General features: G+C 44.6%; 2 protein-coding genes across 2 annotated transcripts; both read right to left on the bottom strand.

Moving 5' to 3' along the window:
- Window positions 1-15377: 15377 nt before the first annotated feature.
- Window positions 15378-18186, bottom strand: SNAI1 (snail family transcriptional repressor 1). Its single transcript, XM_088472210.1, has 3 exons — window positions 18000-18186; window positions 17278-17796; window positions 15378-16505 (listed from the first exon to the last, which is right to left on the bottom strand). The coding sequence occupies exons 1-3, from the start codon at window positions 18076-18078 to the stop codon at window positions 16324-16326; spliced, it is 780 nt and encodes a 259-aa protein (XP_088328336.1). The 5' UTR covers window positions 18079-18186; the 3' UTR covers window positions 15378-16323.
- Window positions 18187-40646: 22460 nt separating this feature from the next.
- Window positions 40647-69890, bottom strand: RNF114 (ring finger protein 114). The gene is made up of 6 exons (XM_088472135.1): window positions 69477-69890; window positions 66690-66840; window positions 58684-58787; window positions 49713-49827; window positions 49520-49627; window positions 40647-47211 (listed from the first exon to the last, which is right to left on the bottom strand). The coding sequence occupies exons 1-6, from the start codon at window positions 69713-69715 to the stop codon at window positions 47146-47148; spliced, it is 783 nt and encodes a 260-aa protein (XP_088328261.1). The 5' UTR covers window positions 69716-69890; the 3' UTR covers window positions 40647-47145.
- Between the last annotated feature and the right edge of the window lie 2199 nt (window positions 69891-72089).

Here is a 72089-nt window from a genome sequence, read left to right as displayed (position 1 = left end):
GAGATCCAATACCCTACCACAAGCTGAACGAGCAGTAATAATGGAAACTGGATCACACAGTGACGTATCAAAAATACCGTCCAAATTGGACGTTCGTTCAAGATAATACATGTACGCCCAAAAAACGGCTTGACACGCCTGCGTTTTCACATCTCCACCTCCGTTACCATCCATAAACGGAACATTCTGTCAATCAAATTACATAGGTCACTTCCTGTGCACTGTGTATACGAGCGAAAGAAAAATGACCGCAAAGATACGGCCGCACATGCGCAATGATAACCGGACGCATGCGTGGTTTAAAAAAATCGAATGCGTACGAGTGAACGGCTGCTTGCGTACGGCTCTGAATCAGGCCCTCTGTCCTTACACATCTTTGCTGCAGTCATGCTAAATAATAGGAGATATGGTAAGAACTTACCTTTGTTATCTCTATTTCTACGAAGTCCATAGGGTTCCACAGGATACCTTGGGGTATAGGTGATGACGTCAGGCATCGGGCACCATAGAGTTAAGTTTTCAGCCTCCCAGGATGCACTAGGGTCCCCCTCCTATACCCCGCCCCCGAGCCAAGGCATCTCAGTTACGTACCAAGCCATAGGCCGGAGGAGGAGAAGGAAGAGAGAAAAAAAAGATCTGGACACACACAAGAATCACATTCTCACCAGAGGGAGACGGAAAAACCGGTGACCAGAGTAAAGCCCATCTGCAGCACAGGTGCGACAGGGCGGGAGTCCTGTGGAACCCTATGGACTTCGTAGAAATAGAGATAACAAAGGTAAGTTCTTACCATATCTCCTATTTTCTACATCAGGGTCCATAGGGGATCCACAGGATACCTTGGGGATGACCCAAAGCAGTATCGTTTAAGGGTGGGGACGCTCCTGTGCTGAAAGGAGAATCCGCCGCCCAAAGGAAACATCCTGAGAGGCAAAGTTGTCAAACGTGTAATACCTCCCAAAGGTATGGACCGAGGACCATGTGGCAGCCTTGCAGATCTGGACTGCAGAGGCACCACGTCGAGCAGCCCACTAAGGACCCACAGACCTAGTGGAATGAGCCCTCACAGAGGAAGGAACCGGAAGGCCTTCATGAAGATAAGCTTCTGAAATGGCTATACGAATCCAGCCTGCCAAAGTCTGCTTTGAAGCAGGCCAACCCTTTTTACGGAAGCCATAGAGGACAAACAAGGCATCCGACTTCCTAAACGAAGAAGTGCGGTCAACATAAATCCTTAAGGCCCGCACAACATCCAAAGTGGCCTCACCCACTGAAAGATCAGGTGAGTTAAAAGCCGGCACAATGATTTCCTCGTTGATGTGAAAACTGGAAACAACTTTAGGAAGGAAACCAGGACGAGTGCGCAGCACCGCCCTGTTCCTATGAAAAATCAGAAAAGGGGGTCTACATGAGAGAGCCCCTAAGTCAGAAACACGTCTGGCCGAAGCAATGGCCAGAAGGAAAATAGTTTTAGCTGTCAGCCATTTGAGGTCCACTGGGCCCAGTGGTTCAAACGGCGGTCCCTGGAGAGCCCTCAGGACCACAGCTAAATCCCAAGGCGCCACCGGTGGAACAAAAGGTGGCTGAATTCTGAGAACACCTTGCATAGAGGTGCGCACAACAGGGATTGCAGCAATCCTACGATGGAACCAGATGGACAGGGCAGACACCTGCACCTTCAGAGACGCAAGGCGAAGCCCATGGTCCAGTCCCGTCTGTAGGAAAGCTAAGACTCTAGACAGACGGAACTCCCGAGGAGCATAACCTCTCGGCCGACACCACTGGAAGAACGTATGCCACACACAATGGTATATGCTTGCTGAGGATGGTTTCCGAGCCCTTAGCATTGTTTGCACTACAAAGCTGGAAAACCCCCTGGACCTTAACATGTCCGTCTCAACAGCCACGCTGTCAAAGACAGCTGAGTCAGGTCCGGGTGAAGACAAGGACCCTGTGACAGGAGGTCCGGACGTAACGGCAACCGCAGAGGAATGTCCACGGACAGTCCCTGGAGGTCTGAGAACCAGTGCCTCCGGGGCCACGCGGGAGCTATCAATAGGAGCGTCCCTCCTTCCTGTTTGAATTTCTGGATCACCTGTGGAAGAAGGGAAAACGGAGGAAACAGATAAGCAAACCGGAACGTCCACCGGACGGACAAAGCATCCACCAGAGACGCCTTCTCGTCTATTGTGCGAGACCCGTACACCGGCAACTTGTTGTTGTGCCGTGACGCCATGAGGTCGATCTCTGGAAGACCCCACCTGTCCACCAGAAGTTGAAAGACGTCCTGGTGCAGAGACCATTCCCCCGGATGAACGTCCTGGCGACTGAAAAAGTGTGGACCCGTGACTGCTCCCCAGCCTCGCAGACTGGCGTCCATTGTCAACAGGACCCAATTCGCCACCCAGAACGGACGACCCCTGTTGAGATGGGTCGTCTGCAACCACCAGGCTAGGGACAGGCAAACCTCCGGAGTGAGCACCATTGTCTGGGATTTTAGACTCTGAGGCAGTCCATTCCATTTGGACAGGATCAATTGCTGCAGAGGTCTGGAGTGAAACTGGGCATATTCCACCATTTCAAATACCGACACCATGGAGCCCAGTAACCTCATCGCCGAGTGCAGAGACAAACGGCAAATCTGCAGACAACTGCGCACCCTCAACTGCAAGGCAGAGATCTTTTCCCCCGTCACAAAGATCCTTTGCTGTCCGGAGTCCAATAAAGCTCCGAGGTGCAGAATCCTCTGAGACGGGATCAGTACCGCAGGTCAGGTCCAAGTGGTGTAGAAGGAGCTCTGGAGATCCTGCCACCAACGGAAGGTCGTCCAAGTACGGTAACATGCGGACTCCCTGCAGCCGCAGGGAAGCCGCCATGACCGCCATCACCTTGGTGAATACACGTGGTGCTGTCGCCAGCCCAAAAGGTAACGCCCGGAACTGAAAGTGGTCGTTGCGGATTGCAAACCTGAGGAACTGTTGATGGCGTAAAAGAATAGGGACATGCAGGTAAGCGTCCTGTATGTCCAACGACACCATGTAATCCCCAGGTTCCAGCGCCAGAATGATGGACCGTAGGGTCTCCATCAGAAACCTCGGCACCCGCAAAGACTTGTTGAGTGCTTTGAGGTTGAGGATCGGATGATACGACCCATTGGGTTTCTGCACCAAAAACAGATTGGAACAGAAACCCTGGCCCCTCTGGGAGAATGGAACAGGCACTATAACTCCAGCCTGGAGCATAGTGTGCAAAACCTTCCGCAGTTCCACGGCTTTGTTACGGTCTGATGGAAGACCCATGGTGAAGAATCGAGACGGGGGCCTGTGCCGAAAGGCGAGGCTGTACCCATGAGAAACCACATTGAGAACCCAAGTGTCTGTCGTGGTAACCGACCAACACCGGGCAAACTGCAGCAGACAGCCTCCCACTTTGGGATCCCCCAAAGGGAGGCCTGGACCGTCAGGCCGCAGGCTTGTTATCGGGCTTAGGAGCCGGACGTCTAGTTCTCCATGCCTGCTTCCGGGGCTTGGCCGATTTTTTGGGGCCAGCCTGTCTGGGAAAAGACTGCGTCTTAGGCCTACCCTGGGCCCTGTAAGGCCGAAAGGACGACGTACCTGAACCGGAAGGAATCGCAGCAGACGGAAGACATGCCGATATTGCTGCCGCCAGCGTGGCTATGATTTTGTCCAGATCCGGACCAAAGAGGACTTCTCCATTGAAAGGCAAAGCTTCCAAGCCCTTCTTGGAATCAGCGTCCGCCTTCCAAGATTGCAACCATAAGGTGCGACGAGCAGCGACAGCCGCTGAAGAAATCCGAGATGCCAGGGTACTGATATCGAAGGCCGCCTCATTGATATAAGTAGCCGTGTCCCGGAGATTGCCTATCAACTCGGTCTATTCAGTCGAACAGTCGGAATCGAAAGACGCCTCCAAATTATCAGCCCAGCGCTCCATAGCTCTGGCTACCCAACAAATGGCCATAGCCGGCCTAGCTGCCCCCCCCCCGCAAGGGAATAAACGGACTTTAGACAAATCTCTACCTTAAGGTCCGTAGCATCCTTCAAGGAAGGGCATGGGCAATGTGGCACTGCGGACTAGGCGTGTCACATGGGAATCCACCTGTGGAGGGGATTCCCACTTAGAAAAATAATTATCCGCAAACGTATAAGCCACCGCCAAGCGCCTCTGAGGCTGATACCATTTGCCCGGATGTTTCCACGCCTCCTCTAAATGGTCCACTAACTGACCCGAAAGAGGAAACACTGTGGCGTCACCCTTAATATCCTTAAAGAAAGCATATTTAGATTTTGACACCGGAGGATTTTCATCCTCAATCACTAAAGCTGTGCAGACTGCCCGAATAAGTCCAGGAATATAAACCTTGGACCTAGCGTCCGACTCTTTAGTACGGAGAGGTTCCTGGTCCGAAAGATCCAGAATCTCCCCATCATCAGACGTCACGTCGTCATCCTCATAAGGAGCGGACAGAGACGCCACCGACCGCTTATGCAGCCTCAACACAGACTCCCCTTGTAACACGTCCGACAAGTGCTGTACAGAACTTGTCAGAGAACTAACCCACGCAATCACCGCACCGCCAGGGATTTAGCAGAAAAAGATCAGGGACAGTGAAAAGGCTGACAGTAGAAAATGAAAGTACAGGCAGCAGCGCTAGCAGAAGTCACATACAATGCAAAGAAAATCAATTCCTGCACTAACAGCGCTGATAATCAACTACGCAGACACAGAGCCTGGTAGGACACAGCGCTGCGTACACAGACCTGAACCAAACGGAGGAGAGGTATGCCGGGGGACCCAGACCGTGATGCCACCGCTTCAAAGCTTCCAGCAGCGTTCACCATGCGCTTGTAAAGATGGCCACCGAGGAGCATAGAGGAGGCCGGCCTGGGGGAGGAGCGCTGCCACAGGGCCAGTCAGCACAGTGCAGAGAGGGCTGTGTGCAGCGGGGGAGGCGCCGGCTGTGCTACAGGGAAGGCGCGCTCCCCTGGCATGCAATTAACCCCTGGGACGCCGCAGCGCTACCGCTCAACCGCGGTCCGCTGTCCCAGGGGGGTAGTGGAAGCGCAGGTTAGGTACCTGGCTCCACACTGCAGCCAGTCCTCAGGGAGCCCCCTGCCAGGGGACTCTGGACCATGTTTCAGCAGGGTCCCACCGCGGGACCCCGCTGCTTACCTGTTGCCCCCTTGGATCCGGCCATGGTCCCAAACATCTAGGGTCACCGCTAGCTGTGACCCCAGATGCTTACCAGCATCCCCGGATCGGTACCGACGTTCTGGTACCGGCGGGGGTGTAGGGAAGACAGAATGGCCGTCAGCACTGACTGTCCATGCTGTACTTCCAGATGTGCAGCCACAGCTGCATTGAAGAAACTTCAGGGGCTATTCTTAGCCCCCCTCTAACAGGTGCATCTGATTCCGGCCGGGCACCAAACGAAACTGAGATGCCTTGGCTTGGGGGCAGGGTACAGGAGGGGGACCCTAGTGCATCCTGGGAGGCTGAAAACTTAACTCTATGGTGCCCGATGCCTGACGTCATCACCTATACCCCAAGGTATCCTGTGGATACCCTATGGACCCTGATGTAGAAAGTCCCACTCAGAGCCCCAGGTCCTGTGCTACTCTGCTAGCGCCGGGTGTCTTTTTTGCCAAAAATGTGCCTAAAGGTGCGATTAAAATGAACGACTGAACGATAACGATATCGTTCGATCGTTTGATAATCGTTCTATAATCGTTTGAAAATCGTTTGCAGATTGTTTCAAAAATTGGTCTTTTAGATATCTATCATCGTGCAAACATGCTAGTCAACCTGTCGATAACGTCAGGTTCAGCATGTTTGCAGATGATTGATTGTGCCTACTCTGAGCGACTGCTCGTTCAGTGTAGGCACATCACAGACTGACAAATGACTGCACGATTACAATGTTGTAATCGTGCAGTCTTTTACCTGTCTTCTAGTGCAGTGGTTCTCAAACTCGGTCCTCAGGACCCCAAACAGTGCATGTTTTCCAGATCTCCTCACAGAATCGCAAGTGAAATAATTAGCTCCACCTGTGGAACTTTTAAAATGTGTCAGTGAGTAATGAATACACCTGTACACCTACTGCGTGACCTGCAAAACGTGACCTGTGTGGGGTCCTGAGGACCGAGTTTGAGAACCTATGTCTAGTGGATAGGCACCTTAAGTCGCAATGCAATGCAACTAGGGCGCACCAGCAGACTGTGCTGATTAATCTCATATGCAACTCTTGTATATCTGTGTGCGACTGAGTCTCTGAATCTGTATACGAAGTGCTACAATGTAGCGACTACAGTTTTTTTCATTCCAAGTTCCGTTGTGGTTTATATACAGTAGTGATTCCCAACCTCGGTCCTCAAGGCACACTAACAGTCCTGGTTTTAGTGATATCCATGATTGTGCACAGATGGTTAAATCAAAATAACTGAGGCACTAATTAAGTCACATGTGCAAAAAGTATGGCTATCCCTAAAACCTGGACTGTTAGTGTGCCTTGAGGACCGTGGTTGGGAACCCCTGATATACAGACTCAGGTGCACACAGATATACAAATGTCACATATTAAATTAATCAGCACAGTCTGCTGGTGCGTCCTAGTTGCATCGCATTGCGACTTAGATACATTTTTGGAAAAAAAGACGCCCGATGCTAGCAGGGTAGCATGGGATCTGGCGGCTCACTCACGCCAGGCAAGCTGTGCTGTGTTGCGAATTGACACTAGATAGATGAGGCATCCTATTAACCACAAGCTCTCAATTGCAACCATAACCAGTATTGGCATTTACCTACTAACTGTTCAGCCCCTTTAAGAGAGTATTACCACATATTTTTTCTTAGACCTAGGAAAAAAATTAACTGCTTACAATATTCAGAAGTATCAACAGTGATAATTACATGGTTCCTTTTGTGGCTTGCTTGTTTGAATTCCTTTTCCATTAGGCCAGTAATCGCTACATCTCTCTATTAAAACAGATCTTAATAAAATACTGCCCTGTTGAAAGTTTCAGGCTGATCCATCCAATGTGCCTCATGTTTTATGCAGGGAATGTATGGAAGTTAAATTCTAAATAAATCAACATGTGAATCTGGTCCTGCCAAACAATAATGACTCTCCAATCAGAAAAACAAGGAAACATCAGTTAACTTGAATTTACTTCTAAGCACATAAACCCTGCAAATATATTCTTATTTTCTTAGAAATAGATCCAAAACACGCAAGATAGATATCTGTGATTATTCATGTTTAGCACGACTCTGTACATATGTAAAACATGGTTGTGGTCTGAAAAAAAAATAGAAAACTAATTACATGTATTTAAAGTTGATTGGCAGGAACTGGCATAATAGTTCTTAACTGGAACAGTTCAGTATAATAGTGATAGCAACATTCAGCACTGAGGGCCTTATTCAGACCTTGTCGCAAGCGCTGAACGCTCGCAACCGGGTCAATGTTTGCCCACTGGGCTTGCTCACGACGGAGCTGGCTCCGTCGTGCGCATGCGCGAGAACCGGCTAGCGACGGGTGCTCCGTCGCTCCGGGTCTCGCAACAAAGGGGGGGGAGCTGTCGATGGTGATTGACAGCTTTCCCCGTTTGGTCGGCGTGGCCGGGGGGTGGCTTCACAAACGGAGGTGTTCCCAAACGAACGCCTGCCATTTGTGGGCAGCCCCACTCACATCATCAGTGATGTCAGTGGGAGAGCTTCCGGCTGTATTAGAGCCAGAAGCTCTCTATGGCTTGCGGCCAGGAGACCTTACCACAAGGGTCTCGTCGCAAGCCCAATGGTCGCGACGGCCTTGACCATCGCGACCATCAACCTGGCCGCTCGCTATAGCTGTGGGTGATCGCTATGCGAGCGGCCAGGTGGCCGCTCCAAATAAACCCCCAAACACCCTGATTCAGAATGAGCGCTCTTTCAGAGCGTCCGTCTCTGAATCAGACCCTGAGGCCACATACGGCCCTTAGAGAGCTTTCCTGTGCCCTCATAACAAGCAAGATTAGCAAACTTTTCCAAGCAACAAAATCCAGTAACTTAATGTTGGGACACCAATATATGTAGCTATTATAGCTGAGGTTTAATTTAATTGCTTCATGGGCTGTGCTATATGGCCTTAACTTGACATTTGTAGAAAAATAGAAGTTAAGACCTGGGTTATTGACGGGTCTACCCGGGTCGCAGCTCAGTGGAAAAGGGTCCCTGGAAAATAAATCCTGAATCCAACCCGGGCAGCTACCAGGGTCAGACCCAGGATGGACCCGGGTAATGATGCGGTGTAAATGGTGCGACCCGGGTTATCTGACATGGCACCCTTGGGGGGAGGGGGGTTGTTCACTCCCGGGGGGAGGTTAGGGTTATACACCCCCCTGGAAGGGTTAGGTTTAGGGTGCAGTAAGGGAGGGTTAGGGTTAGGCACTAGGGGGGGAGGTTAGGGTTAGGCACCACTGGAGGGTTAGGAGGGTGGGAGAAGGTAGGGATAGGGTACTTACCTGCCCTGTCGGGACTTCATACCCATCCGTTAAAAGACCCACACTGTGATTTACAAATTTCTGTGCTATTTAGAAAGTTTTTTTAATTTTGGTCTCATTACAAACGTAACATTTGTGTACATGTATATGCGTCCTTGAGAAAGAGCCACATCTGAGGACCCTGAAAATACATATTATTTTATATTGCAGTAGCAGAGTTTACATTATTATACACTTGATTACAATATAGTTACATTGTAGATTGTAAGCTCATTTGGGCAGGACAATTTTTACCTTCTGTTTCTTGTTTTTGTATGTTGTTGATAACCCTTTCACACTACAAGCAATAACCCGGGTTATTTTACGTGAACGCGCAGCAACCCGGGTCACTGTGCAGTGGGAAAGGGCCAGGTTGAAATAACCCGGCTGGACCCGGCATTTCAAGTATAGTAACGGGCAGGATTGAACATGCGTTTAACTCGGCTCGTGATGCATAGGAAGAGCTGGCGCTTTAGAGATTATTTAATCTCCAAGTGACAGTTTAGCACATGATGGCAGTGACGTCATCGAGCCACCAATCTGAAGGGGGTCTCAGCTGTGTTGCAACCAGGATGGACGCGTGAACAAAATCCCGGGTGCGACCTAGCATTCCGATGTGAAAGGGGTATTAATTGCATTGTGATCTAACTAATGTAAACGGCTATATAATATTTTGTGCTATAAAAAAAGGATAATAATAATAAACTATTACAGGACTAGACAAATCCCAGTCGCCAAATCCCCTTAATTATTTAAACAAAGAAAAATGCATAATGTCCCAGTGTTTGTGCTCTCATCCCTCTTACCTGTAGGCAAGCTGGGAATGACAATCCTATCTCAGGAATCAATTACATTCGGTTGTCATCATTTAACCCCTAAATGAGTAACGTTCAGCTCTGTGCATCACTATTATTATTTAATGCTAGGCTTCCAATAGGAGAGAGATCGACTCTGGCTGCTGTAATATTAATAGTGTAGTACAGAGGTTCCCAGACTCCGCCATTACAGTTCAAGTTTGAAGAATAACCATGCTTGAGCACAAGTGACTTAATTAGGGGATACGGTCAATACCCTGGCGGCCGTGATGCCTGTGCTGATATTTCTGGGAGCCAGAATCCCGATGCCTCTCACAATCCCGTTGCCGGCAACCCATCCGCCGGGATACCGAATGCAAGTAGCAGGGTGGGGGGGGGGGGGTTAGATTAGGGACTAGGGGGAGGGTTAGAGTTAGGCACTAAGGGGGGAGGGTTAGGTTTAGGGTTGAGGGGATGTTTCATTCAGGCATTAGGGGGGAGGTTAGGGATAGGAACCAAGGAGGGAGGGTTAGAGTTAGGGTAGGGAGAGTGGGAGGGTTAAGCCTTTAAGAAACAAATGCCAGGAGCCCAGTTAAATAATTGGAATCAGTATGAAATACCGCCGTTCCTCTGGCCGGCAGTTCGAATCCCGGGCGCGGCAGGCTGACAGAAGCAGAGATCCCGGCAGCGGAAGCCCGACAGCGATGGAAATCCCGATTGTCCCCAGGTAAGTAAAAACTAACCTAACCCCCTAACCTTCCTTAGGGGTGCCTAACCCTAACCTCCCCCCTAAGTGCCTAACCCTAACCCCCCCTTCCCCGCTGCCTAAACCTAAACCCCCCAGGGGGGTGCCTAACCCTAAGTCCCCCCCAGGGTTGCCTAACCCTAACCCTCCCTCCTCCTAGCCTAACCCTAACCCTTCCGAGGGGTGCCTAACTCTAAGTCCTCCCCGGGTGCCCTAAACCTAACCCTCCACCCCCCGCGGCTGTCTGCTCACGGCGCCTGGCATCCCTTCGATTGGGAAGCCGGGCGCCTGTCTCCCGGCGTCGGGAAAACGATAGGCGACTAGATATAAACGCCTGTCATTTAACCCTCGCCGGGATAAAGCAGTCAGGAAGCCGGCTGTCGGGATGAAGACAGACGGTTTCTCGATTGCATCCCCAATAATATTGTGGAGGTATATTTAATGGGGATAGAGGCTGTTGCAAATTTAGTTTTTGGGGTCACAAGCTGAAGTGTAATATTTTCCTTTTTGTGAAGAGACAGGCAGATTTACTGCCATTTTCTGTGGGAGTTGGGCACAGACTGGTGTAATACTGGTTTCTAGGGGAACAGACTTATGTAATGCTGTTTGTGGTGGGAAAAGTCTGACATAATGCTTCTTATTGTGTGGCTACACAATGGGGGAGATGTACGAAGCCCAGAAACGGTATCAGCGCATGTTATGTGCGCTGATACCGCTTCTCCCCGATGTATGATCGGGGGTCTGGGCGGCAAATGACAGGAGCGCTGTGCAGCGCTGACAGCAGGGCCATGTACGAACGGTCATAACGCATGATCATTCGGCCGGCTGTAGCTGTCGTTATTGACAGCTACAGCCCGGCGTTAGCCTATCCCCACAGCAGGGACAGCCCTGTCCCTGCTGCGGCGGCTGCCGGCTCCAGGGCTCCACGCGGGGATCTCGCGATACTTGCGAGATCCCGCGCATGCTCAGTGGAGCCGACCAGGAGAGAGACACAGCGCATGTCTCTAGCGGGTGTTTATACATCTCATCGGTAGTGCTTCCTGCTTCGCCTCGGTAAAGAGGCGAAGCGGGAAGCGTTATAGCGGCACGTTAAGTGCCGCTATAATACATCTACCCCAATGGAGTATAATGTGTTAGGGTAAGGGTTTTTGTTTTTTTTACACAGGCTGGTGTAATAATATACTGAGGCCACAACAGTACACATTTTCAAGGCATGACAGTACATGTATGTGCATTTTAGTAGAACAGCACTTAAAAAAACAATAAAAAGTGTTACCAAGTCATCCTTGTAAATCCAGGTTCATCCTTCGTGACACTGCATTTTGCTGACATGCATGCTGCACTTCTTAATATGCTAACATGAAAGGTGCATGTAACAAGATGCATGCTCAGTTTTAGAGGTGATCTGCTAATAACATTAATTCCATACAGGTGTCGGGTGTGTATGCGGTAGTACTAGTACGCAGTAGCATGGCCGCTATGATTACACCATGGCAGTGAAACAACAAAACAATGCGGCTCCCAGTCTTACCTCTCCGCCGGTCTCTTCTGTCCGGAGAGCGGAGCTGGCACACAGACATCGGGCTACGGCCGCGGCTGCATACACTTTGGTACGTCAGAACCGCCCGGGTCGCTCTTCCACTAGTAGGAGAAAATAGCGTCTCGCAGAGTTTATAAGCCAGTGTGACTGGGCAGCCGCTGATCTAGGTGCTTGTTTATGGACAGTGCCTCACAGTGAATATGAGGACATTTTAATGTTATCAGTTTTATACAAATGTGATTATATTATAAGTGGAGGTGGGCAATGTAAGTTTAAACCACTATAAAAATAAATATTAATAGCATACTTACCTACTCTCCTGGAATGTCCAGGTGACCCCCGAATCTCTGGTAGCTCTCCTGGATACCCAAAAATGTAGGCAAGTCTCCCGGGAGCCACCTGCTGCACCACTCCCTGGAATAACAGCTTTGTATAGCAGGAGGTAGGTCCACAGAACCACCACGGCTTTAAATAGCAGGAGGTGAAGTCCCAATGATATGATCATTTTGGGTTGCGGTCAATATCCCGACTGCGAGGATTCCGGCACTCTTAACGCCGGCGCTGGAATCTCAAAGTTACGTAGCGAGGTTGGGGGGATGGTTAGAGTTAGGGGTTGGGCACTAGGGGGAGGGTTAGGCACTAAGGGGGGAGGATTAGGGTGCGGGGAGGGGAAGTTTAAGTTTAGGAAATGGGGGGAAGGGTTAGCATTAGGGTAGGGAGAGGGGGAGGGTTAGAGTACTGACAGACAAGTGTCAGTATTCTAACTCTATCGGGATGCCGGCGTCAGGTTTCTGATTCTGAGTGCCGGTATTCCATACCCATCCCGGTCATGGTGCCACGCCTCTGCACTTGCCATATGCTTGCACCACCACCCTAGGATTTCCCACCTGGCTGCCACTTGCCAAAGGGGAGGGGACAGCAAGGATAGCGACAAGTATGATTATTAGGCACTGTAGGACGCTAAGTGCTTTTATATAGATTACAGAATTGCAAAGTAATGTCAAATATCCATAAAGATCTACACTAGGGGAAGAATTATTCCTTATAATCATAATAATGATTATAAGCTATTACTTCAGAAGTCACTGTAACAGACATTTGTTAGAGGATATTGTAAATATATTGCAAGCCACCCAACTACCCCAATACAGTTGAGTACAGTTCAGATTTGAGAGCAGGGCCGCCTTCAGGGGGTACAGCTGGTACTAATGCTCAGATGGGTGGCCTGCAGCCTGGCTGCTGATGATACCACCTGTGAACTACTTCTATCCATGCATGGTAAACGAGTGTTTTTAGTGGATGCTGGTTTGGATGCTCTTCCATGGCCATGTCCTTTTACATCGGCATGTTGCAACAGCTCACTAATACTTTCTCAATTTTCAAATTGGCAATGTTGGGAGATATGATATTTACATCACTTTATTGCACCACATATACAAGTACTAGAGGCACGGTTCTTGTTACAGGGAAAACTAATCCCACAGCAGTGGTGACCCTGCCATGTTTTTCATATATATGTCCTGTGCTGAAACCTTTCTGTCCTGAATCATATTACTGACATGCTTTCCCAAATATGTTAGATTATGAGAAAAGTGTATGGGGTTCTAATTGTAAACACAGTATATACTATGAATCTTGTAATTGTTTCATGAACACTGTGACACTGTCTTTGGTATTTCAGGTGAATAGAATAGAAATTTGCAATTGTGCCTACATGCCTTACTACCAAAGCCATTGCTTCATTATTTTTACTGCATAAAATGAGTGGCTTGTAAAAGGAAATACAAATAGAACCATTTCAACTGTATGTAATGGAATAGAACTACATGTGCCTCATTATGCCCTTTGCTAAATACCGCCTTCTGTTAGTATGAAGGTATTTTGTATTACAGGTTGAGTCTCCCATATCCAAAATGCTTGGGACCAGGGGTATTTTGGATAACGGAATATTCCGCAGTTTGGAATATTTGCATACCATAATGAAATATCTTGGGAATAGGACCCAAATATACACACAGAATGCATTTATGTGTTATATATACCTTATACACAAAGCCTGCAGTTAATTTTATACAATATGTTTAATAATTTTGTGGCTCAAGCAAAGTTTGTGTACATACATGAAATTTATTTATGTGTCATATATACCTTATACACACAGCCTATAAGTAATTTTATACTTTATTTTTAATAATTTTGTGCCTTAAACAAAGTTTGTCTGCATTGAACCATCAAAAAGCAAAGGTTTCACCATCTCAGGCATGCTAAAAATGTTCCGTATTTTGGAATATTTGGATATGGGAGACTCAACCTGTACTGAGATTCATCAATGGCCGCCCAGCCACAAAACTGTCAAATTGGGACCTACATTTGGTAGGTGAAAATTCCATTACAAAACAACAGCATGGCTTTCCAGGGTCTTTAGCAAAATAGACACCATTAGTAAATTAAAAGCATTATCAGATAGCAGTCACCTCTGACTTCTCTTTTGTTTGTGGCGCTTCTTACATTATGTTGCACTATTATACCAGTGACTGCAGATTTAGTAGTGGAAAAATTAAATTAAGGCAAATAAACTGTTATTTGGAAAGAAGGAAATTATATATATATAATAAGTTTGGAAAAATGTGAATTTAAAAAAAAAACTGATTGAACTGGTAGTTGGTTGGATTGAAAGTATAGTGACACCTGCAAACTAACACTTGAAATGTCTTCAGAATGTCTTGAATGATGGCTGGAGGCGACCACCGATTTATACTTGTTCGCCAATTAACTTTTCTTCACTCTGTTGTTAACTTGCAAGAGGTGTATAAAAGACACAGCAAAGCCCTAAGGCCATAAACAGTGTGAAGTTCTCACTATCCAACCAACCATCTCAATACCAGCAGCTTGGCTTAAAATGTTACTGGAGGCTATGAATTCCAATGGCCTAGTATAATATCAGGACATCAAAACCCATCTCACTTATATTTACTAGAACGCATGCAGGAATGGAAATGCCACCGTTCACTCAGCTGAAACTGAATGCTCTTAGTAACTGCAGAACATCTTGTTCAAATAAATGTCAGTCATCAATATGCCTCTTCGTGGTTTAGGGAATGAAGTGACAGCTCTTCTTCCTGGGAGTCATGAAGCAGCCGCTGGCTACTGTATGTCTATTTACTGGAAGAAAATGTGACAATTTAAATGAAACCTGCCCAGGAGCAAAGTGCCCCGCAAGTCAGCATGACCGTGTATTTGAAATGTTTCAGTATTTTAAACAATATAAAGACACTGCAAACAGACTGAATCAATGGTGCTACAAATTTCAACTCTTGTGAGATGAAGCAAGAAAAGCTGAAATATAAAATAATAGGAAGTGTTTGGAACATCAGAGCATGTATTGTCTCTCCCTTGACAAATTTCTGAACAGTTCTTTCGATTGCTCAATCACACCACCTGCCTTCCAGAAATGAAATGGTTTTAGTACAAGCCTTTCCTACTGTCATGTGAAGCACAATATACTGTTCTGCACTATTTCCTGGTATAATGTCCAGATTGTTTAAATCAGGGTTAGCAACCTGTGTCTCTCCAGCTGTTGTGATAGCACAGAGGGCAATGATTTGTTAGTTCGGCATTTGCCTCAGAAATCAACTACATATTTTTGATGATTGTAGCTGCATATAATGATAGAAGTGCTTCCCAATCCTGACTGTTTCCCAAGCTTTAATAAAGTTAATTGTTCAACGAAAAGAATAAAGTTCACAGAAACAAAAAGGTTTATAAATTAGAGTTGTTTTATTATCAAATAAACTGTGTTTAACTATAAAAAAAGTTTCATCAGTACAAAATGTGGCAGATAAAAAAATATAAATACCAGTGTACCTTTGAAATGTAAACATTCTTTGCAAGGATTATGTAGATAAAAAAAACATAATAGAAGAAAACACCTGTCCATAGACATAAATAGGAGTTTTTGGCGTCCACCTGTCCACGGCTGGCTTCTACAACTAGCCATTGTATCTCTTGACAACTGCTCACTATTAATCTGAGCTCTCATGAAAGGCAGTTGTTTAAGAGTCATATTAACAGGTGCTCAAGAGCTCTGTAAACACAATTGTTGTTTGGTAACAGCAACCAGCTCTCGCTTTCCTGATCATTGTTAATGGTGCAGGCATTACAAATTGTCATTGTGCTGTTGCCAAACAGCTGCCTTTTAAGTGTGATATTATTATTGCATAGTAACACCTTTTGCTTAAAGTACTTATTTTGCATATATTTATATATACAATCACAAAAATAAGAACACATTTGTAACACTTTCAATCGGTCCTTCATAAAATAGAGGAATTAGGCTTTTACTGCATCCACAAAAATATAAGATTTTTCTTTCTTGCTGGTTTAAGGTCTGCAAATCACAGGGTCTCATCATTTCAAAATACAATCAATATCGCCATCTTATTGCCTGTTTTTTTGGGTACTGAATAAACAAAACAGTTAAGCGTACACACATAAAAGGTATTTTGTTCCCTGTGATACTGTAGGAAGGTTCTGAAACACAAAGAGCTCACTTAAGCCACTAAGAGCATTATATAAAAGTGTTATAGGTCCCCCAAAAACCACATGATTTTGGTGCACTTGCTACATACAGCCAAGGCATTTTTATCTGGGAAAAGAATGATCTTCTGGAGTATCAGCAATAGTCAATTGTGTGGAAAATAGTGATCAGTGATTCCCAGAACACCCTGTCTCTTCGTGCTTGTGAAGGAGAGACATGCGGGAGAAAGTCCTGGAGCAGGTTTTGCACTGATACTTCTTGACGTCTGAATGGGTCTGTAGATGGGCTCGGAGATTGGAGCGGTCAGCGAAGGCCCGATTGCAATGAGTGCAGGAAAATGGCTTTTCACCTGTAAGCAAAAAGAAAAGAAAATGGTTTTAATGTGCAATAAATTACTTGTGTGTGCACAATACAGCAGCTAGAGACCCCCACCCCACATACACACTTAATGCAACCTCAGGGTTTAGGTGTTGGGTATACAGGGGTGTGTACATTTTATTGGGAAATGCCTAATTAAATTGGCACTCAACCTATATATAGAATGCTAATGGGCACACTGAATTTATTTATTTATTATACACAGGGTAGTGTCTAGTAGCCATTTAGCTAACACAATTAATGCTTTGAGTGTATTTTGCATAGCCTTTAGCACTTGAAGGGGGTGTGAATTTAAACCCACAAAATACACAACGAGTAGACTGTTCCTGTGTTTTAGATAAAGGATTTGGTACAATGTGATTGTGATTCTTGTAGGAACACAAGCAAGGCTGGCAGCTGGGAGTGTATTACCCGTCCCTGCAACTGTACTGTAACAGGTGCAATTCACAGCGCTTCCTGTGCCCACCCTTAACATTGGTCTGCCTGAAAGGGAATTAATGAGGCTGAAATAATCCATTTGTACGTCGGCTTTTGTCATTTCCATTTATTCTTTAGGTGTTCAATTTCCACCTGCCCATTATTATTGGCAAGCCCCAACTTCAAAGTGACATAAAAGAACATTTGCCAGAACGTATATCATCCTACATATGGATAGATTACAGTATATATTAATGCCAAAACATTTTAACAAACACTACTTTGCTGCTGTATTATGCCAGCAGGAAACATGCACTGTCCCTTACCTGTGTGTGTTCTGATATGTCCCTGAAGGAGCCATGGTCTTGAGAACGCCTTGCCACAGATCTTGCAGACACAGGGCAGTGTGTGACTTCTGATATGCATCTTCAGGGCCCCCAAACTGACATATTCCTTCTCACAGTATTTACAACTGAAAGATTTTCTGGTTTGTGAGTCACAATGCAGCTGCTTATGCTTAGACAGTCCAGCAAAGGTAGAGTACGACTTAGTGCACTGGTTACAGTGGAACTTCTCTGCTTCTGTGGCTGAAGAGGCTGGGCTGGGGGGGTCTGAGGTTTTGCCCTCATCGTCCTCGCTGGAGAAAGAGGTGAGGTCTAAAGGTTTACAGTCTTCACTGGATGTGGAGATGGGAGATTTACTGTAGTCAGGCTCAGTGGTAAAGAACGTTGTAAGTAACCCAGTGTCCCAGACAAGAGGTGGAAAGTAGGCTCCTGTGCTGAGGATCTCTGGCTGAGGTATCAGAGGGATGGGGTACTTGTCATATAGGAATGGTGAGATATACACTAAGAGAGGGAAAACAAAAACACACTTACATTAGATTCAAGAGTACATTTACTGCAGGTCATGTTATAGAAGGTTATTAGCATTGCAGATCAGACAAGAAAGATCATGTGAACGATCTATAGAAACGTTCTATTTGCCCTGTGCATGGTGCAGCACCAGGAGGAGGTGCAGTGGGTAGGGGGATCACTTATTGTAAATGTACCTGTCTGACTTTCCAGTTCACTGTAGTTTGGCTTTTTGGTGACAGAGAAGTGTTTCTTGACCAGGAATGACCGGGGCATCTTGGTGAAGCGGTGGCTGCTGCCGATGACACAATCCAGGCAAAGAGGGTCTCACATGGGACTCTGCACTCCGGGATATAACAGAAAGGCACTAGTGTGCCTGTGTCAGCGCTCCACTGTCTAATATGCAGCCTGCGGGCCGGGGAGGCCCCATGCAAATTACCATTGTCAACCCCCAGCCAATCAGCATGCAGGGGAGTGGAGAACTGTTCCTCCCAAAATCTGTCCAGCAGCAGCAGGTGCCTGGAGCAGTGAATTTTGGATGGTGAGTCTACTACTTTCTCCACCCCTATAATAGGAGAGTGCAAACTTTTTTTTATTGTATCTCCAGGCAAACTCCTGCTGACAGCAATGCCTGCGCCACCTCCTCCAACACACCATACCTGCACTGAGCACAGCTCCCTTTGTCGCTGCCTAACAGGTCACTAATCATTAACAGGGCAAAAAAGAGAGTCCATCAGATTAGACTGACCACATGAGGTCTTTCAGAGTATTATCCACACTGAAGGATTGGGACACATCTTCAATACATTGTAACCAAACACAAAAATCCTTTGTGACAGCTAAGCTATGCACTTTACTCTGACAATACCACAACTTGTGTTGTTCAAATAAGTTTTTTTTTTCTCACTCCTCAATCCCTTCTTTTCCAAAGCCCCTTTATTACTATGTTGTTTTGTGGTGTATGCGTTATTTACACAGTACATTTATTTGCACATGGCTATTTGGTAAATCATGCTAGTCACACTGGCTTTTGTATACAGAACTACACAAAAACATTATTTCAAGCGCAAAACAAAAAGTTAGAGACAAAGGGCCTGATTCTGAGTTGTACCCTGCTGCGACTACTTTATCGTCATTTGCAGCAGTCTCACCTGTATGCTAATGCTAGTATTAGTGCTTCCCCTGGTGTACAAGCCTGTCTGACTGTGCAAGGACTGAAACGCCCACTTTAGGCGTCTTTAGATGCTGTAATACCATTTTGTACGCCACCATCGGTCGCATAATCAAAACGTTTACGTCATAGCATGGCCTCCATTGTAAGCAATTAAGCGTCTGTGTGCGCAACCACTTCAGCAACGCACCCATAACGCTGACTATTTTTGTGCATCTGAATAGCCACCTCTCAGTCACAACTCAGGATGCCCAGCATTATTCCATTGCATTTCTGATACTATTCATCTCAATCACAACTGCGAATTTGTGCGTACACACCATGGGATGCATGGGCCATATGAGTTTTAGGGATTTTCGTGCACACGTAGTAGCAAAATATTGCCCAATGCATGCACCTCAGAATCGGGCCCAATACCCCTGCAGCAGACCTGGTCTTCATTCACTTATAAATTGTATGCATTATTGACATGGCAAGACCAGGATGTGACAGTAACATAGAAAACGTCAGCACTTGTATAATGATTTATGTTACCAATAATGCATTTATACTGTGTACTGTCCAGACGCAATGCAACATGTACAGTATTTGTCTTGGTCTTTGGACACAGACAAATTTACTTGTCAAAATCCATAAGGTCTGTATTATATTTTGGTTCTCATAATGAACTATAGCCTAAACAGTATTTCACAACCTAGTCCATTATAACAAAACGTCACAGTTCTTTAATAGCACATACTACCAACCACATCAAAAACATACTAGAAGTCCAACAAAATATGGTGTTGACCTGCATTACATCATACTGAATTAGGGGAAAATGCATGGTTATATACAACAGTAATAGTGCAACGCACAATCTATCAACATGAGGGTCAGTAGTAACATAAAACAAGCAAAAAAAAGAATAATTATTGTAGTATGAGGCGCTGGTGTCTCACGCCTCAGTAGTCACTATTTTAATCTCACAAAATGGCTTCCTCCTTTGTGTGTATAGGGAAGAATGCACTTTATTTGGGGTTCGCTATGTCTTGGGGTTTGTCTATGGCTGCCTGCGTAAATATTGTCCATTGAAACTTTGCGCTTTACTATATAACATCACAATGTCAAATTATAAGTCTTGGTATGTAGGCTCTTTAACATATTTACATGTTTAGTATTAAATATTAAAAGAAAAATGACCTTTATTTGTAGCACCCTGTGACTATGCAGACATTTGTAGAGACACTGATGGTAGTACAGTCTCTACTTGTAAAGTCCTTTGAGTCAACTGAATATCAAGCTGTTCTTTAATCTCAGCACCCTCTGTGTTGGAATTAAGAGTTTCAGGGAAGTGTTTTCTTTTTTGAACTTTGATTCAGGCAGGCCCACACGTGTCAGCCAGATGCCACCTGTCCCCCGCTGCATTCCTCTGACACCAAAGTATGGACAGGTGACAGTAGACCCAGTGGAATCCGGTATCCTGCATGTCACTTTCAACTTACCGGCACCTCTCATCTTAGCCATGGGTGGCTGGGAAATACATAGTAGTGTCATTTATCTATGTGCGTATACGTATAGCTTTTATTTAAGCAAGACTAACCCTCTACACAAACTTTAGCAGACTGTATGGATTTGCAATGCTACATGTACTACACAAATATTTATTCTAAGTAATTCAGGAGTTGCTGTCTGCATCCTGTCATATTTCTGATAAATCTGTTACAGTTCATGAGTTCAAGTGATCAATAAATAAACTGCACAGATAGCAGCAATTCATGCAAATTCAGTTTTTGTACCTGCTGTATAAGATAGCACATATAGAAAAAACTACGAAGGGGCATATTCAATTAGGTGCGAAAAGGCCGTTTCTGCGGAAAAGTATAAACGGTGACGTCAATTCGCCAGGCGAAAACTTATTCCTGTATTCAATTCCAAAGACTTTTCGCCGGTGCAGAAAGTCAATGCATTGGAATAGGCGAAAAAGATTTGCCTATGAAAGCTGTCGAAAAAAAGTGCAGAATTAGGGTTTTGGGGTGCAAACTTGCGGGAACCCCCCTGCTCCCTTGGGATAGTCCCCCAAAGCTAAACTGTGTCAAAAAAAAGTTTGAAAAAAACTTAGGAACACCACCAAAAAATGACTTTGAAAAAGGGGGCAAAATAGTACAAAGTTGGGGGACAAACTTAAAAACTAGCAAAATGACTGTCCCCAAGTATGTCCCAGGTGTTTTTAAAATTGCAGGTCGATTTTTCATATTTTTTAAAACTTCACTTTAGCAACTTTAAAATATGCTTGCACCCATTTTCGTGTACCCCAAATTTGCAGGGACTACTTATTTTCTAGAAAAAAAACTGCTAAATGCTATTCTTCACCACTTTTGCAAAGACACATATTTGCACCAATTGAGAGCATTTAAGTACCCCAAATACCTTCAGCAGGCCTATTTGGGGGTATATATAGTGATCCCCAATGTCAGTGCATCTTTTGGGGGGTGTCAGGCTGATTTGCACAAATCTAACAAGACTTTTCGCCAGGTCCGAATTCGCTGGGTTCCGTTTTCGCCGATCTCTAATTGAATACGGGGATAAGCGGGGATGAGCGCGATAATTTTCCGCATGGAAAACCAGCGATGCCGGAAAAAAGTCCGGGACTTTTCGCACCTAATTGAATATGCCTCTTAAGAGTCCTTCTTTGACAGGGATTACAATGGCAGTTTCCAGTCAGCATAATCTAAACTGTAGAACTAGAACATGCATCACTATAAGGAAACCACAAATCACTTGCATGAAGAATTGTATGTTACATGTAACATTAAAATGTAATGTTTCTATCTACTTTAAAGCAGAACAAATCCTTTTATTTGTTTTATATATTGGACCTATAGTACTCGAATAGATCGGCTGGAGAAGAAGGGGTTAACATGGATCTGATAGCTGTCTCATTTACATGACAGGTTATCTGCAAATTACAGATAAAAGACACTTGTTGTAGTCTGGGCAGGTAATGAAAGTAAAACATTCATTGAATCCTAATTATGCAAACACACTTGAATTTTATGGACGTATACTTTGTACAAGAGCATTATTCCTCAATACTGACAAATAATCTGCCTTCCCTAGGAAACACCTGCAGAGATGGCCTGAAACCTTACGCCTTATGGACAAATTGTTCCGTGAGATTTTTTTTTTCTATTTTTTTTTGTCTTTTTTCAAAGGTAAAGGATATGTCAATGTAATTGGAAAGCTGTGCTTTACTTTTATATACCCGTCTAGAGAGAACTAGTGCACATTATTATGGCAATTTGCATTAAATAGCATACCACATATGGTAACATTGACACCCAGTGGCAAAACTATTGTAAAACACTTATAATTTCTTAGCAACAACCTTTGAACAAACCATTAGTCCCCTGTAGGTGTAATTATATTCTACCAACAACAACGCTCGAAACAAAAACCTTAATAGTTTCAATAGAGATATTATTTCCATATCTTATGCGTACCTCCAACAATAACTATATAGTCCAATACTGTCATGGGGTGAATACATTTTGCAAATTGTTATTGGTATAATGCATTGTTATTTTTTTGCAAATTACATTTTATTTTAAGTACTATTATTTAAAGAAATGGATGGCTTTTCGGGTCTTAGTGACTGCACAATGGATTATGATGGCGCTATACGAGTAGCTGTTAATAATAATAATAATTATGTACAAAGGCTGCTGGCAATAAGCTTTGATAGGTGATTATGTCAGTGTCTAGAATAGATTTGAAAAAAAGTCATTAAGGGCTTGTTCACATCTATACTTTTTTTTATTTTATTTTTATACTTTTATTAACACTTAAAAGTTGATTAAAATTGCACAAATGTAAGTCAGTGGTGCAGTTCTCAATATTGCATTATATGATTTAAATTCTGCATTGAAAAATGTTATAAAGCAGCACGTTATAGTGCTCATCATAACTTATACCCCTTTTACACTGGAGCTAAAACCCGGGTTTTTGAAGGGTTAACCCGGGCAGCTCCCTGGTGTAAAAGGGGAGAGAGTTGGATCGCCGGGTCGAGTGACCCGGCAATCCAACCCAGGTAACTAGCAGGGTTTAACACGGGCATAGCCCGTGAAACCCTGCTGTGAGAACAGCGCACTCCGGGTCACGATGACCTGGAGTGCGCTGCTAGCCGGCCGATTGGTCCGGCTTCAGTGGCGCTTGGAGATTACGTCATCTCCAAGCGACCACTTTCACTCCGCAAAAGCTGGGTCTATGCAGACCCGACTGCGGTGTGAGCAGCGCAGACTAGGGAATATCCCGAGTCGGCGCCGCCAAAATTCCGGGTCTGATCCGGATAGGAACTTTGGGCCTGATTCAGAGCCGCTCGCTAGCGGCAGTACGCTCGTTCCGAGCGATGTTCGCACATCTGCGCATGCGTACGGTTTTTAGTACGCATGCGCGAACCGGTTAGTGCGGCCGAAAATCGTTTGTACGCTATATAGCGAGTGCCTGCTATTTTGAGTGACAGAATGAGGCGTATGTGGGTGGTAACAGGGGAAGGTGCTTGAAAACCGGGGAGTGGAATTCGAACGCAGGCGTGCTTAAAGGTCAAAATGGGCGTTTTAAGGGAGTGCCTAATTAATACAGCAGCGTCATTGACCACGTCACTTGGTTTTTTTTAACTCAGAACTGCTCGCAAAATAGCGGTTGAAAAAACCAACCACAAGAATAGCGAGCAGTTCATACGCTGTACGATGTACTCGATTAATCTAATAAATAGCGGACATGACGTATGGTGCGAGCGGCCAGGGGGCGTTTTTATCAAATAAACGAGCGTATGTTTTGCGCGCTCGTTCAGACTTAGAGGTGTGAACAGACTGCAATTTGCGAACGGATCACTTGAATAGCCACCCCTTGTTTTTGAACGAACGCAAATAGCGAGCGGCTCTGAATGAGGGCCTTTGTTCCAACTCCGGGTCAGACCGGGAATTTAGGTGGAAAAGGGGTATTAGAGTCTACTACTAATACAATACATTGTATTGGTTAAAGAACTATAAATGAAAAACTTATCACGAAACCATGGCATTGGTTTCATGCAGCACGGATGGAGTAATGGTTAGCATTACTGCCTCACAGCACTGAGGTCTTCGATTCCCACCATGGACCTATCTGTGTGGAGTTTGTGTATTCTCCGTGTTCACTCCAAAAATATACTGGTAGGTTAATTAGCTCCTAGTGCGCATGTGTGTGTTTACATGTGACAGGGAACATGTATCCCCACTGGGACAGGGACTGATATCAATGGCCAAATATTCTCTGTTAAGCACTGCAGAATATGTGTGCGCTATATAAATAATTGGTAATAATAATAATAATAATAATAATAATGTACTTTCAATGGACTTTCAAGCATTTTCCAAACAGATAATTGTGGATCATACCCAGTAACTGAAACTAAAACTAAAATATAAAAGTGCAGATAATGCATTGACTATCAGGGTTAAACACATCTTAATTTTATTGATAATAATTGATCAAAATAGTTACTGAACACATGCAGAATTCAGCAGGTGGATTCTCGCTTTTAAAATCGAAGCTCAAAGTAAAATCCGGCATTTGTATTTTAAGAGGATGTTATCAAGACAACAAAAGGAGCAAGAATGCCCTCTTGTGGCAAGAAATTGAATAACATTATTTTTAAGACTGCCATCTGGGTGTGATTACTTTAATGTGCGGATCACTTTGTTTTCTGCTGTTTGCAATGCAAACTTGTCTGTAAATTATACTCTGCCACCAATAAAATATATATATATATATATATATATATACGCAGGTGTGCGTCGTCGCAGCAGTGGCCATCTTTATGCTCGGGTGATCTTTGCACACCTTAGCATATTTTTGCAGTTGCATTCCGTACGAAAACGCAGCTACGGTCGCATTAGCGTCCATCTCTGAATCAGGCCCTGTGTGACTCCAACCCTAGTGACGCCGCTGCACACTCTTTGGGCTTCAGACTACAATCTCTAAAAGAAATCCCAAATACATAAGGATGTTCAAGCTAGACTTGTAACTTGTAAGTAATCAAAACTAATGTTTTTCATATACAAGTGGTATGTAAAGGGTATGTAGTTATGTACGGCCGCCGGTCACTATCCTGATGGCAGAATGCCGGCTACTGATACCGACGCCTGTCATTATCCAAACGCTGGAATCCAGGACGACGCGGGCACGAACGAGGTGAGTACAGGGCGCTTGTCCTGTTAACCGCGGGAGGGGGGGTTAGGTTTAGGCAGGGCAAGATTAAGGGGGGGCGACTGGCGGTCGTCTCTGGGCCCCCACACACGGAGGAGCCCCCACTAGCAGCGGTGCGCTGTCTGCGCCCGCCGCTAGTTTTCCCTGCGCTAGTGTAGTGTAGACCGCGCAGTGAGCGTGGCCACACTACACATTGACATACACATAGCCGCTGGCGGCAGCTGTGTGTATGTTACAGCAGCCGATGAGAGTCAGACAGACTCTCATTGGCTGCTGCACAACGGAAGGGAGTCGGCTCCCCCCCGCAGCTGGTGATGATGGGAGAGACGTCAAGACGCTGACGCCTCTCCCAACTGTGCAACAGAAGAGCCGGGACTCGCGTCAGGAGCGGGGATTCAGGTAAGGTTTTTGTTTTTTGTGTGTGTGTGGGGCACTGTTACTGCATAGGGGGGGGAGCATTACAGGCGTCCCTGTATAGGGGGCCACTGTATGGGGGCACTGTATGGGGGGGTGTTTGCTACTGGGGGCAATGCATAGGGGGGGGACTACTACCGGGGGCAGAGCATGGGGGACTACTACTGGGGGCACTGTATAGGGGGGACTACTACTGGGGGCAGAGCATGGGGGGACTACTACTGGGGGCAATGCTTTGGGGGGCACACTACTGGGGGCACTATATAAAGGACACTGCATAGGGGAGGACTACTACTGGGGGCACTGTATAGGGGGGACTACTACTGGGGGCAGAGCATGGGGGGACTACTACTGGGGGCAATGGGGCACTATATAAAGGACACTGCATAGGGGGAATTACTACTGGGGGCACTGTATAGAGGTGGACTACTACTGCGGGCAATGCATAGGGGGGAATTACTGAGGGCAATGCATAGGGGGGGCAACTACTGGGGGCACTGTATAGGGGGGACCACTACTGTTCGCATTATATAAGGGGCACTGCATAGGGAAGACCAATATTGGGGCACTGCATAAGGGGCACTACTACAGGGGGCACTGCATAAGAAGCACTGTACAGGGGGGACCATTACTGGGGACATTGCATAAGGGGCACTTCTACAGTGGGCATTGCAAGAGGGGCATTAAGGTGAATAGAAAGAAAGAAAAAATCCTAGGGTGACGAGAAACGGTGGTATATAGGGGCCCCCACAGGCCTTAAACCGGCCCTGGGTTTAGGGCACCCCCCCGGGAGGGTTAGGCAAGGGGAAGGGTGGGTTAGGGTTAGGCACCCCTCTGGGAGGGTTAGGTTTAGGGTGCGGGGAGGGAGGGTTAGGTTTAGGCACCCCTGATGGAGATTAGGCACTAGGGGAGGAGGTTAGGGTTAGGTACCCCTAAAGGAGGGTTAGGGTTAGGGGGGGGAGAGGGGAGGGTTAGGGTACTTACCTCACGCTGTCGGGACTTCCATCTGTCGGGCTCACAGTGTCGGGATTTAAACCGGCGGCTGTTTACAATCCCATTCCATGTAAAGAACCAGTCCAATATGGTTGGAAGAGAGGTGGATCACCAAGAGAACAGGATAACCAACTTAGCAGCATTGTTTAGATGCTTCAAGAAAGACCTTAGTTTAGAATATCCCCACCAACTGTGGAGCATCTTGAGCAGGTACTGGTAATACCTATATGCATTTTGCACAAGCATCAGTTCCAACATTAAAGTGGTTAATATGGAGTCTGTACCACACAAGTGTTTGGCAAGCTGGCATGGGCTAATTGGAATTATTTTCCTTATTTTTCTTAATGTCCTGCTCCCGGGTGTGCTGCGAATCTGCAAGGAGTTTATACAGTCAGGTGCATAAATATTGGGACAATTGACAGAATTTTCATATTTTGGCCTCTATTCACCACCACAATGGCTTTGAAATGAAATAAACAAGATGTGCTTTAACTGCAGACTTTCAGATTTAATTTGAGGGTAATTACATCCAAATCAGGTGAACGGTGTAGGAATTACAACGGTTTCTATATGTGCCTCCCACTTTTAAGGGGCCAAAAGTAATGGGACTATCAACTCAAAAGCTATTTCATGGACAGGTGTGGGCTATTCCCTCGTTATTTAATTATCAATTAAGCAGGTAAAAGGTCTGGAGTTGATTCTAGGTGTGACATTTGCATTTGGAATCAGTTGCTGTTGACTCTCAATATGAGATCCAAAGAGCTGTCACTATCAGTGAAGCAAGCCATCATTAGGCTGAAAAATCAAAACAAACCCATCAGAGAGATAGCAAAAACATTAGGTGTGGCCAAATCAACTGTTTGGAACATTCTTAAAAATAAATAATGCACCGGAGAGCTGAGCAACACCAAAAGACCCGGAAGACCATGGAAAACAACTGTGGTGGATGACAGAAGAATTATTTCCCTGGTGAAGAAAAACCCCTTCACAACAGTTGGCCAAATCAAGAACACTCTCCAGGAGGTAGGTGTATATGTGTCAAAGTCAAAAATCAAGAGAAGACTTCACAAGAGTGAATATAGAGGGTTCACCACAAGATGTAAATCATTGGTGAGCCTCAAAAACAGGAAGACCAGATTAGAGTTTGAAAATACAACATCTAAAAAAGCCATTACAGTTCTGGAACAACATCCTATGGACAGATGAGACAAAGATCCACTTGTACAGAGTGATGGGAAGAGAAGAGTATGGAGAAGGAAAGGAACTGCTCATGATCCAAAACATACCACCTCATCAGTGAAGCATGGTGGTAGTGTCATGGCGTGGTCATGTATGGCTGCCAATGGAACTGGTTCCCTTGTATTTATTGATGATGTGACTGCTGACAAAAGCAGCAGAATGAATTCTGAAGTGTTTCGGGCAATATTATATGCTCATATTCAGTCAAATGCTTCAGAACTCATTGGACGGCGCTTCACAGTGCAGATGGACAATGACCCGAAACATACTGCAAAAGCAACCAAAGAGTTTTTTAAGGCTAAAAAGTGGAATGTTATGCAATGGCCAAGTCAATCCCCTGACCTGAATCCGATTGAGCATGCATTTCACTTGATGAAGACAAAACTGAAGGGAAAATGCCCCAATAAACAAGCAGGAACTGAAGACATTTGCAGTAGAGGCCTGGCAGAGCATCACCAGGGATGAAACCCAGCGTCTGGTGATGTCTATGCGTTCCAGACTTCAGGCTGTAATTGCCTGCAAAGGATTTGCAACACAGTATTAAAAAGTGAAAGTTAGATTTAGGATTGTTTAGTTTGTCCCATTACTTTTGGCCCCTTAAAAAGTGGGAGGCACATATAGAAACCGTTGTAATTCCTACGCCGTTCACCTGATTTGGATGTATTTACTCTCAAATTAAATCTGAAAGTCTGCAGTTAAAGCACATCTTGTTTGTTTCATTTCAAAACCATTGTGGTGGTGAATAGAAGCCAAAATATGAAAATTCTGTCAATGTCCCAATATTTATGCACCTGACTGTATATCTCCGAAATAGTATGTGCGGGAGAACACGGGCCCACACACAGCTTTCTCATGGGTGTAAGTTAAATTCAGGACTCGGTCAGTAAACTTATCGTGCCTAGGAAATGGAAATGTTATTATGCAGTGTTCAGAAAATTTATTTCTTTTTTTAGAAGACTTTAAAGTGTCCAAAAATATCCTTAACTTGTTTATATCTTCTCATACAGCAGTCAATCAAGAAAGTGATTTTATTTAATTGTACATATATTATATAGTTTTAAATTGAAATTGCAAGTAGTGAAAAGTTTCCTTTCTTTTCAATACATCAAACAAATACTTTGTGGTTCTTGCTTCTGCTGTAGTCTCTCCAAAATAGCAAAAAAAAATCTGGATTCTACAAGAAGAGTGTAATATAATCTGCACTTGAATATGTGTGTTGTTTTTTTTTTGAAGTCTTAAACAGAGCATATACAATGTATAGGAATAATTTGGTAGCCCAGCAAGGAAAGACTTTTGGGCCTTTTTGTGCCCAGAAAGGGGGGCGATCTGGACATGAGATCCTTCACCGAATTTCTGGAGAAATTAATATTTATTAGTATTTTGTGCAGCATTGGCTGCCATTGTCGGGTGATTATAAGAACTACTAAGGTGCCATATAGTGCCAGTATTGGGGAGATAGTGGGAGAGCACTAAATGTCCCCTATCTATAGAAATGTATATTTTATGTAGTTCAGTGTAATATGTGGGTGCCACTGAATAATTTAAGACAAAATAGGGAAGATCTTCCTACACCCCAGGACATTTTTATTTTTCTGCAGTGTAGGAGGTTGTCAGGTGATCACCAGACGATATCCTCTAAGGGGCACCCAATATGAGCGAGGGGATGCCACTGCTTTGAATGTACCAGGCTGGGAGAGAGAAAGAACTTTCTGTCACTCTCAACCCCTACATTCAGTAGCATAACTAAGTATTTGAAGGCCCCATAGCAAAAGTTTGTAAGGGCCCCTATGAAACGTAATGTGGGAGGGTTGAGCAGGGTGCGCGCCCAGAGCGCCGTCAGATACGGCAGCGCAAGGGGCGCCACCGGCTGCATTCCATGGCACGTGTTGTCTGTGCCCCGGCACTACACACTAAAACAAACACACCGCTGGCGACGGCGGTGTGTTTGTTTTAACACTGCAGCCAATAAGAGTCAGGCATACTCTTATTGGCTGCTGCACCCAGCGCCAGAGCCGGGCTGGAGCTCACTTATGAGCTCCGCCTTCCAGCTTCCGCACTGGGTGAAGGGAGAGACATCATGACTTCTCTCCCACAGTGCCGAGCGGGGCAGGAGCAGCGCACAGCAACGACGGGCACAGGAGCGGGGACTCCAGTAAGTAAATTATGTGCTTTGTGTGTGTCTGTCTTATGTGTATAAGGCACTACTGCTGGTGGCACTGCGTAGGGGGCACTATATAAGGGGCACTACTGGGGGCACTGTATATTGGGCACTGCATAATGGGTACTACTGGGAGCACTGTATAAGGGGCACTACTGAGGGCACTGTATAAGGGTACTAATGGTGGCACTGTATAAAGAGTACTACTGGGGGCACTATATATTGAGCACTGCAATAATGGCACTAAATAATAAGGTGCACTATATATTGGGCACTACTGGAGCACTGCTTAAGGGGCATTAATGGGGGAACTGCATAATGGGCACTACAACAGGGGGCATTGCATAAGGGGCACTACTACTGGTGGGAATTCCATAAGGGGCAATACAACAGGGGGCATGGCATATGGGGCACTACTACAGTGGGCATTGCATAATGGGCACTACTACTGGGGGCACTAAGGTGTATATGGAATGGAAAGGAATATTCTCAGAGTGACAAGAAATGGTGGTGTGTCATGTTGACACGCCCACTTTTTCGGCACACACATAGGTTGGGGAGGGGGGGGGGGGAGATGGGCCCCCTTCAGCTCTGGGCTCCATAGCAGCTGCACCCCTTGCACTTATGGTAGTTACGCCAATGCCTACATTATAGTTTTTTCTGCAGTATAGTGCAATGCTGTCACGGCCAGTGATATCACCACAACAGCTCAATATTTTGCCATCTCCTCCTCTCAGCATCGATTAGGCCCAGTCATTACCGCTTCACTGCAGATGACAAGTGGGAATATTCCTCCGCAGTTGTGATGTATATGTGTTGTCCGCAGTGAAGTGGATAACCTGCACCCATCATTTACAGACAATGGAAGTATTCTTGTTTTTGAAAGAACCAATATTTCATCACTGGTTTCTAGTGAATTATTAGAATACATTTTCAAGGATATTTTTTCCAGATTCCTGCAAAGAAACTTTTACCTCCCAAGTTTTGATTGCAATAACAGCACACGCACATACTGTAGCAGAGCAATTGTAGAATGCAGATCCTAACAATTTATTATTAGTTTTATTTATTTACTGTTACATATATAGCACCAGCATATTCTGTTGCACTTTACAATTTGAAACAAAACAGTAATAAATCCCCCCAGGTGTATTCTTCATCAGCCAATACTCACACCATTTGTAATTAGCTTATCTGGTCCTAAACAGTACACATATCAGCTGAGCCCAGTATAATTTATTCCTTTGTTGCATTTCATCCAGCACCACTGGGCACGCACACACATTTTTTCACTCTCTTTGTCCTCTTTTGAACTAAATACAGCGGTTCAGCACATACAAAGAGTGAGTTTTAAGCGCAGACCTTCTGCATATGTTTACATATGCCCCTCTTTAAAACATTGTCCTAGAAGAATAAGGGATTTTCTTCAGTTAGGTCTTGCTGCTAACCACCAGAACCCCCATCTAAGTGAGCGCCTGTGACACCATTTTTCTATTATAATAAAACAAGACTGGGCAATTACAGGCAGACATAGAGGTAAGAGCAGGGCCGGCACTACCACTAGGCAGCTGCCTAGAGCGCCGGCCTGTGGAGGGCGCTGCTGAGTCCCCCTGCAAGAAAATGAAGAATGTCTCTGATAGACATCCTTCATCTCTATGGCATTGGCAGCGGCTGTGGGTCCACTCTGCCGCCGTCCCCGCAGCTGCCGTTTTCCCAGACCCCTTTGTGAAACATCACCCCCGCCCACACTGACTGTCTGTTCCAGGTCCGTCTGACACCCGGGTAGTCACACCCCTGACGTACGCTGTGGTACCAGGGCGGGCGCCTGTATCCAGCTCCTCCCCTTCTCTCTCCTCCTCCTCCTCTCTTCCTTTGGGGAAACATGACTGATATTACTGACGAAGAGCCAGCTGCCAGGCCTGGGGTGAGAATTTAAAGCTTGCATTGTACGACTGTGGTATGTCCCTATCTATGTATATGTGCATCTGATATTTGCATGTATGTGTGTGTTATGTATGTACCTGCGGGATTGCCATCTGCCGAAACCCCGGCATCAGAATCCCGAACGATGAGACAACACTGGTGAAGAAATCCCGACATGACTAGGGTTGCTAACGCCAGGATCCCAGCAGACGGTATCCCGATCGTAAAGACACCGCGGAAAGGTATCAGCCGCGGAGGGGGGGGGTGTTCCTAGGGTGACAAGAAACGGTGGTAAATTGAGGCTCCCCCAAGTTTGTTACCCAGGGGTCCCCACAGATGTTAATCCGGCCGTGATGATGACACACATACTTTAGCCAGGGGGAGGAAAGGGAGACAGTGGTACAGTATAGGAAGCTGGGTCTGAGTGCATTGCAGAGATGGTAACTGTACACCCATTTTGCTGGTGGTGAGAGAGACGAGCCCCGTAGATACTGGACTGCAGCACCCCTGTAAGTACATTTTGGGAAATGCTGGCGTATGGCAATGAGGATGTGAAAGTGAAAGAAAAAAATATGTAAATTTATGTGTTTACTGTATTGAGGGGATATAATTGGGTAGGATAGCTTATGGAGGTTATGTGGGTGGTTTTGGAATTTGATAAGCTTGTCTGAAAAGGTGAGTTTTCAGGGAATGCTTGAAGGTTTGGAGACTAGTGGAAAGTCTTTTTGTGTGTTTAGGCATTCTACAGTGTGGGTGCAGCCCGAAAAAAGTCCTGTAACCACGAATGGGAGTAGGTAATATGTGTGGATGAGAGACACAAATCTTGTGCTGATCTGAGAGGTCAAGTTGGGAGATATTTTTATATAAGCAGAGAGATGTGCACTGAAGTGCCAAAAGTCATGGCATAGATGCCTATTCTATCGTTTTAGACCCCCTCTAACCGGCGAAGTGCAGCAACTCATTGTCCACAAGTGGACAGAAGGCCTCTGGAGAGATGTTGACTCATGCCATTTGGATAGCTTCACACAACTCCCTAATATTTGTGGGTGCAGAATCTTCTCCACCACGTCCCATAAATGCTTGATTGGGATCATTTCTGGCAAACATGGCGGCCACACCATTCGTCTGAACTTTCCAGAATGCTCCTCAAACCAATTCTGGACAACTTGGGACCGACGACACTGTGCATTATCCTGCTGGAATATTCAATTGACGAAGTCCAAATAAAGGCTGAAAATGGTCATCACGCAATGCAAAGTAGCCTTTACCAGTCAATGACGTGTTCAAGCGGACCAAACCGTGCCAAGCGAACACACCCCACACCATTATGGAACCACCACAAGACTGCACAATGCCTTGTTGACAACTGGGGTCCATGGCCCCATGGGGTCTGTGCCCCACCCCCTACCATCAGCTCAAAACAACTCTAACCATGAATCATCGGACCATGCCACATGTTGCCTGTCCTCCAGGGTCCAATCAGCGACATCACGGGCCCAGGCGAGCCGTTGTGTCCGGTGTCGTAGTAGTAACAGGGGTACTCTGGTGGGTCTTCTGCTCACATATCCCAATGAAGCTAAAGAACGCTGCACTGACCTGCTGGGTATTCCTCTAGTACCTCCTGCATTGAATGTGGATGTGATTTGAGCCAGTGTCGCTTGTCTGTTATCATGGACAATTCTGGTCTGATGTTGCAGGTCACGATCATTAAGCACCTGTGGTCGGCCACTGCGCTGTCCACGGTGAGTGGTAATGCCTTCCATAAGGTATTCCCGGTACGCATGTGACACAGTCGATCGAGGTTTGTTGAATGTCTGCACAACTTCAGAAATGGAATGTCCCATCCATCAGGCACCCACTATCATGCTTCATTTGAACTACGATAATTTATGTCGCCTTGCCATGAGCTGCCTAGTGAGTTCAAACTGACTCATGAGAGGTCAGATTACAACTGATGCAGGTCTGGGCATATCGAATACGTTACAGTATGGTGACGCCACCTGCCATTACCTTTACCTACTGCTATACCATGACTTTTGGCACTTCAGTGTATGTTGGTGTAGTTTGGTTAATAGCCTTATAAGCAAAAGTATCTTATATTGAATTTGGGAGAATACAGGTGTGGAGGCAATGGAGGTATTGACTGAGCAGAGCAGCAGATGATGAACCTTAGCGAAGATCAGCATTGCAGCTACATTCAGAATAGATTGTAGTGGTGTGTTTTGGGGAAGACCAGTAGGAAGACTATTGGCAGTTATCAATGCGGGAGATAATGGGCCTGAGCTGGGAATAATGGAAAAAAAGAGCAAGTAATTGTGCACCTGAAAAAACATGGAGCAGTGCAAGGGGTGCAAATACATACATGTTTTGCATGCAGGGTATATACTGGCTGCTGTTGCATGTAGCCTACAAATGCTGAGCAGCTTTATTTTTACACAGAAATTTAGATTTCTATTTGGACATGAATCTCTTTCTTCACATTTTACATTTGCCCCACATGCAGTGTAACATGGTTTTACCCAGGTGCACAGTTACCTACAGTGTTTTGTGTAAGATATGAACAGATACATATATGTAAAAACAAAAACAGTAACAGGATTTAGAAACAGATTGAATGTGGGGAAAAGGAGAGTTGAGAGTCAAGGATTACACCTAGGCATCGAGTTTGTGGGTTAGGGCTGATTGTCGACATATAAACAGTTAAAGCGATATCAGGTTGGTAACTACTATTTGTCAGTTGAAATATTATTAATTCTGTTTTGGAAAGATTAGGTTTGAGGTGGCAAGGTGACATACAAGGTGAAATGGCAGAAATACATTCAGTAACATGGACCAATACAGATGGTGACAAATCTGGGGAGGATAGGTAGATTTCAGTATCATCTGTATACAGATGAGATCCGAAAGAGCCGATAAGTTTGCCAAGAGACACGGTATAGATTGAGAAAAGCAGAGGACCTAAGACGGAGCATTGCGGTACTCCAACTGATTGAAGAAACGAACACTTAAAGAACGATTTGATAAGTAGGATGAGAACCAGGATAGAAGTGTATCCTAAAGAGCTATCCATTATAGTGTTTGTATAAGAAAGCGGTCAACCTTGTCAAATGCAGCAGAGAGATCCAGAAGAATAAGTAGTGAGTAATGGCCTTTAGACTTAGGTGGTGAAAGATTTGATCACTGTTAAGTGCTGCCTCGATGGAGTGTTGGGAATTAAAGCCTGACTGAATATGGCCCAATAAGTTGTGAGAGTCAAGAAAGTCTCTCAAGTAACTTGGACGGGCATGGGAGCTGAGAGATGGGACGGTAATTGAGAGTGTGATAGGGTCAGAATATTTTTTTCTTTTTTTTCTTGGAATAGGGGTAATTACTGCATGCTTGAATAAAGGCAGGATACTATTTTAGTTTGGGATGAGCAGAGAATACAGAGCTCTACAGATTTGAGGTTATAGGATCAAAAGGAGAGGTAGTAGAGTAGGAAAATGAGAAGATACTTCATCTTCATTTGTAGTATCAAATAAAAAGTAGGTGCCAGAGGGTCCAGGGAAGGAATGGAGCAGGGTGCTGGCTGAGGAGAACATACCATTTATTGTCGGGTCCTATCAATCATCCAAGAAATAGGAAGAAAAATATATTAAATATAGTGTCTGAATGGGCGCTTAAAATAGGAAGCAAGAAATTTGGCACCGATAGTAGCTGGTAGGATTGGTGTGGTTGGAGTAAAAAGTGATTTAAATGTATTAATAAAAACACTTGGGGTTAGCATCTTGAGCAGAGATGGCAGATTGGAAATGTTTGTTTTGCAGTGTCCAGAACCTTTTGATAGTGGTAGATAGTCTTATATGTGAAGAAGTCACTTGTAGTACAAGATTTACGCCACTGACGTTTTAATTTACGTGAGTTTTGTAGGGGTCTTGTTGATTTAGAATGCCATGGTTGACATCTAAGTCTACGTGGAGCATAATGATCAATGAGCTGGAGCCACTTCATTGAGGGATATTTTTAGAATTTGGTCAAGGTGTGATGCAGCAATCTCAGAAGTAAATGTAGAAATTGGTGAGAGCAATTGTGGAAAATTGTTGAAAATTAAGAGCGTTTATTTCTGTGGGTTTGAGGAGGCTTGTAACAGTGACCTTGAAGAACGGGAGGAGAGCATGCAGGTAATAAGGTTGTGATTGCAGAGAGGGAAATGAGTGTTAGTACATTCAGAAACTAAGCATAGTCTGGTGAATACAAGATCAAGGCAGTCGCCATCCTGATGAGTAGAGGTGTCAGTCCACTGGGAGAAGCAGAGAGTGGAAGTTAGAGAGAGTAGATTGGAGGCACAAGCAGAATGTGGACTATCGACGACAGATCACAGCAACACGCAGAGAGAATGGGGTGAAAATGTAAATGTGAGTGATAGAACCTGTGAAGTAATATTGGGAGAATAACATTCCAACCCCACCTCATTTACGGTTTCCAGGCCTGGATGTGTGTGTGTGAAGTGGAGGCCACCTTATGAAAGTGCTGCTGGAGTGCAGTCAAAGCTGTCATTCCAGTTCACTGGAGATCTAGGACTCCCCCCACCATAGAAGAATGGTTCACCAGACTGGAGTTCTATATGACCATGGATGACCTAATGATGTCTGGAGATAACAAATTTAGAGTGTTTGGAGTCCTTGACTCCTGTTTAAAGAATCTCCCCCCTGCCTCAATAATGTTCATTGTGGCCATTAATTCACTTGAGGGCCTAATTACTTTGAATTCCTTCTCGGGTGGTTCTCTCTATCCCTCTTTTCTACTCTAATTTTCTTTGTTGCTTTATTTTTCTTTTTTATTTCATACTATAATAACGAACTGCCTTAAAAATTGGTACCTATGCCTTGTTCTGCTGCTGGAGAGGCAGTTTCGGATTGTGTGAGCCATGTTTCTGTTATTGCCAGGAGGTTTAGGTTGTTTGAGATAAAGAGGTCATGGATGGATGTTAATTTGTAACAAATGAACAAAATTAGAGAGTTATGGGAGATATGTGATGTTTATAAGGTTAGCTGGATTTCTATACTGTTGTGAACCAGTTTTATGTGGATGGAGCCTGGATTTCGCACTATGGGACATATGTATCAAAGCTTGATGTGAGATAAAATTGTGAAATATATATCACCAACCAATCAGCTCCAAACTATCATTTCTTAAACACAGCCTGCAAAATGTAAGTTAGAAGCTGATTGGTTGGTGATAAATATATATCCCAATTTTATCTCACATCAAGCTTTGATACATATGCCCATAGATCACCAGCTGATATACACAGGAGAGATACATTTATAGTTGTAGGATGTGTGTGAATGTTTTTTTGTGGCGACAGGTTGAGGGTGTTACAGTCAATGTATAATCATACTAAAAAGCTCAAGAGTGTTAATTAAGAGAAGCATTATTTTAAGATGAAATTACCTGGTCTCCAATGTTGTTCGCTGTCAGTTCAACTGTTTGTTTAGCTGCTAAGGTATACATTTTGCAATTTAAATACTTTGTGTATTAAAACACACAGCTGGAAGATGTTCCCTGTGGCATCAATTATCTGCTGGAGACAATGTGGAGAGGTGGGTACATTTCTTCACCTTGGTGGCCTAGGCCTATTATTAGCCTGTTTTGGGATCAAGTTTGGAATATGATCCAGCAAGTATTAGGTATATTGGTACCGTGTGATGCCACAATAGCACTTCTCAGTGCACCAGTGCCACATATTGATAAATATCTGGACAAAATGGAGGTTCAGATTTGTAACGCTGCCAAATCTTTAATAGTTAAGACCTAGAAGTCCCCTATGGCACCTATATTAACAGCCCTTCGGGCCCAGGTTAATTTTGTGGCCTCGGTGAAGTAAATCACATGCTTGAAAGATAACTCCCTGGCCACTTTCCACAAGGTCTGGTCCTCATGGCACCTATTTCAGTCGTCACCTCTTCCTGTTCTCTGCTATCTTCTCCCCTTTTTTATTATTTTTATTTTCCTCAATTCACCCTTTTTCATTTGATTATATTTTTGTTCCCTATTCCCGTATTTGCCTTTTTTTTCCCTCTATGATATTGCCTCCTCCCCTTACAGTTTTTAAAATGTATCCTTGTTGTTTATCAGCATTGCTTTTTACACCCTAATCTCCGTTTATTAATTTTTGTTTATCGCGAATGTCCGGTGGGTCCTGGGCTGGCCAATTGGATCATCGGGTACACATTTAGCTTTTAGTCAATTTCTTTATTGTCTGTACATTTTTTGTGAGTACTGTGCTTATCCTTCGTATTGTACCTTCTGGTTATGTACCTTTTAAAAAAATTGTCCTAAACAAAAAGCCACACAGCTGACCCCCTTGACTGAATGTTAAGATATACTATGCCTGATTAAAGCAGAGGCTACACCTGAGCCAGTTAGATAAATTATACTGTGTTAAGCTGGGTACACACCTATAATTGTTGTCGGTGATCGCGTCAACGATTGTATAGGTGTGTATACAGAGGAGATGCAGGAGTGTTGCCCAATAAATGGCTTACAATACTTCAGCAAAGGTCAGGATCAGTAAGTCGCATCTTATGTGCTGCTTTATATTTTAGATGCTGACCTCCCGATCCCATAAAAGCCTGTACATACTAAGCTTATTTGTAGCTCATTGTGTACGGTGCTCACAGGGGGGTCAAGCTGGGTACCCAGTACTTTGCTGATCAGACAAATGCTCCCGATCAGTCAAGTAATCACAAAAGTGTGTAGACTATGTTAAAGCCAGGCCAGTGTGTTATCATGAACTATGCCTCACTCAACATCATCTCAAACACAGGTAATAACAATTGCAAGCAAGACATGTTATTACATACTTTTAAATAACTAATTGATTGCATAGAGTTTACATGCATAGTGCAGTATATTGCACACTACTAACAGTGCATCCTTTTTAAAGGCCAAACCTAATATTTTGTGAATTTTTCCTTAAAAAAAAATAAAAAATTTATATATACATACATACATACACACATCCCTCTTACCTTTGTCTATTACCCTGTTTTAATATGCATACTGTATATGTACTTTCACAATTCCCAGCAGCACTCCCCTTAATATTAATAGTTACCAGTGCCCTCCATGGGCCTGCAGGTTAGGCTGGTTTATAGGAGCTACTGTCTATTGTTATTGTTTTGCACAGAGTGCTGCTCAATGTGTTGTTTACTCTGCGTGTGTGTATTAGAATATATATATATCACACAATTATGACTAGAGTGGACCATCTGACCACAGTTTATTAGCACCTGCCTAGTTGAAGTCACTATGTTTAGTGATTATCACCAAAAAGAATCTGTAAACATAGCGACATAAAGAGATGCAAATCAGAGTGTTACTTAGTCAGAGAATAGCCTATGGGACAGGTTTACTGTTGTCAGCCATGTATCAGTACTGAACAGGTGTAGTGCTCTCAGACTGGATAGAGGTGGCAATCACAGAGACATGTCATAATGTGCAATTAACAGTCAGCTAACAACCCCATTGTTACATCCCTTTGCCCTTCAGGTATGTCCAAGTGCCATAAACATATCACATACATGAGCAAAATCATGTAAATACAAATGTACAGAATACTGTCTTGATTAATAAACAAATAGAACAGATATGACAGTCTGCTGTATGCTTAGGGGACAATGTATTTATTGATCTAAGCCATTTATAAAGACTATGGGATGGACTGTAATGTAAAAAGTGTTTAGTGAGGCACTTCTGAATGATTTTTGACTAAACAGTTGTTCTTGCATCCAAGAATGGATTTTCAACTTTTTTACATCTTAATGAACTTGCACCTTTATTTAAGTTGACCATCACCTTCACAATGGAAGCAGTCATTTTTGTGGGCTGAATTCAGCCTACCAATTCACTAGGGATCACTAACATACCTGAAGCAGAAATTTCAATCCACTAAATTATATTACAGGTATACTCTAATCAAATAGCTGAAGCATGACCTGATTTTGAATATTATAATAAATTAGCAACGTATCCAAGCACACAGGCCATATTTCAGCAGGATAGAAAATACTGTGCACTAAGCGCAGAAAAAAAACAACACAGGCTATTCAATTTCTAAGTGCTTTATTGCTGCTCAGAATGACAAACATTGCTTTGTAAAATCAGTGTAAATTACCTGATACACTAAATAATTTGCATAAACAAGTTAAAAGGCTGGGTCGACCTGTCATGTATCAGTGATAGAAGGCTGCACCTTATCACATACTGTGTGTGCTGACCCAACCTGCAGTACTATAAATCAGGGTCTTCGTTACAGCTCAGGCTCACAATACAACACACTGCATTAAGAGTGCACACAACTTAACCCTACCATTATAAGAGGGCCCCATGAAGGTGAAATATAGTTATGTGCTAACAATTTTAAAGGGACACCATCATCAATTTAAAAATAGAATGTAAAGCTGGCCACACACTAGACCAACTTACATCCAACCAGCCAACTAGTTGATTGGTTGGAATGAAAATCTAGTAAGGAATGGGAGTAAATGATGATCAGCAATTTGCTCCTAAATGCCAGAAAAACAGATGAAAATGGTCGCTCAGACAAGTTTGTTAAATGTTTGATCTAAACAATTTGTTCAAACAACAGTTTTTGTTCATTTTCCGGCATTTGGGAGCAAATTGCTGATTGTCATTTGCTTTCATACCTTACCAGATTTTCATTCCAACCAACTAGTTGGCTGGTTGGATGTAAGTTGGTCTAGTGTGTGGCCAGCTTAAGGCTTACAATTTTACACAGAGCAAAGTTCTATTTTTAAATATATGCATGATGGTTTGGATTTGTTGTGTTAACAGGTTAAAGTCCATTTGTCCTCCCCTATTTTCATTCTTACTTCAGAAAAGCCCTAGAGCCATGATGCAGTGTGCTGTTGCTAAAAATGAAGAAAAAAAAAAATAATCACCCAAAAAAATAATAAAAAAGGGAATAATTCCTATCCTGGAGGTTACCAGCCCTGCACTGTGGAATCCTTGAGAATGAATAAATGAATGGAACTCCCAGAGTGGCATACCCTTGTATCCCCTACAGAATGGAAGAGGGCTCCTTAATAGTTTATTAAACCTACTTTAAAAAAAATGCACTCCCAATTGTCATGAATATATTTCATTTGAATAAGTGGCAAAAATGCACCCCAGCTCATTTCAAAATGCTATTAAACTAAATTTTCATGTCTTTTGGTCTTGATCCAATATAGTCTAGCACCAAATATGCTTTTAATCCACCCAAACTCACCATGCCCCCCCCAAAAAAAAAAAAGTCATAAATCAGTTGCCTAAAGGTGGCTGGTGTGCCAAACAGTGAAGCCGGGCATACACGTCTAGATAAAATGCCTGTCAGACCCACAGACATTTTATCTGGCTGTCTGCCAGCCCGGAGATGTCCACGGCATACACTGTGAGATATCTCAGTGTATTAGCCCCAACATCTGAGCTCTGCCCCCTGGGGAGGGGACATTTCCCTGTTCCTTCCATGGGAAGGAACACAGGAAATGTCTGTTGGCCGCGGCTGGGCAAACACTGCCCGATGCGGCCGACAGTTTAACTCATGAATATCGCATCGGACGGGCATGCTGGACAATCTGGCATGCCCGACCCAGCGATATTTAACACTCAGTCGCCCCCGCACACACGCTACAATTATCGGGCCGATCTGCGGATATCGGGCGGAGCGCCCTGATAATTGTAGCGTGTATGGCCAGCATAAGTCTAGGCATTAGTAATATTCGTATATGTTACCTAAGTATCCAGCCACACAAATTGTCTACATCTAAACGGTCTCCCCTTCTCCCCAGTCCCATAAACTGAACTATGCAATTACAAATCTCCACAAAAAGAGATAGTGTCCCTTTAAAGACCATGTAAGAGAAACGTTATGCAACCTTTCTTAATCATGACCCCGATTTATTACTGCTATTTCAGTACACAAAGAGGTAGACTACCAATTTCTAAGTTATTAAAATAACCTGATAAACAGCATCTAGTCTGAACATGTGGTACTTTTGACAGATTCAAGGGGTTCAATTAAACTGAACATAATAGTTTGTTTAATACATATATGGGTAGAAATAAAATAAATTATATACCGATCAACCAGGAAGAGATGTAATCTGAATGATTAAACATTTAAAAGACATACAGCTGCCTGATCAAAAGTGACACAGAGGACAAAGGTGTGAAAGAATATGGGGTACACAATAGAACAGAAGTTATGAAACTCTGCTCTTAACATACAATCTAAAGTACAGACATCCTTTAAATTAAAGTCCCTCCTTTAATTTTCCGATACTGAAAGCAGCATTTTGAGGCTGGACTGAGTGTACGGTATATAGCACTTTGTGTCTCAGGCCTCAGTTCTGTCACTAGCTCCTCATGAATACATGTGTATGTGAATAGTCTAAATATTGGTTCACCCACATAATGCTTGGCTCCACAATGATACACTTGAAATGCTAGTCTTGTCATATGGTCCACTGAGGACTGCACTCAAGCTCTCTGTCTTGTAACATTAACCACCATACTAAGTGACAATTGCTCCTACTATGTTGAAAAGCATGTTTGTTGTCTCAACATGGACATAAGAGGTGGTCAGCTGACAGGAAGAGGCAGAGAAACGGGGTAGACAAGAAAACGGTCAGTGGGTGAGTGATATATGTATTTTCAGAAACATTTGAAAATTGACAGTCTGGATTTATCAAAGTGTGTAAAGCTTCATGACTAAATCACTATGCAACATTTTTGGCAGTTTCTATAGAGAAAATAGCGCAAATTGGAAAGAAGCAATAAAAAGTTCATAAAAACCAAACTCCAGACATATAAACTTATTGAACAATAAAATTTTTTCCTCCCATAAAAAGCAAAATTTAACTATAAATGTATAATAGACAATGGATAAGGTATAGGTTTCTTTAGTCTGATAACAAGGCAGCTAAACTGGAATTTTACAATTTGTCATGATCTAGTTATTTTTACTTCCCCACTCAAACCTCAGGAGAAGGCGGCATAATCCATAATTCAGTACAACACAACGGAGCATGTTTCTACTCTTAAAGGTGCTGGTCACTACTTTTGTCAGGGATCATAGGGAGAAAATTTAATATATATATACTGTATTTATCATTTTTAAATAATATGCTATATAAGTGTAAATCATAATACAGGCAGCATTAGCTTGTTTTGTTAGTGTCACATCTAAAATCACCCTCTGGTTTCTATTGTGGATAAAGAACCTTGACTAAAACAGCAACCAGCATTCACAGGGCACAACCCCTTTATAGCTACGACCAGGTGAACAGACATGAAACATATTTTACAGAGTTGTGCATGTTTTTCTTCTTTAAAGTCTAAAGCTGGGTACACACGTAAAGATTTTGTGTCCAACCATCCAACTAGTTGATTGGTTGGAATGAAAATCTGGTAACGTATGGGAGTAAATGACAATCAGCAGTTTGCTCCCACCTTACCAGATTTTCATTCCAACCAATCAACACTATTTGTTGGCTACTTACACGTTATGTTCACAGGTAGGATCAGCTCTATTCATTACTATGCAACGTGCCTTTATCTGGCTACAACCACACAGATTCTTTTTGTGTGTTTTACTCATAAGCAGATGCATGTAAAGTAGAACTCCATTAAAAACCAAGGAAGCAGGTCACATTAACATTTGCGTTTATATAATGTGTCATTGCACTTTTCCCTCATTCATTATTCACTATGGAAGACAAAGTGTAACAGTTAATTGTTTGCCTTTTTTTTCCTTTAGGTTATTTTAAGTATTTTTTGGCCTACTTTCTACTGACAGAGCTAAAGAGATTCTGGGATACAATAAAGAAATCAAGGCAAAGTTCTTACCCAATCTATGGTTCAATATTGTTAGATCCTACAAAACATAAGAAAGTATCTAAAACAGAAACCTTTAAGGGGCCTATCCACTACTCGACCTGAAAGTCTGAACGTCTAGCGTTCAGACCTTCAGGGCGCCGAGGTGCGGTGCCCACACTGAATGGCGTTCACTGAACGTCGTTCAGTGAAGGAGCCCAACCTCCTATCTCTGAACATGCCGAACCTGAAGAGTGTCGTCAGGTCGACGGGCATGTTCAGTAGATAGTCGGGGTCGGCAAGGACCCAGCGTGCACGCGCATTGCTGGTCCTTGCCGGCTATCCATTACCAGACTTTGTGAACAACGCGACCAAAACCTCCTGGTTTTGGTCGGATTGGTCACAAAGTCGGGTAATGGATAGGCCTCTTTAGTCGGCTTGACTAAATATCGTTAAAGGTAATAAACAAAAGTGATTACAAGGAAACTGCTTCTTGCGTCGCCATCACTTAGCCTGAAGTTGGGTACACACCATATGATGGTGCGACCCAGCGACAGCGTGATGTAACCATACATCAGGCGTGCCATACACACTGCACAATCTGGTGTACGACGGCGCAATATATCTTTACATGTAAGTGGACCACGTCGCTTGCCATGCAGAACAGCAAATGGGACGACGAAATGAACGATCGTTGTGAACACACACTATATACTATGTGTATGATGTATCGTTCCAATCCACGTTGGAACTATAGATCGTACGATACATCATATAGTGTGTACCCAGCTTAAGTATGTGATTAAAATGAAAAAAACACTTAGGGCTCTATTCATCAAAATATTCACCTGCTTTTGTAGAAACTAAGTATTCAGGCCATTTATCAAAAATCTCACATATCTCCTGCTTACCTTTCTTTCCCAGAATGGCCTGCTGTCCCCATATACTAGTATGGGGACAGAAATCAACAAGCTCCGAAAATACAAGATTTTCAGAGCTTGACTGAAGGAGCATTCGCCATCTTCAGATGCAAGTGATTCACTTTATTTGCTGCATTATGAGCTCAGTGCTGCCACAACCAATACTGTATGTACAGTATATACATACACACATATACAGAGGACCATTTTTCATTTTTATAAAATAAAACAATATTAGGTAGTGGATTACTACTCTACAACCAAACACACAAAGGTGCGACAAGTCTAGGGTGCGATTATGAAAGCTGCGATGATTGATTGCAACAGATTACAGAACATCTGAGCCATTTGTGCCATGTTTCACACTGCGGATAAACGTATTAGAAACTGTAAACGTATTAGGAATATTCATCATAATGTTTATACTTACATGATCATCTACTTTTATGGCTTTCATGTGCTGTGATGCATGATGTGTATGGTGCAAAAGAGAGGATTGCAAATAGCACAGTATGTACATGGTAATAGCTGTCAATTTGTAATCAAAATTGCCAGAAAAATCACCACAGTTTGGTGCAAACATGGGCAGACTGATACAAGCAAAAAACAATTGTATCAGATGCCAAGTTTGATTACATAAAGCAGTAAATCCCATTAGCTCACCACTTTGGTGGCCAACAGGGTGCATGAAAACCTGGCCTTCTATAAAAATGTGTGTATGACTTATGTGACTTCTGCATTACCTTTTGGAGTAACAGTCTCCTTACAGCATTTTACATGATGTAGTTAGTGAGTTAGGAGATTCTACCAGAACACAATCTGGGACGCTGCGAGGAACCAAAAATGCTGCAGTTGCCGATCAACATATGACAGGAAAGCATCTCTGCCAATGATGGATGGTAAATTCAGACATGACTACATGAGAAATTGCTTGACCTCTTAGATTTGGACACTTGTCTATGTAAGTAAATGGCTGAACTACCTGGGAGAGGCCAGATCAGTCCATGTATGGTCAGTTTCACTATAAGGACATAACAGACTACCTGTGTCACAGCACCAAGGGGAAATTGTAGATAAAATGTAACCTGCTCCAATAAGATCAGCATTATGCGGCATTTACACCAGAATATCCCATCTGGCTAGAGAAGCACTGCCCCTACTTACAGGGGAACTTGCTGCAGAGACATAAGAGACCTCGACACCAAAAGCTGGCAGTGCCAAGCAAGAGGATCTCCTGCTCAGACCAGTAGAGCCATTGGAGGACCAGGCAGACTGTTTCAGGTTGGGTTATTATTTAATAACAAATAGTGACTACATGTGTTTTGACCAATCAGACATTTGAAATGGCTGCAAAGATAAAACAAAAAACGAACACTTGAAACTGACTAAGTAACATTAGTCATTACTTATTTGTGTGCTACAGAATATGTTCACAACTCACAATGTAAAGCAAATGGATCAGTCTAAATTAAGAACCTCATATGTGGAACAATACCTAAATCAAATACAAGAAAATGTGCATATAAAAAAAACGTGGGATAGAAGGCAAGAGGGGCATTTATCTGATATGGTCAATATTAAAGATGGTACTGAAGCTGGTCACTACAACTGCCATTTTTTAAGGGAATTCCTCTTTTATATATAACATCCTTTACGTGTTTTTTCATTACTTGTATGCGACTATAGCCACAACGTTTGCACGTTATGATATCAGAACTCATACGAGGATTTAGTCATACTGTAGATAAATTCTGGCTGAGGCTAATGTGATGGGCAATGTGATGTGTGTTGGGTGCAGTCACTGACTGGAGCTGTGCACTGCAGAAGGCACAGCCTCGACAGAACCGTGACTTCACTTCAGTATTCATACAGTGGTAAAAGTACTTCTGAGAGGCTTTGAACCTGATGGAGATTTGAAATTGAAACTGTCAACAAAGTAGACCAGACAGTTATATTACCCTCAACTAAAGTTGTTCCTTATATAGGATACTTGCAAATAGATAAACCTAAGCTCCCAAACATTACATCAAGTCTATAACAAATTAAAATATAAAATCTGTACTAGTATATAGCAAAGAAACAAATTTAGTACATTTTGGTTTCCTGGTCTCCAAAACACATTAAAACAAAAATAAACCTGTGAGTTGCAGCTTTTAAAACTGAATATTTTAGTCTTGGCCCATTGCTATCATGAACATGAAACCCAACACCTTCCACAATCAATATTGAAACATTTTAAAATAGATATTTTGGAGTTCACATATACAGACATCTAGACACATTCGGTGGCGGAGGAGCACCCAATTTCAAAGTCTAAACAAAAACAGACTTTCTTAGGCCTATTGCCATTATGCATCTTATCCAGAGAGGCAGAGAACGTGGGCTCCGCAGGATACATGGAGTCAGACATAGCCTATACATTCTTCAGGTCATCGCTGCACTCAGTTATCCATTAGGGATCGTACCAGAGCTTCTCGCATCATGGCGTCCTCATCAGCATTGTAATCCTACAGAAGACAGGTAGGGGCTAGTGAAACATTGCATAAAACAGACAAGTGTAACATTGGAAGGGGCTCATTCTGTAGAGTTTGCATTTTCATTCTGCAGCAGAGTGCACTGCTTGTAATTCTTACCGATGCCTGCCAGACTCACAGTGGTAATGTTGGAATGATAAAGCTAATAATCCAATAACAAAATTAAAATGGGTCTTCAGTATTAATCTATTGTAAAACCTCACCGTCCTCCCCACATTAGTAATTTGGTGGCAGTCCATTCAGTGATCTGCTGTGTTCAGTAAGATTCCAAAACGAAGGATCACTAGAGACGTCTACATCCCTTAATACGTAAGCTGCCGCGTTCAGGGCCCTCTTTCCCTCTGGATATGCCTTCTAGTTTTTATTTTAGATACTGTATGCTCACCCTTACCTGGTGTACGAGCTCATCAAGTGCCAAACTGCCACCCCTCCCAGCAATCGCCATACAAGATAGCGAGTTGCATTGCCCTCACCCAGTGTCCTAGTCCTACCTAGTCTATTTATAGTTGTATGTTGTTCTTAGATATGTTAATTACATTATACAATATTGTGCTTATGATATGCCGTTACAATTTTGTGGCACCTTAAAAAGAAAAAAGATAATTATCTGACTGTATTCATTCCAAAATGTAGGGAAAAGAGGAATACAATATGATGATACAAAATGACTATGGAACGTGTCTTGGAGTAGCATCACAGCTATAAGATGGGGAGCTATTACTTCTAGCCATAAACAGGGATTATTACATAGATCAGTGTTGGCGGAATCCAGTAATTGTAAACAGTGTGAGCCTACAGCAGAGATCCCTCGGATCATGTCAACAGTAAAGCATCCTGAGACCATTCATGTGTGGGGTTGCTTCTCAGCCAAGGGAGTGAGCTCACTCACAATTTTGCCTAAGAACACAGCCATGAATAAAGAATGGTATTAAAACATCCTCCAAGAGCAACTTCGCTCAACCATCCAAGAACAGTTTGGTGATGAACAATGCCTTTTCCAGCATGATGGGGCACTTTGCCAGAAGGCAAAAAAAAGTGATAACTAAGTGGCTCGGGGAACAAAACATTTAAATTTTGGGTGCATGGCCAGGAAACTCCCCAGACCTTAATCCAATTGAGAACTTGTGGTCAATCCACAAGAGGCGGGTGGACAAACAAAAACCCACAAATTCTGACAAACTCCAAGCATTGATTAGGCAAGAATGGGCCGGCCAGCAGTCAGTATGTGGCCCAAAAGTTGATTGACAGCATGCCAGGGCGAATTGCAGAGGTCTTGAAAAAGAAGGGTCAAGACTGCAAATATTGACTCTGTGCATAAACAATGTAATTCCACCTTGAAAAAGACTTCAGTAAGAAGTTGAAACGCGTAGGTGCTTGCCCTCAGTCAGCATACCTCTGTAAGGAGCCCGACTGCACACTTTCTTCACGCCTCAGGAACATCCCATCTTACCAGCCTGGCTACTCCTTTCACACGGAACATCGAGCGGCTCTTAATCAGCTCCCCAGCAAGTGGATAGAACTTGACTTGCCAGCCACCGTGACCACAGCTCTCACTACATCACCGCGACTTTGGAGATTACAAGCAGAGGCGAGAACGGGACTGCCTTAACGACTGGTTGCACAAGAGTCACCACATTACATACAAGCTCCCTCCGGCAGTCTCACCTGCCAAAACTCCCCGCTGGTCGGGTTGAGTTACAATCTGGCTCAAGGGGCACTTACATTATTTAAAAGGCTGTGACTTGATATGGAATTTATAAAGAGAACTTTCTTTCATTATTGTAAAAGAACACTGACTGTGTGTCTTATCATTTGGATACAAGTAACAATTCTCTAGTTTACAGTGACCTTTGGGCTTCTTTTTTCATTTATTATTGATTTGTGCATAATGTTTGTTATGTGGTAATGTTGATTTTTTTAGCATAAATTGATTATTTTTATATATACACCTCACTGATTTTATAACACTTTCTCTCTCTATGGTTGCCATTTTATAATTGTCAATAAAAGCCTTTGACACTTATGAAATGCTTGTAATTTTACTTCAGTATACCATAGTAACATCTGACAAAAAGGTCTAAACACACTGAATCAGCAAACTTTGTGAAAACCAATACTTGTGCCATTCTCAAAACTTTTGGCCATGGCTATATCTTAGTATGGCATTATTACATTTATACCTGTTATTTTGGTTTAGATAATTCCACAGTAACAGTAAAACAATGTGAAAATCTAACTATATAAAACAATTTTGTTTGTCGTGCTCGACAAATATACGTACCACAAACGTATCATATGAGAATTTGTGCCGGCGGTGGATGTGTTCCATGAAATTCGCACTTCGGTAGCCAGGGTCTCCCCATGGCATGGAGGCGCAGATAGGACAAACCTATTATAAAAATTAAAAACACTGTATGAGTAGCAGTAGATAAGAAGGGCAATAGTATAATGTAAGAACAGAGAAAACTTCTTACCACAGGTGTGGTGTCTGTGAAATGATACTTTTTACAATGGTCCACTAACCCTTCCTGGTCCAGGTTCTGTTCACGACAATATGGACAAACAAAGGTGAACCGGTTTGGGACATCTCTGGATCAAAAATAGGCAGAGACAAAATATTCAGGCACATAAATAACAGCACTGCTCCAAAATTATTTTCTTGTTTTTCATAAGACTGCTAATATCTGGTGTGAAGTTACAATACTTTATATAGCTGAATTGAGTTGTTATAGTATTCTGTACTCTATCGCATAGAACCGGATATATTTTCTTATATAAAATGAACCTGTCTAAACAAATTAAAGAATTTAGATTAAAACTAGAAATTGTAGTTTTAGTAGGTATGCATTTGGTGTGCCCGAGATACCAACTTTATTTAGGCAACAAAAATAAAAATCATTATTTAGGGTTTTATTTGACCAAAAGCTACATTAAAGGTCCTTCTGCTAGGAATAGCTCACTTCAAAATAATCACCTTCCGGAATAATATACTGTATGTACAAAAAACACAGAACTCTTATCAGATTAATATTGAATTTTTCCCCAAAATAAGTTTGAATTAACAACAACATTAGCTGTTCTCGCTTTCACTCACGAAGCTTACAGTATTTATATGTTTTGTGAAGTTTTTTGTTCAAAATGTGCTTCCACGTTAAAGAATTCACATATCCCTGAGGGAGTTTGTTTCCAAACAATATACACTGGACGATCCAGTTATGCTCCCCATGGAAGAGTCTACACCACGGTTCCAGTTGTCTATTGGACATTTACGGTAAGAACCTGGGTTAACCACTGTCTTATTTACAGTATTATGCATTGTGTCAAGTTTTTTATTTTTTTATTAAGGCTAAGTCCTGTAAAGTTTAATTGGAATCCTGAGAGAAGACTACACCATAAGCTTTGCAAATTCTATTATTAAGCAGGCACAATACCTCAAATTTCACCAATCATTGCGTATTGATACTATAAGCACCTTCCTGTTTATTTTTATTGAAGATTTCAAAGAATACACTCAACCAAAATAAAAACATACAATAATTATGGCAGATAAGAAGAAGGACTTAAGACTATGTGTAAACCAAATTGATAAATCATCCAATATGAAGAAACAAAGAATAGAGTGATATACATAACAAGGATATACAAACTCCCCAAAAAGACAAAAAACATTTCTAACAAGTACCCAAAAGGCGCCATTCGGGTTTAAGTGGCATGAAGCCAAAATAAATGCGGGACATAAATAACACACACCAAAATAATGGTCAGTTGACAGAAGTATCTCACCACTACATAACTGTTGTAAAATGACAACATAAGACGGAATAAGTGAAAAAGAAAAATTAAAAAATGTGCCAAAATGTCGAATGTAAACACACCCAAATTAAAGCCCCTTCCCCATAATCCCCCAACCTGTATGACCTAACCCCAACCAAGGTATACTTGGAACCCCTAACACCCGTCCCACCATTAACTACACTAAACTATTTAAAAGCCCCAACCCCCCAGACCCAAACAGAGGATAATAAAACAACATAAAATGACAAAGGCTGAAATGACCCTAAAGGTAGGCTAGAGTAGATCCAGCTCTCCTGCAACATATAAAAATGGAGTACCTTCCATAAGAAATTGTTAATATTTTACAAGTCTGCATATAGTACACAGGATAAAAAACTAATTAACATCAATAAGAAAAATATGAGATATGGTAAGAACTTACCCTTGTTATCTCTATTTCTACAAAGTCCATAGGGTTCCACAGGATACCTTGGGGTATAGGTGCACCAAAGAGTTAAGCTTTCAGCCTCCCAGGATGCACTAGGTCCCCCTCCTATACCCCGCCCCCGAGCCAAGGCACCTCAGTTAGTTACCAAGCCATAGGCCGGAGGAGGAGAAGGAAGAGAGAGAACAAAGATCTGGACACATACAAGAATCACATTCTCACCAGAGGGAGACGGAAAACCGGTGACCAGAGCAAAGCCCATCTGCAGCACAGGTGCGACAGGGCGGGAGTCCTGTGGAACCCTATGGACTTCGTAGAAATAGAGATAACAAGGGTAAGTTCTTACCATATCTCATATTTTCTACTTCAGGGTCCATAGGGTATCCACAGGATACCTTGGGGATGTCCCAAAGCAGTATCCTTTAAGGGTGGGGACGCTCCTGTGCAGAAAGGAGAATCCGCCGCCCGAAGGAAGCATCCTGAGAGGCGAAGGTGTCAAACCTGTAATACCTCACGAAGGTATGGACAGAGGACCATGTAGCAGCCTTGCAGATCTGGACTGCAGAGGCACCACGTCGAGCTGCCCACGAAGGACCCACAGACCTAGTGGAATGAGCCTTCAGAGAAGGAGGAACCGGTAGGCCTTCATGAAGATAAACTTCAGAAATAGCCATACGGATCCAGGCTGCCAAAGTTTGCTTTGAAGCAGGCCAACCCTTTTACGGAAGCCATAGAGGACAAACAAAGCGTCCGACTTCCTAAACGAAGAAGTGCGGTCAACATAAGTCCTTAAGGCCCGCACAACATCCAAAGAGGCCTCACCCACGGAAAGACCCGGTGAGTTAAAGGCCGGAACAACGATTTCCTCGTTAACATGAAACTGGGAAACAACTTTGGGAAGAAACTCGGGCCGAGTGCGGAGTACTGCCCTGTTCCCATGAAAAACCAAGAAAGAGCCCCTAACTCAGAAACACGTCTGGCCGAAGCAATAGCCAGAAGGAAAACAGTCTTAGCTGTTAGCCATTTAAGATCCACTGAGCCCAGTGGTTCAAACGGCGGTCCTTGGAGAGCCCTCAGGACCACAGCCAAATCCCAAGGCGCCACAGGTGGAACAAAGGGCGGCTGAATGCGGACAACACCTTGCATAAAGGTGCGCACATCCGGGATTGTAGCAATCCTACGGTGAAACCAGACAGACAGGGCCGAAACCTGTACCTTCAAAGAAGCAAGGCGAAGCCCATGATCTAGTCCCGCTTGTAGGAAGGCGAGTATCCGAGACAGACGAAACTCCCGCGGTGCATAACCTCTCGGTCGACACCACTGGAAGAACGTATGCCACACGCGATGGTATATCCTCGCGGAAGACGGTTTCCGAGCTCGCAACATGGTACGCACCACAGAGCTGGAAAACCCCCGGGACCTCAGCATGGCCATCTCAACAGCCACGCCGTCAAAGACAGCCGAGTCAGGTCCGGGTGACGACAAGGACCCTGAGACAGGAGGTCCGGTCGTAGCGGCAACCGCAGAGGACTGTCCACGGACAGACCCTGAAGGTCTGAGAACCAGTGCCGTCTGGGCCACGCGGGAGCTATCAACAGGAGCGTCCCTCCTTCCTGTTTGAATTTCCGGATTACCCGTGGAAGAAGGGAGACCGGAGGGAACAGGTATGCGAACCGGAACGTCCACCGGACGGACAGAGCATCCACCAGAGACGCCCCTTCGTCTCTTGTGAGAGACCTGTACACCGGCAACTTGTTGTTGTGTCGGGACGCCATGAGGTCGATCTCTGGAAGACCCCATCTGTCCACCAGTAGTTGAAAAACGTCCGGGTGCAGGGACCATTCCCCCGGATGAACGTCCTGGCGACTTAGAAAGTCCGCCTCCCAATTGAGCACTCCCGGGATGAAGACCGCTGATATGGCCGGAAGATTGCGCTCCGCCCAAACCAGGATCCGAGACACCTCTACGAGAGCCGCCCGGCTTCGGGTTCCTCCTTGCCTGTTTATGTAGGCCACGGTGGTAGCGTTGTCCGACTGGACCTGTACCGGGTGACCCTGGAGAAACCGATGTGCCTGCTGGAGAGCATTGAAGACCGCACGGAGTTCCAAGATATTGATTGGAAGCTCTGCTTCTGTCGGCGTCCACCTGCCCTGGAACAGATGTGGACCCGAAACTGCTCCCCAGCCCCGAAGACTGGCGTCCGTTGTCAACAGGACCCAATTTGGAACCCAGAACAGACGTCCCTCGCTGAGGTGGGTCGTCTGTAACCACCAAGCAAGGGACAGGCGAACCTCCGGGGTGAACACAATCGTCTGGGACTTCAGAGACTGAGGCAGCCCGTTCCACTTGGACAGGATCAGGTGCTGCAGAGGTCTGGAGTGAAACTGGGCATATTCCACCATGTCGAACACCGACACCATGGAGCCCAGTAACCGAGTGTAGAGACACCCGGCGGCTGTGCAGACAACTGCGCACCCTTGACTGTAAAGCAGAGATCTTTTCCTCCGTCACGAAGATCTTTTGCTGTCCCGGAGTCCAATAAGGCTCCAAGATGCAGAATCCTCCGAGACGGGATTAGAGTGGACTTCTGCCAGTTGATTAGTCAGCCGTGCCGTTGCAGCAGGGCAATGGTCAGGTCCAAGTGGCGTAACAGGAGCTCTGGAGATCCCGCCACCAATAACAGGTCGTCCAAGTACGGCAACATGCGGACTCCCTGCAGCCGCAGAGAAGCCGCCATGACCGCCATCACCTTGGTGAAAACACGTGGTGCTGTCGCCAGGCCAAAAGGTAACGCCCGAAACTGGAAGTGGTCGCTGCGGATTGCAAACCTGAGGAACTGTTGATGGCGCAAAAGAATAGGGACATGCAGGTAAGCGTCCTGTATGTCCAATGACACCATGTAGTCCCCAGGTTCCAGTGCCAGAATGATGGACCGTAGGGTCTCCATCCGAAACTTCGGTACCCGCAAAGACTTGTTGAGTGCTTTGAGGTTGAGAATCGGACGATACGACCCATTGGGTTTCTGTAAAAAAATAGATTTGAATAGAAACCCTGGCCCCTCTGGGAGAATGGAACAGGCACTATAACTCCAGCCTGGAGCATAGTGTGCAATACCTTCCGCAGCTCCGTAGCCTTGTTCCGGTCTGATGGTAGACCCGTGGTGAAGAATCGAGCCGGGGGTCTGTGCCGGAAGGAGAGGGCGTACCCGTGGGAGACCACCTCCAGAACCCAAGTGTCTGTCGTAGTGACCGACCAACACTGGGCGAACTGCAGCAGGCGGCCTCCCACCCTGGGATCCCCCAAAGGGAGGCCCGGACCGTCAGGCCGCAGGCTTGTCATCTGGCTTGGGGGCCGGACATCTGGTACTCTATGCCTGCTTCCGGGGCTTGACCGATTTCCTAGGGCCAGTCTGCCGAGGAAACGACTGTGGTTTGGGCCTGTCCTGGGCCCTAGATGACCGAAAGGACAATGGTCCAGAACCAGAAGGAGCAGCAGCCGACGGGAGACAAGCCGATTTGGCTGCCGCCAGCGTGGCCACAATCTTATCCAGATCCGGACCGAAGAGAACTTCTCCGGTAAACGGCAATGCTTCCAGACCCTTCTTGGAATCTGCGTCCGCCTTCCAGGATCGCAGCCACAAGGTGCGACGAGCAGCTACCGCTGCTGAAGAAATTCTAGACACCAGAGTACTAATGTCTAGAGCCGCCTCGTTGATGTAAGTGGCCGAATCACGGAGATTGCCAATCAACTCCGCCTGTTCGGCCGGACAGTCGGAATCAAAAGAAGCCTCTAATGAATCCGCCCAGCGCTCCATCGCTCTGGCAACCCAGCAAATGGCCATAGCCGGCCATGCTGCCCCCCCTGCAAGGGAATAAGCGGACTTCAGGCAGATTTCCACCTTGCAGTCCGTAGCATCCTTAAGGGAGGACATGGATGGCATCGGCAATGTGGCACTACGGACAAGACGGGTCACGTAAGAATCCACCTGTGGAGGGGATTCCCACTTAGCAAAATAATTATCCGCGAATGGATAAGCCACCGCCAGGCGTCGCTGCGGCTGGTATCTTTTGCCAGGCTGTTTCCACGCCTCCTCTAAATGGTCCACCAACTGACCCGAAAGAGGAAAGACTGTGGCATCGCCCTTCACATCTTTGAAAAAGGCATACTTAGATTTAGCCGCTGGGGGAACTTCGTCCTCAATCACCAAGGCTGTGCGGACCGCCCGAATAAGTCCAGGAATATATACTTTGGACTTAGCATCAGCGTCCTTAGTATGGAGAGGTTCCTGATCGTAAGGATCCAGAATCTCCCCATCATCAGACGTCCCTTCGTCATCCTCATAAGGAGCGGACAGAGACGCCACCGGCCGTTTATGAGGCCGCATCACAGACTCCCCTTGCAACACATCCGACAAGTGCTGTACAGAACTCGTCAGGGAGTTAACCCACGCTGGCTCCTGAGAGACCGGGAGCGGGGAAATAGGGAGACTGTGGGGTACCACCAATTGTCGTGGGAAACCCTGCATGGGTGACGACACCACAGACTGCTGGGACAAACCCATCGGAGTAAACGCGGGCTGCGGAGTTAACTGGCCCACTAAAGCTGTTAGCGCCTGAGCGAAACAAGCCCAGGGCGGCTCCTGTACCGGTGCTGTAACCGTAAGAGGCCGCGCCATGGACAAACACTGCCGGCAAAGGCCCTCCGCGCTACCCTCCCCCTCCGCTAACGGTACTTTACACGTGGTACACTGTAGCCGGAGGGGAAAATCACTTTCAGACATGATGGCACCACGTATGTGACCCCTCTCACCAATTATATATTAAATAGGCGAGAGACCACCCTGCAGCACCGTACCGCAAGGGCTTAGCAGAAAGAACAGGGACAGTAATAAAGCTGACAGACTTGAGAAGAAAAGTTACAGGCAGCAGCGCTAGCACAGTCACATACAATGCAAAGAAAAATAAATTCCTGCACTAACAGCGCTGATCACTCAACTACACAGACACAGGGCCTGGTAGGACACAGCGCTGCATACACAGACCTGACCACAGCGGAGGAGAGGTATGCGGGGGGACCCAGACCACGATGCTTCCAATGCAGGCTTCCAGCAGCGTTCACCATGCTTCTGAAAAGATGGCCGCCGAGGAGCAGAGAGAAGGCTGGCCTGGGGGAGGAGCGCTGACACAGGGCCAGTCAGCACAGTGCAGAGAGGGCTGTGTGCAGCGGGGGAGGCGCCGGCTGTGAGACAGGGAAGGCGCGCTCCCCTGGCATGCATTTAACCCCTGGGACGCTGCAGCGCTACCGCTCTGCTGCGGTCCGCTGTCCCAGGGGGTAGTGGAAGCGCAGGTTGGTCGCCTGGCTCCACGCTGCAGCCAGTCCCCAGGGAGCCCCCTGCCTGGGGACTTAGGACCATGTGATCAGCGGGGACCCACCGCGGGACCCCGCTGCTTACCTCTGTCCCCCTTGAATCCGGCCATGGTCCGGAACATCTGGGGTCACCGCTAGCTGTGACCCCAGATGCCCACCAGCATCCCCGGATCAGTACCGGCGTTCTGGTACCGGCGGGGTGTAGGGAAGACAGCATGGACGTCAGGACTGACTGTCCATGCTGTTCATCCAGATGTGCAGCCACAGCTGCATAAAGAAAAAGCTTCAGGGGCTCTTCTAGCCCCCACTCCAACAGGTGCACCCGACTCCGGCCGGGCACCAAACTAAACTGAGGTGCCTTGGCTCGGGGGCGGGGTATAGGAGGGGGACCTAGTGCATCCTGGGAGGCTGAAAGCTTAACTCTTTGGTGCACCTATACCCCAAGGTATCCTGTGGATACCCTATGGACCCTGAAGTAGAAAATAAAAATGGAGATAGAAAAGGCATGTTATGCAGCGGGGCATAATAATGTGCTTCAAAATGCTAGTCAAGCTAGGTCTCAACCCCTTGAAAGGATGGAATTAAAGTAACAGTTCCACTCCAGCTCACTCAGAAATAAACAGAACACCCAGCATGCTTAAATGACAAATGCCGTAACCTCAGCACACCTAATAGGAGTAGAGAACAAATCTTTAGGAGGAATGCAGCAATGTTGGAACACTCAAGAATGAAACAACAAAGAACCTCAGGACTGATCACATCCCCTGGAAAGAATAAATCCAGGATGAAATCGCAGAAGCTGTGAGGACTGCAGATTCAAAAAATCGGAAATATAGCGCTCAACCCTTTCACAGTACTTCCCAGGAGTGAAACAGGGAGAAAGGATATCCAGCTGCATATCATGCAACTTATTGAGAAGCCTCTGAGTAGAAGCATTAACAGCCAGTAGTGTACCTTCCATAGATGTACCCTGACGTCATCTGTTACTGTCCAACGTCATTCCCTACTATCCACGCGGATATAGAGGGGGAAGCGCGGCAAGCAAGCGAGCCCACGAGGGGACAAGTTTCTACTTTTGGTGGCCTTTATGGGCATGGAACTGTCCATGTTTGGGAATAAGTGCCCCACAGCAGGAAATCCAGCACAGTAGGGAAATCAGAACACCAGCTGTAAAGAAGCCCAGCGTCAAGATGGCGGCGGCCAGCACACCACCAAAACTCAACAAACCTACAAAAGGAGACAGGTGGTTATGAGACAGCAAGCAGCAGATGAGCGAAAACCAGCAAGAAAGCCAAAAGGGGCAACATCAGGGACACAGTCCTGGATACACTACTCACTGTGCTGCGTTCATAGCTGAGACACTGAGGCAGGATACCAGGGAAAGAAAAACGAAAGAAGCAACTGGCAGCAAGCAGGTCAGCCGAGCCACCGGAGCACTAGTAAGCCACCAACCGGACACAAAGCAGGGAAGCAGCCACCGGAGCCAGCATCACCACATCACAGGACCAGGACACGGAGATCACCGAACAGCAGTTAAGCAGGCACTGGATATGAAGCTCACCAAAGTATCTCAGGGAATGCAGGAAAAAGTACCCCACCACTATACCCAGGGTGGAATGAGTACTGCCTTTTAAACAGGAAAAAAAGTGGGAAAGCTGGCAGACACGTCCTACACAATGCTACTCCAGGCCACACCCCATATTCCTGTGCTGTGGTATATATCTATATATAGACAGACATGTACGTTAAGTTTTGATCATTTGTAGGTCAGCATATATTTAGCATACCCAGTATATAATACAGTTTCTGGTCATATAATACAGTTGAACGTTCAGTTACTAGTGGTATGGGACACTTACCTAGTGTGTTTTGACTCCTTTGTAACAGACTTAATGCCTTCCATGACGTAGCTCTCATATTTAGAACAGTTTGCTGAGTGGGCACGCATGTTTGAAAGGGCCATCTGTGAATTCAAATATATATGTTATTTACAAGATAAGTGTACAAGAGAAAAAAAATACACTGTTGTACTTAATGGAAATCCCCTTGTGTTATCAAAGGAAAGGAAGTTACTCCTCACACTGGAAATCCCAGAGCTTTCTCACTGTTACTGTTCTGAACTAAATCAGCCTGGAGGGGAATTTATGCGTAACTGAATGTTAAAGACCAAGAAAAGAAGAAAAGAAAATATCACACTAGGTTCTTAGACAATGCTCAAAACTAAATTATTTGTAAAAGTGCCTGACAGCCTTGAGGAAGAGCTAGATCTCGAAACGCGTTGGAAGTGTAAGGAAGCTGTATGGTGGATTTCTGCACCGATTGCAGTGGCCACGTTTACAGATGCTGGGTCAGGGAATGTCCGAGACCTTGATCCACAAGATTGATATCTATATGCTTCTGAAACAAAGACTTCTGGTATAGTTTGCACTCCTATATCATTTTACATTGAGTTGATTGTTTTGATGGACAGCATTTTATCAATATCTTTTGTGTGTTGAATAAATTTAGTTATACTGTATCACACTATTGGAAGAATATTGTCTCCTTTTTTCTATATATCTTTCACATATATATTGAACATTCCCTGTCCTGAAGGACATGCAGAGGAAGGATTTAAGAGGACCATCGTAGAAAAACCTTTTTAGGAAAGTATTATCTCAATATATAGTATTTATATGACATTATACATTTTTTCTGTTTATTAGATGAATAAGATTTTATGTGTCAAGGTCTCGCCTTAATTATTTTTTGGATTGTTCATTTTGTTTTTTAAGGGGTCAAAAACCATAGGAGGAGAACCGGGCTGCTGAAATTTAGGAGCCCCCAATAGTATCACCCTAATACTTCATATGAAATTCACCTAATGTGTTTGATGTTACCAGGAGACTGTGCCTGTATATAGCAACATTAGCTTTATGATATAGATGACATAGCTATAGCCAGAACACTCTGCGGATGATGTGGAGCTGAACATATGCCTGTTTCCGGAGGGTATCATCTGTGTGTTCTCATTGTACATACTCCATGTATGAAGAACAAATTAATGTGATCTACACTAAACCACCATAGAGGAGTAACTGGGTTCTAACAGGCAAAAGCTCAGCGAGGACATTTTTTTTGTTAGGTTGTACGTAACAAAAATATATGTCGGTTTCTAGAGCACATTTTCTCAAACTCGCTCCTCAGGACCCCAAACAGTGCATATTTTCCTGTGAAAAAATTAGCTCCACCTGTGGATCTTTTAAAATGTGTCAGTTAGTAATGCATACACCTGTGCACCTGCTGCGTGACCTGTGTGGGGTCCTGAGGACCGAGTTTGAGAACCACTGTTCTAGATGTATCTTCTGAACCTAATATAGGGTGGGTGCAAATGGGCAGTGAGGAGTACATATAGGGGCAGTCGCATCACAAGATGCAAAGAACTCTGCCATAGGAGAATATATACGCCTTTTACCAATGCAAGTGATTTTGGAGCACCGCATGCACAATACATTTCCAGCTCTGTATCAAGCCCATTCTCACAACCAGTGAGGAGTGTAAAACACTGATATTAAAGTCTGAACCCAATTTATTTGCATAGAAGAGTATCTCTAACCATGTCCCCATTGCATATCACATGCCTACAAATTGCTTCCCCTGCCATGTTGTATAAGGGTAGGATGAAATACACAAAAAAACACACATATTATAGAAATAATTTCTGCTCATTCTGTTACCAACTCTGCATCAGCCCCACCGCCTCTTTGTCACCTTCAACTTTCTTCTCTGCCCATCCTCCCACACAACCCACAATGTCCCAACGACTTTCAATGATAAAATTGTCACCATGAAAGATTATAACATGTTATGCGTGGTCTCATCCAAATGACACCTTTTTTCCTAGAATCCCCACTCTACCCCCAATTTATTCTGCCCATGTAACATGGAATTTAGGGCCTGATGTGCAGTTGAACCTTGTGTGTTTTCACAACGCACATGCTCTAGAATCAAGCATATACAAGTACACATTCCAAGAAAATCTCCACTTGTGAATGAAGGGGGATAACTGGGCTGTAACAAGGCGTTATCACATATGCAAAGTATGGTAGGGGGCGAAAACAGAATTGTGGGTTATACAGAGTTGGACAGAACTGTATGTTTGCAGGGATATCATTTGCACCAAGGATATGCTGTTGCACATGCTCACTGATCACCACAAGTATCAAAGCGTTCCCGCTAGGCTGTTTTAGCAAGGCGCGGCGCCCTGCCCTCCTTCTGGAGGGCAAAAAGCACCCTGCCCTCCAGGAGGAGGGCAAAAAGCGCCCTGCCCTCACAGCCTGCAGGTGTGCAGTCTTCACCCGCGGGACGCAGTGTCCCGCGGGTGGAAAAATGTGCGGTTACCAGGTCACTGCCGGAGAATAGACGCCGTAAGTGCCAGGCACGCCCCCAAGTATGACGAAAAGGGGACGTGTCTTATAGACACGCCCCCTTTTCATGACCACGCCCCTTAACGGATGCGCGCACGCACCTTCGGCTTGCACACATGGTTGCCCTCTCTAGCTCCGGCGCCCTGCCTGCTGCCGGAGCTAGAGTGAACACTATATCAAACTAAATGGACAGCACAGATGCATACAGGCAAATATACACATCGCATTGAGGACTGGATTTAAAAGAACAATAGTAAGACATGAAAAACAAGGCTGATTTTGTAAGTATTACTATTGCCCTTTTGAATCCAGCCCTTAGAGCGCAGGAAACAAAATTTTAGTAATAACACCTCTTAGCTCCTTGCATGCACTAAGGGAGTAGTTGTGTTGTGTCTGGTACATTGAACTCAGGCCCTGATTCAGAGCCAGACGCTCTGACAGAGCGCTCGCTCAGAATCAGGGCCGTCCTTCATTTGTAGAGCGGTCTCCTGGCCGCTTGTATAGCTGTGGGTGACCACCCACAGCTATAGCGAGCGGCCAGGAAGATGGTCGCGATGGTCAAGACCATCGCGACCATCGGGCTTGCGACGAGACCCTTGTGGTAGGGTCTTGTTGCTGCAAGCCCTGGAGTGCTTTCGGTTCTATCAGAGCCGAGAGCACTCCCACTGACATCACTTGTGATGTCAGTGGGGCCGGCCCCAGACGGTAGACGTTCTCATGGAAACGCCTCCGTCTGGGCGGCCACGCCCCCAGCATGCCCACCAAAGGGGGCGTGCTGTCACTCACCATCGACAGCACGCCCCCTTTGTAGCGAGACCCGGGGCGACGGCTTGCCCATCGCTATCCGGGTCTTGCGCATGCCCGCGACGGAGCCGCCTCCGTTGTGCGCATTGGACTAACATCGACCCGCTTGCGAGCACCCAGCGCTCGCGAGCGGGTCTGAATCAGGCCCTCAGTTTCAGACCCTGACCCTAATGGGTAGATTTACTAGAGCTCCTAAAAATGAAAAGTGGTGATGTTACGCATAGCAACCAGATTCTATAATTTCTATATTGCATCCCAGAAAATGATAAACAGAATCTGACTGGTTGCTATGGGCAACACCACCACTTAATTTTTTAGAAGCTTTAGTAAATCTGCCCCTTAGCTTCTGCACAAATCTCATCGTCTCACCCCACAATCTTCAAACCTGACAATAGTATAACCTCAACCAAATGCATGTTCACTTTTCCTCAAACTGTCTCTGGGCCTGATTCAGACCTGGTCGCAAGTGCTGAGCGCTGGCAACCGGGTCGATGGTGGCCCAGAGCACATGCGCATGACGGAGCCGGCTCCGTCGTGCGCATGTGCGAGACCCGGATAGCGACTGGCAATTCGTCGCTCCGGGTCTCGCACCAAAGGGGGCGTGCTGTCGATGTTGAGTGACAGCACGCCCCCTTTGGTTGACGGGCCGGGGGGGTGGCTGCCCAGACGGAGGCGTTCCCATGAGAACGTCTACCGTTTGGGGGCGGCCCCACTGACATCACAAGTGATGTCAGTGGGACAGCTTTCGGCTCTGTTTGAGCCGAAAGCTCTCTGGGGCCTGCGGCCATGAGACCCTACCACAAGGGTCTCGTCGCAAGCCCGATGGTCTTGACCATCGTGACCATCATCCTGGCCGCTCGCATTAGCTGTGGGTGGCAACTCCATTAAAAAAAAAAAAAAAGAAAGACGCCCTGATTCAGGGCCTCTGTCCACTGACACAATCTCATCCTATCGAGCAGCTTATGTTCAACTGTCTACCATGCTTTCCCAGCTCTGCAATTGGGCTTAGTCTATAAACATTCCCTCACAAAATTGATCAATAACCCTCTTCGTTACCCACGACCACTACATTGGTGTCGCGATTCACTCCACCCTCTGCATTACACTTCACATCTGGACACATTTGCCAGCCTGCTGCTTTCCACCTTCAAATATGCTGCTAGAATACGTACCTTTCTTACATACTGTAGGGCGGTATTCAATTAGTATTGCATCTGCAAAAAAGTTCCTTCATCGCGTGTTTTGGATACGTAAACTTAAAGTGCGCGTCCCCGCTTATCGCCCTATTCAATTACTAACCAGACGAAAACGGCAAGCGGTGATTGTAAAACAGGTGAACAGTACTGTCAGAATAGGGGAAATCAGTCTAAACCCCCCAATAAGATGCACTAACTTTGGGGATCAATGTAGAAGTGTTCCAATAGCCCTAATAAAACTATTTGGGGAACTGAAGTTGTTTTAAATCCTTGTTATTCGCGTCCTTGTAAATGTGGTGAAGAATTGCATTAAGCAGTAGTTTCTGGTGAAAAAAGTAGTCTGGTCAAATTTGGGGTACTTGAAAATGGGTGCTAGCATCTTTTAAGATTCTCTAAAGTGAATTTTAGAAAAACGTGAAAAACGCACTTGCTGTTTGCACCTGCAATCCTAAAAACACCTGACCCATCCATGCAGACCCCCAAGAAGTCTATTTCGATCATTTTTGTGCTTGTTCCCCCACTTTTTGCTTTTTTGCCCCCAAAATGAGAGTACTTTTTTGGGGTGTTCTTAGCGTTGTTCCCTGTTATTTTTGACACAGTGGTCCTTTGGCGGGCTGTTCCAGGGGTTCTGAGTGGTTTCCCCACTCACCAAAATAAAAATGTAGCACTTTCTCCTGCTCTTCTTAGGCAAATCTTTTTCGCCTGTTACATTACATAGACTTTCCGCGTAGGCGAAAAGTCTGCTAGAATTGAATTTGGAGATATTTTCCGCCCACGCGAAAAGCCGAGATTGGCAAAACTTTTCCGCAGATAACGGCTTTTCACTTCTAATTGAATACGGCCCATAGTTGCAACCAGAATTCTTGGCTATTCTCTTCTCATTATTCACATAAGAATGGGCAATAGGGCTTCCATAGTAACAACACTGTTATAGAAATTTATGGTCAACTTATTACGCACATCACTGTCACTCCAAAACACAAAAAAATAAAAATAAATAAATATAGCACACCCTATGTGCTCACTCATTGATACTGAAGCTCATAGGTAATGGAACAATGAAAACCTTCCTCTGTTTCCTGACCTACCACAATAGATTTTATTAGGTGATAACTTGAGGTTAAGTTTTTGATTTCTGTGTAGGCTCCATTATGTGTAGGAGGGCAAGTGTCTCTCAGGCAAAGGTGGTTTCCCAGAAAAAGGTATGAGGAAACAATAGCTAGTGTTTCAAGGAGTCCATGAGATCAAAGGTCCAAAGTCAACTTTATTTACTACTCCGATAGAGACTAAAAGGACCCATTTATCATTGTATATTTGAGGTCTAATCCCCCGAAAACACATGTTTTTGGGGGGTTAACCTCAAACAAGTTTCCCCTGGATGTATGAAGGAGAGACCACAGCAGGTATCTCAGATACTTGCTGTGATCCCTACATTCCCGCAAGCGGCTGCATCCCCCATAGGTTTCTATGGGGGATGCGACACTGCCAAATTTACCAACATCCGGAATGCAATGCATTCCGGATATTGGCCCCCGCAGCTAACGCCATATGAAGATGGCATTAGCCGCTGTAGTCTATGGGCTACACCACGCATAATTAACCAGTGGAGGGTTCCTCCGGATATAAGAGATCATTATTTTCAATAGATTTATCAGTGTCACTGTGACTTGTGTGTTGTGATGAGCGGTTCAGTTTTGGCACGGATCTTCCCAACAAAGTTCGTATCTCAGAAACATGCAAAACATAATTATTCACGAAGAAAACGCCATTTTTTTCCATGAAAGATGATGTTTTGCCTTGTTCCGACATCCAAACTTGGAGGAAGATCTGTCAAAACTGAACCGTTCATCTCTAGTATAGTGATCGGTTTGTATCTGGTTTGATTTCAGTGAGCATGTGAATAATGATCAGTGTGCATCAGGTGTGTTATATCAGTGTGGCTATGACCTGTGTATAGAGACCAGGTATGTGTGATATCAGTGTGATTAGCATGTATCAGAGGTTATTTCAGTGTGGCCTGTGCATAGTAATCACTGTGTAGCTAGTTTATGACCCGTGTATAGTCAACAGTGCATTACAAGGTATGCAAACTCAGTGTGACCTTAGTGATCAGTGTATATCATGTGTGTGTAATGTCACCACTACCTATTTAAAGTGTCCAGTGTGCATCAGACTTGTGATATCAATGGGACCCCTGTACAGTATATAGCATCTATCAGGTGTGTGATATCAGTGCAGTGATGGGGTAATGTATGTCAATTCGTGTATTTTTTTTTCTTTGTTAAAACAAATTATTTATTGTGATACATATCGTTATAGTGGTGTGGGTTATTTTGTTAATTAACCATACTCCAATGTTGACTACTGCCACCCCACCTATTTGGAACTCCCCATAACGAAATATTTCCACTTCGATTTGTCCTTAATGCCACAGGAAGACTGATCTTCCCCGCTCATCCACCGCAAAGCTCAAAAAATTTAATTCCTTATCCTCCAGTATACGATTAAAATTAATTTCTCACCTGTCAACCTTAACAACACCTTCCCATCTCAACAACACCTTAACAACACCTTCCCATCTCAAACCTCATCTCTGTATACTGTACCTCATAGCCCCTATCATCTTCCTGTGACCTACCCCTTGCCTCCTCACTGATAACGACCTCTCCCATCTATAAGACAGCCTGTGCTGATATTCACCTATGGAAGTCCTACCTCGCCTGATAAGACTCTTCACCACCCTACAGATCTTTAAACTTTTTTTTGAAAGCCAACTTCATAATTAGAGATTTCCATACTCCCGCATATAGTAATCTCATGAGTACACATTCACTGCTGCCCCAATCTCCATTCTGATCCACACTCACTCATCTGATCTCAGCTCTGCTCCTTTTACTGCTAGATAATAAATTCTTACATGCATGACCATACCCTTTACATTCATGTCTGCATTTATTTTGTTATGTCCCTGTTCCATGTATGTTCTGTCTTCACCTCTGTCCAGAGATGTATAGCACTATGCAGAATAAATACAATAACAAGTATCCACTGTTCAGGGGGACATACACTAACCGTACCGCATGCTTTTTCCAACATGGGAGGATGTTACAAAAATGGACAAATCTTTTCAAATGAATCATGACTACAACTTTCACATTTGTTATTATTACACATTATATATTTTTGCGCTAGATCAACTGTGTTATGGAATTCACCATTAATGTGAGTTCCATAATGTTCAATGTTAGATCCTGAGATTTGAGTTGTCTCAGAAACGGCGGTGTAGGCTGCATGTCACCAACAGGAGATCAGCAGCGCACACAGCCAATCACTACTGGACTGTAAAATAACAGGGAGAGCTCTATGTACTGTGCTGCTCATGTACACAGCAGCAGACAATGCAATGAAAGCCTCTATGATAGAGAGACAACAGAGCAAGGGCAGTGTTCCTTCTCTTACCGGTGAATTACATCCTTTACAGGCAGCTCGGAAATCCTTCATCTGCTTCTCCAGTTCAGATGCCTTTCTATCGGGACATAGAACAGAGCGACACACAGCGCATGTAGGGTTCTTCTGCTTCATACACTGGTGTAGACATGGAGAACAAAATCTACAAAGCAGAAGAAATTAGCTGGACTGTGAACATGTGTATTATCATGTTTTACTTATAAAGCATGAGGGACATACAATGACCATGTAGATTGTAAGCTCTCACAAGTAGGGCTCTCCTTCCTCTTGTAGTCTTGCTTGCCCCAATCTTGTCCACTTTTATGCATCCTTACCCCTCACCTCCTGCATGTCCCCTAGATTACCTATTACTACATCTTATATACTGTGTGTTGTGTTTTTGTGCCCGACTTTAGGTTGTCTCATGCTCCAGAATGTCTGTTTTTGTTTTGTCTACCTGGTCTTATCTAATCCTTGTTCAATTACTCTTCTTCACATTGTATGGCACAGCAGAATTATGTGATGCCTTAGAAATAAAAGACGATAATATTAATATGAATAATGATGATGCAGGTAGGACAGTAACTCAATCAACTCCAGTAAATGGTCGTAAACCAAATTAGTCAAAGGGCACCTCTAAAAAGTGGTTTTAAAAAGAGGGTTTGAGGTAACCAAACAAACAAAACCATGCATATCTACTATGCCTATAGGGTGGACGGACAAACATCGATCTAGAGAAAGGGCTTACAATACTAATTTGACTGTATACACTGCTATCAAACCATTATTTTCACACACAAAAAAACAACATAACTCCCACTAAGTATAAGCCACATCCTGGCAGTCCCACTTCTGGTTATAGCACATCCTGTTGATGTTCAGCAAACTTTGGCTGGGTTCATCACACAGATAGGGGCTAATCAAAAGTAAGTTTCCTGATCAGTGAAAAGTCAGTGTAATGGTTAGCGTTACTGCCTCACAGCACTGAGGTCATGGGTTCGATTCCCACTACGGCCCTAACTGTGCGGAGTGGGTTTGCGTGGGTTTCCTCCCACACTCCAAAATATATACTGGTAGGTTAATTGGCTCCCCGCAAAAAATTTACCATAGTGTGTATGTGCGTGTACATGTCATAGGGAATATAGATTGTAAACTCCACTGGGGCAGGGACTGATGTGAATGGTAAGATATTCTCTGTAAAGTGCTGCGGAATATGTGTGCGCTATATAAATAACTGCAAATATTAGTGCAGACCCATACAGGTTCATAGTAAATATATGCAGAGAGTGCCCTTGCACTTCCTTTTCAGTCAGCATGTTAGCTAGTCTTCAACGATGTCATTATTGCACATTACTGCCCTTGTGATATAATTGAAGATTATACTACAGGTGTGGTCTGTACAACTAGAATAGTAACTGATGACATCAGGGTCTGTTTGGTGAAGGGTATCTAGATGCTACCACTTTATTAGATATTATTATCCAACTGATATATTACTCTAGTCATCAATGTATGATAAGAATTGATAACTAGAGTAATAATGTTTTTGTTATTGTGGCGTGCTGGTTACCAACATGTGTGTATCTATAGCTATATAATATATACTTACAGGCTAATGAGCACAAAATTGAAATAGCAAACATTAGTTAACTCTCCAAAGTGCAGATGTAATAGTCACACATATTTAAAGTTTGATAAACAAATGTCAGTACCAGATACCACTCCCTTTGTACAGCCACTGACAAGTGCAAGGTGCTATTTACACATACAGCAAATATATATTATTCAATTATGTCAAAAACTTTTTTTTATTAATTATTAATCAAAAATAACAGCAGTCTCTGCTCCCAAGAATACAAATAAGTCCTAGTTACTTGATCCCCAGTCAGGTTTCTCAGTTCCTGGAACTAGAATGTGAAAGCTGTAAGCAAAAGTGAAAGCTGCTATAATCTTATGGCTCCTTTCAATTTCACTTATCATATTCACCAAGGACGGATAAGAACAGCCACAAATAAAAGATGACATACAGGAGAAACTCAAAACTGAATGAAAGAGAGGCCATTTTGCTCAGTTTTGTCAAACATATTCTGTGTCACACACACACACACATTGTGGTTAACAATAGACCCCAACTTTTGATAAAGTCATTATGACCTACAGTGCACAGTGTGTGAGAGGCAGGGGAATTAAATGGGTACTCCAGCAAGTGTATTGTAGAAGCTGATTATTAAGGATTGCTGCCCTAAGATATGACAACATATAAAACAAGGGCTATGGGGGCGATTCAAGCTATTCAATTAATTCCAGCCATCACCTGCAGCCTCCAGCTCATTTCTACATTATTGTAACACTATCTTTTTATTGCCTGCTGATACATTTTTATATTATTGTATCATAATCTGATTAGTTATATTGTTTTGATTTAAGAGTAAGCATAATATGCAGCCCTTTGAAGGATAGAGGGACAACTGTTGTGGTCTCTGAATTTGGTTACATATGACGGATCTGATGGTAGGACAGTGTGTACAAAACTGAAATGGGTGCTTATTACAGCATGCTATCCACAGACATATATAGACACACTGAGGATTTAATATAGACACACTGAGGATTTAGCACAGGACCACTAGAGACAAGACGTGTACAGAGTGGAGGGGAGTACAGCACAGTGTGGGCACATGCAGGACATGTATACAGGGAGTAGGAGAGTGCAGCAGTGGCAGGAGATACATGGCAAGTGTACAGAGTGGAGGAGAGTACAGCACAGTGTGGAGGGTGTCCGAGGTTTCTCACACTCACATATGCCCGCAGGCCACCTGGAAAGGATCCTGGAAGATCTCTAGGCAGATTGGACACATGAACCTGTCCATGGAGTCGCTATCCCGAGATCCTCCAAAGCTGCTCTTGGGCCTTCGCTGCTCCCCCGCCATCATCTTCCAGTCCCAGTCACTTCCGCAAACACCCGGTGACGTCACTCCGCTGTACCGGCCGCGCCACCACGTGACCCTATCCCACCTGACAACCCGCCGCGGGGTCATCACAATCACACATGCACACTCCTGGCACAGTATTATTACTACTACAGTATAGTGTGACCGTGACAGGAAAATTACATATACAGTAGCCGTAGTGCTGTATGTGACCCGTTGTAGGCAAAGGACCTGCGTGGTGTGTGCAAGTGTGCAGCTCTGACCTATCTGTCTCTGATACTCTTTATGACTCCATTCACCTGACCTAATACAATATGCAGCTGAGTTTTACACTTATGCTCTTTCCGGGGATCACTTAAAAGATAAAATATCAGCTCTCATCCTAACCCACATAATGCTCTTTCCTCCCTATCTTTCCCTTATCTGTGTCACGCCTGTCTGCCCCTCCCCTTTAGAATGTAAACTCTTATGAGCAGGGACCTCTTCCCTCATGTGCTTCTCCCTACACTTTCTTCTATTCCTTACTCCTCATAAGGGCACTTAACACGTGACTGCCAACTCCCTGCTGCTTATTGTGAGTGCTTTAATCACTATTTCAGCAATGTACAGGGGTTCTGAGGAGGAGGCGGGTACTAATTACCCGGGTCCAGGCTTGTTGGAGGGGCCCGGATCCGGCACCACTCCCCCCCCCCCCCCCCCCTCTTACATCACAGCAGACGCTGGGCTGCACTAGGAGACTGCTCTCGGGTGCCAAGCAGCAGCCGCAACAGTCTCCTATGCCTGTGGGGGGAGCGATCAAGCTGATTGTGCCCCCCACTGGTTATGCGCCGGGCTGAGGGGGCTTGGAGCGCCCCCCCTCCCCAGCAACGCAAAACGTTTTTATTTAACAGAAGGGGGCGTGGCAATGCCTACCGCGATAAGGCCACGCCCCCTTTTACCCAGGCCCGCCGCTGCTCTTGGTGGGCCTGGCAATTTATATAAACCATGTCCTTCACTGTAATGTACTGTAAGTTACTGGTTTCTTGTTCACTTATTAGTTTTATGTACTATGTAAAGCGCTGCAGAACACTTGTGGCGCCATATAAATAAAGGATAATAATAATACAGATGTAGGCTTACCATACAATCCATTTAACCTGGGACCATAATAAATTACACAGGTTCTGTGGCTGGCTGACTTCAAGCCTGGATTTCACTTGGTTTTAGTCAGCCACAGAACCTGTGTAATTCATGAGTGTCCCGGTATAAAGGGTTGATATGGTAAGTCTATGCAGCTGTCATTTCCAACGTTTCGGTGCGGCATGCACACTGTTTTCAAGGCAATGCACCCACAAAATTCTATAAGAATATATTAGGTGTGAGCGGGTTCGTATTTCTGAAATCCGAACCCCCTCCCGATCCGAGGCCGATCCGAGTCAGGTTCGACTTCCCGCCTGACTCGGATCTGAAATCGAGGCAAAATGTCATCATCCCGCCTTCCGGGTCTCGCGGGTTTTGTATTCTATATAAGGTACCCGCGTCGGCGGCATTTTCTCACTTGGCTGTGGACAGTGAAGAGGGAGGGTGGGAGTTAGGGCTGGCTGTGCTGTGTAGTGTAGTGAAGTGTAGTGCTGTGCTGCTGTTGTCCATAGGGGCTGTGTCCACTCCTCCAAAGTCCATAGGGGCTGGCTGTGTTGTGCTGTGCTTCTGTTGTCCATAGGGGCTGTGTCCACTCCTCCAAAGTCCATAGGGGCTGGCTGTGTTGTGCTGTGCTGCTGTTGTCCATAGGGGCTGTGTCCACTCCTCCAAAGCTCATAGGGGCTGGCTGGGCTGTGTTGTGCAGTCAGTTGTCCATAGGGGCTGTGTCCACTCCAAAGACCTGTGCAGTGTCCCAGTCCTAAAGGGGTGCTGTAGTGTTGTCCAGGGGGGTGCTCTGTCCATCAGGGGTGCTCCCCCAAGTGCAAAAAAAAATAATTTTTCTCTGTGTTTGTGAATTGTGTGCGCAGTAGCCGCACGTGCATCAACAAAGTAGCGCCAAGCGTGCACCTGTGTCATAAGTAAAGGGTCGGCTGACTCGTCCGTTAAAGGGTGCTGTAACCCCCAAAGTGCACTCCAAATAATATATTTTTTTTCTGTGTTTGTGAATTGTGTGCACTGTGGCTGCACGTGCATCAACAAAGGAGCAGCGCCAAGCATGCGCCTGTGTCCCATAAGTCTGTTAAAGGGTGGTGTAACCCCCAAAGTGCGCTCCAACCAAAATAAAATAATCTTTTTTTCTGTGTGTGAAATGTATGCGCAGTAGCCGCACCTGCATCCTCAAAGCAGCAGCGACAAGCGTGCATCTGTCTGTTAAAGGGTGGTGTAACCCTCAAAGTGCGCATCATAAAAAATTATTTTTTTCTGTCTTTGTGAATTGTGTGTGCTGTAGCCGCACCTGCATCCTCAAAGCAGCAGCGACAAGCGTGCGTCTGTCTGTTAAAGGGTAGTGTAACCCTCAAAGTGC

This window comes from Taudactylus pleione, unplaced genomic scaffold (genome assembly GCF_031769625.1).
Source record: "Taudactylus pleione unplaced genomic scaffold, aTauple2 ptg000121l, whole genome shotgun sequence".
Lineage (NCBI taxonomy): Eukaryota > Metazoa > Chordata > Amphibia > Anura > Myobatrachidae > Taudactylus > Taudactylus pleione.
Note: the sequence above shows the minus strand (reverse complement) of the source record. Positions and strands in the feature narration are given on the sequence as shown.

Bases quoted from the DNA above. Each gene is read 5' to 3' on its own strand.
- RNF114 (XM_088472135.1), bottom strand. From the start codon at position 69,715: ATGACCCCGCGGCGGGTTGTCAGGTGGGATAGGGTCACGTGGTGGCGC. The intron at 66,841-69,476 runs GTGAGTGTGAGA...TCTGCTTTGTAG, and splicing joins CAGGTGGCCTGCGGGCATAT to ATTTTGTTCTCCATGTCTAC. The intron at 47,212-49,519 runs GTACGTATATTT...TGTCTTCTGTAG, and splicing joins TCTCATATGATACGTTTGTG to GATTACAATGCTGATGAGGA.
- SNAI1 (XM_088472210.1), bottom strand. From the start codon at position 18,078: ATGCCCCGGTCATTCCTGGTCAAGAAACACTTCTCTGTCACCAAAAAG. The intron at 17,797-17,999 runs GTACATTTACAA...TCCCTCTCTTAG, and splicing joins TGAACTGGAAAGTCAGACAG to TGTATATCTCACCATTCCTA. The intron at 16,506-17,277 runs GTAAGGGACAGT...TTTTGCTTACAG, and splicing joins ACATATCAGAACACACACAG to GTGAAAAGCCATTTTCCTGC.